We start from the raw sequence: 72,089 nt of genomic DNA on the forward strand, positions 1-72,089 counted from the left end.
GGCCAGATTCAAAGCAGATGAATGTTCAATTCTCAAAAGAAAAAGGATAAAGAAAATGCGACTCGACTTTTCCAACAGCATGAACCGGAACAATCTATTGGATAATTTGGCTGAGTTTTTTTTTCTTTTGAGTAAACTAAATTGGTGTTCATCGAACTCGGAGACAAATTATATTAAAGCCTTCAAAACGCAAATAAAGCGTACAAAATAAAGGTCAGAAACATGGTCTGTACTGACTCTCTACACAGCCCGACCATGGAGCTAGCTAGGTTGTAAAAATGTACATGTGGTGCATTAGGAAAAAAAATGCAAAATATAAGACTATACATTTAGTTTTTTATTAAGGCCGGACGTTATTACTCAGTGTACAGCGTGTCCCAAAAAAATGTCCCTCTCATTGACCACAGAATAATTACCAAAATCAAGTTTTATACTCAATTAAGTTTACATATTAAGAAAGCCCACTTAATTTTGTAGTTCTTCTGAAAATTTCAAAGGTCTCTCTTCATTGGTTTTGAATACACAGGCTCTTATGTAACAGCAGTGCTTTCCGGCCCATTCCAAGTTTGATAAAAAGAAATGCACACTACAGACATACCATACCTTATTTCATGCTTCACTTTTATTTCAACAACTGTGTTCTTGTTTTGTTATTAAGTAACTAAAGTCAAGTTCATTTACTTTTTTTTTAAATTAAAACTAATCAAAGTTCAGTTCCACTGGTCGTGTGTGCTTTCACAGGGTGTGTTCCACTAATGGTTTGTCCTTCAATGTCCAGCTTGTAAACCTTTATTGTCCCCCTGTACGTCCTTCCACCTGCAAACTTGGAATGGGCTGAAAAGCACTGCTGTTACATAATAGACTGTGTATTCAAAACCAATAAAGCGAGACCAATACAATTTTCACAGAAGTTACAAAATTAAATGGGCTTTCTTAATCTGAACACTAAATTGAGAATAATACTTGATTTTGGAATTAATTTAGCAGTCTATCAGAGGGACATTTTTTGGGGGACACGCTGTATGCACTGTGCGTGCGTTTTCTGCACTGACCAAGCATTAATACTGCTCAATAGAGAGAGAGAGGGGCAAGTGTGGGTGAAGTGGCTTACCTAAGGACACAACATGTGGCCAGCAGCAGGTTTAGAACTCCTTACCCTCTGATCATGAGACACGAACCCTTGCCACACGCCCACGATTTGTTTTGCTCCGACAAAAGAAAACATCTTAAAGCCTAACCACATATCAATTTACACAAAAAGGCTATCAATTTATACCGATGAGTGTGTTCCTGACTTTGGACTGGCCAGATTCAAAGCAGATGAACTTTCCATTCTAAAGTAAAAAGATAAAAGAACCGACAGGACCTTTTCATCGCCATGAGTCGGAACCATCCATTGCATAATTGAATAAAAGAGGGGTCAGAAACAGGACTTGTGTCGACAACTCAACACAGTTAGACCAACAGCCACCTGGGTGGTGAAGTATACATGTACACGTTCCAGGGTATTAGATAAATAAACATCAGAAATGATAATACCCGATTTTCATTAGGTCGAAAATTATCAATGAGCCTCAAAGGTAGCCTGAAAAGCTGGTATAGTTACCTTGATTGTGGAGTAGGTGTTTGTCGCCCCTTATGCGCCTATCAATCGTAAGACCTACTGGATTTATCATCACTATCCAGAAACTATTTAGCATTTCGAGGTAGCTTTCACGGCTCACAGGCCTCGATTCTATCCAATTACTTGTTACCCGACCTACATACCAAGGGTGCGTGCGTTAACCCACTCATTTCAAAAGAGAAGAAACCTTGAATACAGATTTTAAAAAGAAAATACTGCTATTGCTAAAGCGAGCTGAACGTAACAATTACACAATGGCCCGTTTTTCAGTCCCGCGGTTGGCCAGTGAGTGCACTCAACCATGAATGTTTTGCCTTGGGCTAGAACTCGCTCTTCTTTTGTACCGTTTCGTTCCCAGGGTCTACTAGTGGGGCAGATAGGGGAAAAATTTGGGGGAATTGTGCCTTTGATGATACAAGCATGGCATTTGACACACGGGCGATTTATATCCTATACAAGATTTTTGGCTATAGGTAGAATAACAAGCAATTTTCACAATTTTCAAAATGACTGTCATTGTTTGTTGTTACTTTCGCCAAGGAGGTCTTGTTTTCATCGGCGTTGGTTCAACATTTCTTTTAGGGGTGGTCCTTCGTACAAGTACAAACCGATTAGATTTTGGAAGTGATCCGGATCTGGGTCTTGATCCATGATTTTTATTAAGGATTGTTGTATCGATCATGCAAAGTAAGCCTATACAATTCTCAAAACACGAAGCTAGTGTACCTCGAATAATTGTAGGCAGACAGCAACACATTTGCAACACGGGACAAATGCCTGTCATATTCGGTTGATCTGTGTGGTGTACAGATTAGATTGATGACATGCCTTTGTTTTGCATAACTTGGTTTGAATTTATCTTCTTTTGTTGATTCTCAAACCAATTATAGCCTGAGCTCAACCGTCTCTGACATCAAAGGCTATACATTATAGCGACTCCTTACAGGGGTTCAGTCTCACGGCCCCTCACGAATGCAGTAAATTGAGGCTCATTGGTATGTGTACATTCTCATGGGAACAAAATTGCGGAGCCACTTTGATACACTCTCGTTTCTGGTTTTACGTTGAAATGAATCTTGAATCGCAGAGTAAAATATGAAATCAACTGTGCGTTGTAATAAGTCAGCAGCAAGTCTTATGATCATCGAACATGTTATCAGATACCTGCATTAATTACACGAATTAAAAGAGAGCCAGTCCACAGAGTTTACCTATTTCGACAATGTTGTTCCCACCCAGTCTGAGACTTAAGAAAGCAAAACAGGTTTGTGCAGTACGACTAGTTTACAGACTCACATTGGGATGAAGAAATCGTAAGACCTACTGGATTTATCATCACTATCCAGAAACTATTTAGCATATTTCGAGGTGGCTTTCACGGCTCACAGGCCTCGATTTTATCCAATTACTTGTTACCCGACCTACATACCAAGGGTGCGTGCCTTAGCCCACTCATTTCAAAAGTGAAGAAACCTTGAATACAGATTTCAAAAAGAAAATACTGCTATTGCTAAAGCGAGCTGAACTTAACAATTATACAATGGCCCGTTGTTCAGCCCCGCGGTTGGCCAGTGAGTGCACTCAGCCATGAATGTTTTGCCTTGGGCTAGAAATCGCTCTTCTTTTGTACCGTTTCGTTCCCAGGGTCTACTAGTGGGGCAGATAGGGGAAAAATTTGGGGGAATTGTGCCTTTGATGATACAAGCATGGCATTTGACACACGGGCGATTTATATCCTAAACAAGATTTTTGGCTGTAGGTAGAATAACAAGCAATTTTCAAAATTTTCAAAATGGGTGTCATTGCTTGTTGTTACTTCCGCCGAGGAGGTCATGTTTTCATCGGCGTTGGTTCGACATTTCTTTTAGGGGTGGTCCTTCGTACAAAGTACAAACCGATAAGATTTTGGAAGTGATCCGGATCTGGGTCTGGATCCATGATTTTTATTAAAGATTGTTTTACCCGTCATACAAAGTAAGCCTATACAATTCTCAAAACACGAAGCGTTCACGGAACTTGCAATGGGGTGGGGGGGGGGGGGGGACTTACTTCGTTTTGTTAAAGAAGCGAGGGGTCACCCCAGGCCTCGTTAAATTAAAGGCAACAAAACGAAAGGCATGAAAAGTAAACCTGATTTATTGGTTTTCAAAATGGCTGCAGATGTAACTGACGTTGAGATCACTAAGTATTTCAGAAGAAACAGCTGTAATGTTCTAGGTAAATACTAGAAAATTACATCTTTGGTTTACATGAACTAGAAAAGTACTGGAAAGGTAGGCATATTTTGGGTATTCTTTTCTAGAAAACTCAACTCTACGCTGTAATACGTTTGAAGCAAGTCTCATGATCATCGAACATGTTATCAGATACCTGCATTATTTAGACGAATTAAAAGGGAAACAGACCAGAACACAGAGTTTACCCACTCATTTCAAAAATAAAGAAACACAATCAAGTGGAAAATAGATTATAAAAAGAAAATACTAAGCGTCCTGAACATGGCCCTTATACCATTGCCGGTTGTTCAGCCCCGCGGTTGGCCCCGTGAGTGCACTCAGCCATGAATCGTTTTGCCTTGGGCTAGAACTCGCTCTTCTTTTGTACCGTTTCGTTCCCAGGGTGTACTAATGGGGCAGATAGGGGAAATATTTGGGGGAATTGTGCCTTTGATGACACACGCATGGCATTTGGCACACAGTCGATTTATGTCCTAAAGAGGATATTTGGCTATAGGTAGAAAAAAAAGCGAATTTCAAAATTTTCAAAATGGCTGTCATTGCTTGTTATTAACTCCGCCAAGGCGTTGGTTCGACATTTTTTTAGGGGTGGTCCTTGGTACAAGAGCAAATCGAATACGATTAGATTTTAGAAATGATCCGGATCTGGGCCTGGATCCAGGATTGTTTTTTTTAAGGAATTTTTCACCCATCAATTGGAAAACTTTCAACAGATCGCTCTGTGTTAGCAGATTTGTGTGCGTGACACTGCCCCGGTAACCATGTAGGCCTTATTACCCACCTAATCTAAACCCACATGGCAATGGACTAGACCATTTTGTACAATGGGGGAGTAGCAAGGTAGACCAATACCGGCAATGTGCACTAAAATATGCAAGTCCAGTGGAAATGCAAGTATTTCTTTTGGGCGTACTGACAATAAGAAAGGACATTGTTTAGCCTTGGTGGAGGTTTGTGCTATCTGAGTGCTTTCTTGTTCTACCTGTATTTTTTTTAAAGGACAAACCTGCGATGTCCATACAACCACGTATCATTCACGTTACATACTCTAACTGTGTGCCAAATGTTTGTCATCAAATGCACAATCCCCGCATTTTACCGGACTATACATTTGATCTCGAGATAATAGACCCTGGCAGGGAGATTCAAAGGACGGTCGCTGAGAGGTCGTTCTCTATCTGTGCCCATATAAACACACCTGTTTTGTTGATGTCTCATAATTTAGGTATCCCTCACTGTTTTATCTAATTATGTTATTGTTTGTGTTACGGTGGTTTTGTATAGATTGTTAAGCGCAATTATCATTGGTTTGGAAATGCGCTTTATAAGTACTGGTATTATTATTGTACAGAATTAGTATATACTCAAATTCCTTCTTTAAACGTATCTTCCTTCATTGAGGGTGTTGCAAAAGTTAAACCAATTTTTGCCTTTTATTCAGATTTTGTGAGTGGCCGAGAGGCTGCGTATTTCGTGGCAAGTAAGCCGACAATACACCTCGCAAAACACGAGCTTGTCCTTGTATACCTAACAAAGAACACGGGCCGAACGCCCGTCACATTTGGCAGATCTGTGTGGTGTACTGATTTGACTGATGACCCTCGATCATCCTTTGCCTTGCATGACTAGGTTTACGCCGAGCTGCGCGTAGGAACAATAGCTGTTTCGGCTCGCACAATTACCTTCTTTTGTTGACACTCCAAAGCCAATAACAGCTTTGATCCAACCGACCCTGACTTTTCAAGTCTACACCAACACATGGGCAAGACCCAAGTACCCCATATGGGGCCCAAATGGGTTGGCCCGTAGGGGAATTTTAGACGGGCTTGCCAAAAGGGTATCAAAAGGGTATCAGATGGGAAAACCCTGGGCAAGCCCTTGTGGGCAGAATAATACCTTGCCTATGAAGGTATCAGATAAAATAAACCTGGGCAAGCCCAGGTCGGCCTTCCTTTTTTGTTGTTATTATGTACGTTGTTAATTGTGTTATTGTTTTTGTTGTTCAGGGGAGTCGCAGTTGACAAGCTTGCTTTTTGTGGGTCCCCTGCATCTCTTTTTACTAGCCTAATACATTATTTCTGATCTTTTTCGTTTTAACATATCTAATTTATTTTGAAGAATTGCATTTATATTTTTGCATTACATGTACCATGAAGTAAGCAAACACGGGCTTTCCTATGTAGGTATCATAATAGGGAAAACCCTGGGCAAGCCCGTGTGGGCAGAATAATTATTTGCCCATGAAGATATGAGATAGAAAAAGCTTTGGCAAGCTCATGTCGGCAGAATATGAGCTTTCCCATGTAGGTACCAGATAAAAACATGGACAAGCCCATGTGGGCAGAATAGGGGTTTTAGCATGTGGGTATCAGATAGGATAAACATGGACAAGGACATGTGGGCAGAATATGGGCTTGCCCATGTAGGTATCAGATAGGATAAACATGAACAAGCCAATGTGGGCAGAATATGGGCTTGCCCATGTAGGTATCAGATAGGATAAACATGGACAAGCCAATGTGGGCAGAATATGGGCTTGCCCATGTAGGTATCAGATAGGATAAACATGGACAAGCAAATGTGGGCAGAATATGGGCTTGCCCATGTAGGTATCAGATAGGATAAACATGGACAAGCCAATGTGGGCAGAATATGGGCTTGTCCATGTATGTATCAGAAAGGATAAACATGGACAAGCAAATGTGGGCAGAATATGGGCTTGCCCATGTAGTTATCAGATAGGATAAACATGGACAAGCCAATGTGGGCAGAATATGGGCTTGCCCATGTAGGTATCAGATAGGATAAACATGGACAAGCCAATGTGGGCAGAATATGGGCTTGTTCATGTATGTATCAGATAGGATAAACATGGACAAGCAAATGTGGGCAGAATATGGGCTTGCCCATGTAGGTATCAGATAGGATAAACATGGACAAGCCAATGTGGGCAGAATATGGGCTTGTCCATGTATGTATCAGATAGGATAAACATGGACAAGCAAATGTGGGCAGAATATGGGCTTGCCCATGTAGGTATCAGATAGGATAAACATGGACAAGCCAATGTGGGCAGAATATGGGCTTGCCCATGTAGGTATCAGATAGGATAAACATGGACAAGCAAATGTGGGCAGAATATGGGCTTGTCCCTGTAGGTATCAGATAGGATAAACATGGACAAGCCAATGTGGGCAGAATATGGGCTTGCCCATGTAGGTATCAGATAGGATAAACATGGACAAGACAATGTGGGGAGAATATTGGCTTGCCCATGTAGGTATCAGATAGGATAAACATGGACAAGCAAATGTGGGCAGAATATGGGATTGCCCATGTAGATATCAGATAGGATAAACATGGACAAGCCAATGTGGGCAGAATATGGGCTTGCCCATGTAGATATCAGATAGGATCAAGGGCGGATCCAGAACACAATTCTTTTGGGGGGGGGGCCAAAAAAAAATTTGGTCCCCCAAAAAAGTGGGTCAAAAAAATTACGGCGTGGGGTTCGGGGCCCGCTTAAGGGCCCCGAAAAATGTTTGGATTCTAGATGCTCAGTGGTGCGATCTGAGGCAATTTCTGACCACTTTAACCAATGTTTTTTTGAGGAAAAGATGGTGGTGTACTCATTGCCTGCCTTTATTGCGATGTCACATAAAAAAAAAAATGGTTTCGTGTTGGGGGGGTGGGGCTTGGCCCCCTTTGGTCCCCCCCCTGGATCCGCCCTTGGATAGGATAAACATGGACAAGCCAATGTTAGCAGAATATGGGCTTGTCCATGTAGTTATCAGATAGGATAAACATGGACAAGCCAATGTGGGCAGAATATGGGCTTGCCCGTGTAGTTATCAGATAGGATAAACATGGACAAGCCAATGTGGGCAGAATATGGGCTTGCCTGTGTAGGTATCAGATAGGATAAACATGGACAAGCCAATGTGGGCAGAATATGGGCTCGCCCGTGTATGTATCAGAAAGGATAAACATGGACAAGCAAATGTGGGCAGAATATGGGCTTGCCCATGTAGTTATCAGATAGGATAAACATGGACAAGCCAATGTGGGCAGAATATGGGCTTGCCCATGTAGGTATCAGATAGGATAAACATGGACAAGCCAATGTGGGCAGAATATGGGCTTGCCCGTGTAGGTATCAGATAGGATAAACATGGACAAGCAAATGTGGGCAGAATATGGGCTTGCCCATGTAGGTATCAGATAGCTAGGATAAACATGGACAAGCCAATGTGGGCAGAATATGGGCTTGCCCATGTAGGTCAGATAGGATAAACATGGACAAGCCAATGTGGGCAGAATATGGGCTTGTCCATGTATGTATCAGATAGGATAAACATGGACAAGCAAATGTGGGCAGAATATGGGCTTGCCCATGTAGGTATCAGATAGGATAAACATGGACAAGCCAATGTGGGCAGAATATGGGCTTGCCCATGTAGGTATCAGATAGGATAAACATGGACAAGCAAATGTGGGCAGAATATGGGCTTGTCCCTGTAGGTATCAGATAGGATAAACATGGACAAGACAATGTGGGGAGAATATTGGCTTGCCCATGTAGGTATCAGATAGGATAAACATGGACAAGCAAATGTGGGCAGAATATGGGCTTGCCCATGTAGATATCAGATAGGATCAAGGGCGGATCCAGAACACAATTTTTTTTTGGGGGGGGGCCAAAAAAAAAATTTGGTCCCCCAAAAAAGTGGGTCAAAAAAATTACGGCGTGGGGTTCGGGGCCCGCTTAAGGGCCCCGAAAAATGTTTGGATTCTAGATGCTCTGTGGTGCGATCTGAGGCAATTTCTGACCACTTTAACCAATGTTTTTTTGAGGAAAAGATGGTGGTGTACTCATTGCCTGCCTTTATTGCGATGTCACATAAAAAAAAAAAATGGTTTCGTGTTCGGGGGGTGGGGCTTGGCCCCCTTTGGTCCCCCCCCCCTGGATCCGCCCTTGGATAGGATAAACATGGACAAGCCAATGTTAGCAGAATATGGGCTTGTCCATGTAGTTATCAGATAGGATAAACATGGACAAGCCAATGTGGGCAGAATATGGGCTTGCCCGTGTAGTTATCAGATAGGATAAACATGGACAAGCCAATGTGGGCAGAATATGGGCTTGCCTGTGTAGGTATCAGATAGGATAAACATGGACAAGCCAATGTGGGCAGAATATGGGCTTGCCCGTGTATGTATCAGAAAGGATAAACATGGACAAGCAAATGTGGGCAGAATATGGGCTTGCCCATGTAGTTATCAGATAGGATAAACATGGACAAGCCAATGTGGGCAGAATATGGGCTTGCCCATGTAGGTATCAGATAGGATAAACATGGACAAGCCAATGTGGGCAGAATATGGGCTTGCCCGTGTAGGTATCAGATAGGATAAACATGGACAAGCAAATGTGGGCAGAATATGGGCTTGCCCATGTAGGTATCAGATAGCTAGGATAAACATGGACAAGCCAATGTGGGCAGAATATGGGCTTGCCCATGTAGGTATCAGATAGGATAAACATGGACAAGCCAATGTGGGCAGAATATGGGCTTGTCCATGTATGTATCAGATAGGATAAACATGGACAAGCAAATGTGGGCAGAATATGGGCTTGCCCATGTAGGTATCAGATAGGATAAACATGGACAAGCCAATGTGGGCAGAATATGGGCTTGTCCATGTATGTATCAGATAGGATAAACATGGACAAGCAAATGTGGGCAGAATATGGGCTTGCCCATGTAGGTATCAGATAGGATAAACATGGACAAGCCAATGTGGGCAGAATATGGGCTTGCCCATGTAGGTATCAGATAGGATAAACATGGACAAGCAAATGTGGGCAGAATATGGGCTTGTCCCTGTAGGTATCAGATAGGATAAACATGGACAAGCCAATGTGGGCAGAATATGGGCTTGCCCATGTAGGTATCAGATAGGATAAACATGGACAAGACAATGTGGGGAGAATATTGGCTTGCCCATGTAGGTATCAGATAGGATAAACATGGACAAGCAAATGTGGGCAGAATATGGGATTGCCCATGTAGATATCAGATAGGATAAACATGGACAAGCCAATGTGGGCAGAATATGGGCTTGACCATGTAGATATCAGATAGGATCAAGGGCGGATCCAGAACACAATTTTTTTTTGGGGGGGGGCCAAAAAAAAATTTGGTCCCCCAAAAAAGTGGGTCAAAAAAATTACGGCGTGGGGTTCGGGGCCCGCTTAAGGGCCCCGAAAAATGTTTGGATTCTAGATGCTCTGTGGTGCGATCTGAGGCAATTTCTGACCACTTTAACCAATGTTTTTTTGAGGAAAAGATGGTGGTGTACTCATTGCCTGCCTTTATTGCGATGTCACATAAAAAAAAAAAATGGTTTCGTGTTGGGGGGGTGGGGCTTGGCCCCCTTTGGTCCCCCCCCCTGGATCCGCCCTTGGATAGGATAAACATGGACAAGCCAATGTTAGCAGAATATGGGCTTGTCCATGTAGTTATCAGATAGGATAAACATGGACAAGCCAATGTGGGCAGAATATGGGCTTGCCCGTGTAGTTATCAGATAGGATAAACATGGACAAGCCAATGTGGGCAGAATATGGGCTTGCCTGTGTAGGTATCAGATAGGATAAACATGGACAAGCCAATGTGGGCAGAATATGGGCTTGCCCGTGTATGTATCAGAAAGGATAAACATGGACAAGCAAATGTGGGCAGAATATGGGCTTGCCCATGTAGTTATCAGATAGGATAAACATGGACAAGCCAATGTGGGCAGAATATGGGCTTGCCCATGTAGGTATCAGATAGGATAAACATGGACAAGCCAATGTGGGCAGAATATGGGCTTGCCCGTGTAGGTATCAGATAGGATAAACATGGACAAGCAAATGTGGGCAGAATATGGGCTTGCCCATGTAGGTATCAGATAGCTAGGATAAACATGGACAAGCCAATGTGGGCAGAATATGGGCTTGCCCATGTAGGTATCAGATAGGATAAACATGGACAAGCCAATGTGGGCAGAATATGGGCTTGTCCATGTATGTATCAGATAGGATAAACATGGACAAGCAAATGTGGGCAGAATATGGGCTTGCCCATGTAGGTATCAGATAGGATAAACATGGACAAGCCAATGTGGGCAGAATATGGGCTTGTCCATGTATGTATCAGATAGGATAAACATGGACAAGCAAATGTGGGCAGAATATGGGCTTGCCCATGTAGGTATCAGATAGGATAAACATGGACAAGCCAATGTGGGCAGAATATGGGCTTGCCCATGTAGGTATCAGATAGGATAAACATGGACAAGCCAATGTGGGCAGAATATGGGCTTGCCCGTGTAGGTATCAGATAGGATAAACATGGACAAGACAATGTGGGGAGAATATTGGCTTGCCCATGTAGGTATCAGATAGGATAAACATGGACAAGCAAATGTGGGCAGAATATGGGCTTGCCCATGTAGATATCAGATAGGATCAAGGGCGGATCCAGAACACAATTTTTTTTTGGGGGGGGGCCAAAAAAAAAATTTGGTCCCCCAAAAAAGTGGGTCAAAAAAATTACGGCGTGGGGTTCGGGGCCCGCTTAAGGGCCCCGAAAAATGTTTGGATTCTAGATGCTCTGTGGTGCGATCTGAGGCAATTTCTGACCACTTTAACCAATGTTTTTTTGAGGAAAAGATGGTGGTGTACTCATTGCCTGCCTTTATTGCGATGTCACATAAAAAAAAAAAATGGTTTCGTGTTCGGGGGGTGGGGCTTGGCCCCCTTTGGTCCCCCCCCCCTGGATCCGCCCTTGGATAGGATAAACATGGACAAGCCAATGTTAGCAGAATATGGGCTTGTCCATGTAGTTATCAGATAGGATAAACATGGACAAGCCAATGTGGGCAGAATATGGGCTTGCCCGTGTAGTTATCAGATAGGATAAACATGGACAAGCCAATGTGGGCAGAATATGGGCTTGCCTGTGTAGGTATCAGATAGGATAAACATGGACAAGCCAATGTGGGCAGAATATGGGCTTGCCCGTGTATGTATCAGAAAGGATAAACATGGACAAGCAAATGTGGGCAGAATATGGGCTTGCCCATGTAGTTATCAGATAGGATAAACATGGACAAGCCAATGTGGGCAGAATATGGGCTTGCCCATGTAGGTATCAGATAGGATAAACATGGACAAGCCAATGTGGGCAGAATATGGGCTTGCCCGTGTAGGTATCAGATAGGATAAACATGGACAAGCAAATGTGGGCAGAATATGGGCTTGCCCATGTAGGTATCAGATAGCTAGGATAAACATGGACAAGCCAATGTGGGCAGAATATGGGCTTGCCCATGTAGGTATCAGATAGGATAAACATGGACAAGCCAATGTGGGCAGAATATGGGCTTGTCCATGTATGTATCAGATAGGATAAACATGGACAAGCAAATGTGGGCAGAATATGGGCTTGCCCATGTAGGTATCAGATAGGATAAACATGGACAAGCCAATGTGGGCAGAATATGGGCTTGTCCATGTATGTATCAGATAGGATAAACATGGACAAGCAAATGTGGGCAGAATATGGGCTTGCCCATGTAGGTATCAGATAGGATAAACATGGACAAGCCAATGTGGGCAGAATATGGGCTTGCCCATGTAGGTATCAGATAGGATAAACATGGACAAGCAAATGTGGGCAGAATATGGGCTTGTCCCTGTAGGTATCAGATAGGATAAACATGGACAAGCCAATGTGGGCAGAATATGGGCTTGCCCATGTAGGTATCAGATAGGATAAACATGGACAAGACAATGTGGGGAGAATATTGGCTTGCCCATGTAGGTATCAGATAGGATAAACATGGACAAGCAAATGTGGGCAGAATATGGGATTGCCCATGTAGATATCAGATAGGATAAACATGGACAAGCCAATGTGGGCAGAATATGGGCTTGACCATGTAGATATCAGATAGGATCAAGGGCGGATCCAGAACACAATTTTTTTTTGGGGGGGGGCCAAAAAAAAAATTTGGTCCCCCAAAAAAGTGGGTCAAAAAAATTACGGCGTGGGGTTCGGGGCCCGCTTAAGGGCCCCGAAAAATGTTTGGATTCTAGATGCTCTGTGGTGCGATCTGAGGCAATTTCTGACCACTTTAACCAATGTTTTTTTGAGGAAAAGATGGTGGTGTACTCATTGCCTGCCTTTATTGCGATGTCACATAAAAAAAAAAAATGGTTTCGTGTGGGGGGGGTGGGGCTTGGCCCCCTTTGGTCCCCCCCCCCTGTATCCGCCCTTGGATAGGATAAACATGGACAAGCCAATGTTAGCAGAATATGGGCTTGTCCATGTAGTTATCAGATAGGATAAACATGGACAAGCCAATGTGGGCAGAATATGGGCTTGCCCGTGTAGTTATCAGATAGGATAAACATGGACAAGCCAATGTGGGCAGAATATGGGCTTGCCTGTGTAGGTATCAGATAGGATAAACATGGACAAGCCAATGTGGGCAGAATATGGGCTTGCCCGTGTAGGTATCAGATAGGATAAACATGGACAAGCCAATGTGGGCAGAATATGGGCTTGCCCGTGTAGGTATCAGATAGGATAAACATGGACAAGCCAATGTGGGCAGAATATGGGCTTGCCCGTGTAGGTATCAGATAGGATAAACATGGACAAGCCAATGTGGGCAGAATATGGGCTTGCCCGTGTAGGTAAGGGAAAACCTGAGTGGGCAAGCCCATGCATGTGGGAAAAAAGATATTTTTTTTGTTCAATCCGTTATCCAGTCGCCTTTACCTTTCAAATAGCTCGGTAACAGTATAAATAAGGTACGATTTTTATCTCTGGTTGCATTCGGACACGGAATAATTATTGTGTAAGGCGTCTACAAAGAAAAAAGAAAGAACGTGTAAACATAAGCGGGATGAAATACACATTTAAATACACTATGTTTATGTTATATTTTCTCTCCTTGATGAATCAGTTGAAATAGACAGTGATCGGGCAGTTTTCAGAGGTGAAGACAGAAACATGCAATACTGTTTGTGACATTACGATTATCTTTGTAAACAGTCAAGTTTGCTACAAAATTGGGGTTCGTGTTTATATTCATAGCCGAAGGTACTCAATAAGTCATTTATTTATTACAGTTTTTTACCCAGGGTATGCCCAAAAAGTGGTTTCTATTTGGGCCCTGCATACAATACAAAATGACTACAAACATGTATACAAAAATAACACCATTCATTACAAATACACTACACTACACTACACTACACTACACTACACTACACTACACTACACTACACTACACTGCAATACAATGGGATTAATGCATAATTGCAAATATTATAAATACAATATATTGTAAAACTATTTTAACTGTATGTACAGTTTGGAACAACATCGCTAACAGGCTTTACTATAAGGTGAATTCAGTGTACACAAAGAATTTGGTTCTATCTTGTAACATCAAGAAAATAAATGACTATAATATTCGCTGATTACGGGAGGGGCGAAAAACCCGGGGGAAAAAAAATAGGTTTGAAATTTCGCCTATTATGCAATCACGGATGGCCGCTGAATGACCGATTGGAATTTATCAAAGGCAAAGTAATAAAAATGACCACAAATATTGTCCCTTTATAAAGCGAAATTACATTTCATCCGAAACTTTAAACCAGAAGACGTAAATATACCTAGCAAAAAAGTTATAAATTAGGAGCAGGTCGTCGCTGAGGGAACAAGTAGACAATGGTCGGCAAGGCAAAAAGTACAAAGGCATTTCCCCCCAAGGCTCAGGGAACTTGCCTCCAGCCTGTGGTGATATCTATCCTTCACGCATTCTGATCCTATTCACACTAAGAGAGCAGCATCGCAACTGAAGCCCACCGCACAAGAGAGCTACATGCTGCAAACGGCATTGAATGACTTGAAAAAGGTCCACGAAAAGGCCCGTGTTTGGCCAAAAGGTGAACATACCTTTATTCGGCAAAGGTTGTTAAAGGGGCACTAGGTCCTGAAATCCCCGAAAATTTCATGTTTTGGACTGTTTACTTATCCTATTTCAAACATCTGGTTGAAAGGAAACCAACCTAACGTCCTATCGTTCCCGAGAAAAGACGGGGGAAAAAACCGGTTGTTATCGGACACGACGGAGTACGAATACGTTTTTCCTGTCGTTCTCAGTGTACGATATACACGTTGTGTGTCTCGGGAACAGCGGTGACCAATCACCAATGCACAAAATAAATTTTCTTCGACGTCCGCAAAAGGCTTTTTTTTTTTAATTTTTTTACTTTTGTTACTTCAAATGTCGGCTGATAAATTTAGTGCAAAATGTATGGGAGCCCAGAGAGGCCACATCAAGCTAATACTCGATCGTAACCCCATCTAAAAACACGTTAAAATAGTGCAGCAGCAGGCTTTCAGTCAAACCAGTGAGTTTGGCGGTTTTGAGACATCATCTTACATTAAAACATTTTTTTTTTAAATTTTGCCGACGCACATGGCTGCAGCGACGCGCGCGCAGATCAGAAACCGGAACCTTTTTCTTGTTGGCCTAATAATAATAATATAATAAATGGAGCATTTATAAAGCGCTTTTAACAAAGATCAAAGCGCTGTACAAAACTACAAAACTACAAATTTACAAATAAACAAGGCAAAAACAAAAACAAAACAAAAAACTTAATTTAAGAATAAACAAGGGAACCAGGGGATAACGAGAGGTAAAAATGAAGGTGAATTGATTAAAGAAACAGATGTGTTTTGAGCGATTTCTTGAAGGTGATGATTGACGATGCAAGTCAGATGTGTTGAGGGATCTTGTTCCACTCCCTGGGGCCAGCAATCGAGAAAGCTTTGTCACCTGTGGTTTTAGTGTTAATAGGAACATGTAATCGGGAAGTGTCTGTTGAAGACCTAAGCCCCGCCCTACCTGATTGATACAAAGAGAGTAAATCGGTCCGGTAGGAAGGAGCCAGACAGTGTTGTGTTTTGTAAACGTATAGAATTAATTTGAACAATAATACGTGATTCAATCGGCAGCCAATGTAATTGATGCTAGAGCGGTGAGGCCTCAGTAGAGCGGCTTACACAGAAAATGAGTCTGGCTGCACGGTTCTGAAGTTTTTGTAACCTGCTTCTGTCTCCTTGACTTATGCCGTATAAAGGAGAATTGCAGTAGTCAAGGCGAGATGTGATCAGCGAACGTACTGCATGGTGACAAGTGTTCTGATCGATGAACTTCCGAATACGATTTATATTGCGTAGATGAAAGTTGACAGATCTGCATATTGTTGTGACATGTTGTGACATAGACATGGTAGAGTCAAAAACCACTCCGAGGTTTTTGAAGAAAGGTGATGGTTTGATAGTGGTAAATTTTACTTGAAGTGTCAGGTCAGAGAGAGAATTGATGCTATGGGGAGAAGCGGAAATAAAAAATATGTTTTATCATCATTAAGCTGAAGTTTGTTTGCACACATCCAGCATTTAATGTCAGTGATACATGCTGATAGTTTGTCAAGAGCTATTTTAGAATCTCCAGAGATTGGGGGATTGAAACTGGTATAAATCTGTGTATCATTAGCATAAATGTGGTAGTTCAGATGATGATCCTCAATGATGTCAGAAACTGGTTTGGTGTAGAAAGTATTAAAAGAGTGTAGGCCCAACAACTGAACCCTGGGGAACGCCAAAATCTACAGGCTGTTCATCCGAAAGCACCCCAGCAACACGTACGCGATTTCGGCGTCCTCCAAGGTAGCTGTGGAACCAATTCAGAGCTAACCCATGGAGACCAAAAGATGTTTCAAGTCTCGCTATTAACAGATTGTGGTCGATGGTGTCAAAAGCGGACGAAAGATCTAACATGACAAGTAGAACCGCCATCTTGTTGTCGATGGCTCGCATAATGTCATTTTTCACCCGCAATAAACCTGTCTCAGTACTGTGGTTGCTCTTATAGGCAGATTGAAAAGGTTGATGTAGGGAATTGTCGTTGACATGGTTATTGACACGATTTGATACAATTCTCTCCATGAGTTTGGATAAAAAAGGAATATTGGATACTGGACGGTAATTCTTTAGCTCGTCTACATCCAGATTAGGTTTTTTGAGTATGGGGGTGACAATAGCCTGAGACAAGTCATGCGGGAAGGTACCTGTGGAAAAGGAAGAGTTAATCATATGTTTTATGAATGGCGCGAGAACATGGACATTTGCTTTAAGCAGCCAAGTAGGCATTGAATCAAGAGAACAGGATTTGTTAGAGGAACCAGTGATGAATTTGATAATTTCCTGTTCATCAACACATTCAAACTTCAGAGAGTGGATGGGTGATAACATTAGAAACATGGCCAGGAATGGTATACATGGGGACAGATTGAATGATACTATCAAGGCCACGTCTGATCTGAACAACTTTATCACTGAAAAACAGGGCAAAGCGATCACAAATAATCTTCTTAGAATGACCAGTAGGGAACTTAGAGGAACTATTGTTAAGGAGTTTTTGGATGGTCCGGTAGATATCTTTGACATTGCAAGTGGTTAGTTTATCTTTAAAGTATGATGCCTTGGCTGACTGGATAATTTCGGAGAGCAATGACAGTTGCGCCAAGTAGGCCTAATCATAGGTGTCCCTTGTATCAAAACATCACTGCTACAAAATTGAGATTCGTGTTTCCTTTCATAGCCCAAGGTACTCAATAAATTAGGTTTGAAATGTCGCCTATTTTGAAACCACAGATGAATGACCGATGGAAAGTTACCAATCGCAAAGTTATCAAAAATACCACAAATAGTTCCCTTTTTTGGGAAGACATTTTGTGTTACATTCTAAAATTATAACATCACAACTTTTGAAGGCGCCTCTGAACAAATCGGGCGATCCACAATGCAGTGCGCCACCAAGAGTTGTCACGGAGAGTTCATTTCTCCCAGTGCAAAGTGGGAGATGGTCGACAAATTTGCAGCGCGGGACATTTGAAATCGTTAGTTTTTCCGGTCAGTACTTTCGGGGTGCACACCTGTAAATAGGCCTAAACCCATCCGCCGAGCTCATGAATAAAAGTTATACCCTCAAAATATTCTATATTAGATAGTTCTAAGAGCGATAACATTGGGGAATTGAAAAGATATGGCAATGAACCTCTGGCCCGGACTCGGGGCTTCCAATTTTGAGCATTTTGGATACAATTGGGCTCGAAAGTGGCGCTATTTTGCCATGTTGTGGAGGGATCGTTTTTCAAGATGGCTACCGTTCCGCTTTGGGAAAAATAGGGGTCGTCTTCTTCGGGCGAGAATTTCTCGTAAAGTCAATGGTCAACCCACCAAAAAATGAAACGAGATTGAAAGGTGACATGTTGATCATCATATTTCTGTGCAGCTTAAATACCTGTGAGAGTTCTGAGTATTTTTAAAAGAATTTTGAAGTATGGGCATTTAGCACTAGTGGCTATGGGAATTTGTTTGCACTGTTGCATCCTTCGTATTAAGCGTGTGATTCGAGTATACGTTTTCCCTTTCGTTTCCTTTGTTTATCATTACGGTGTTTTTGTAAGGCGGCAGAACGCTATGCCCCAATCTTTAACCAATTAGCTCAATTATCTATCTAATGACACTCGTTCTAATGGGCCGTGTTTTGTCGACTGTAAACTTGAAAAATTGACTCTTCATGGCAAACTCTTGGTGGCGCACTGCATTGTGAATCGACCGAATTTGCGTAAAATATTCACTGATATTTACCATTATAAACATTTTGTTTTGCCATACGAGTATAGGTCTGCCTGATGATACTTATGCGAGTATATGTTTGCCTGATGATGATAAATATTTGTTTTATTCTCCTCAGAGAGGGTCGGCCAAGATATACATGCGACAGGTTGGAAGCCACTGAAGCATGGATTGGACAAAGGTGCTTTTGCTACTTCTACTTCGGTTCCGTTCCTCTCGAGGTGGAGAAGATTCAGGTAAGATTCGATTTGATATTTAACTTCCAAACATTGTGCTGTTCAACTTCTTTTAAACGGTGACAATTCGGCAGTTGCGTAGACCACAATGATTATTATGCCGATGCGGTATCCATGGATTGTTTCAACCTCGAAAACATTAGTTTTCGTCTTTGTGTTATGGTTTTCTTTCCATCCGAGCAAATGGGATGATGTTACATTGAGGAAAAAGAATGTCGTTAAAGATTTGACCCAAAAACTATCTTGGTTTGTTTCTTGGATATTTGTTATTTACCAACAAGAGGAAGGAAATATACCAAATAATGTTTTTATACTCCCGACTTTGTCTGGCAGCCAGAGTTGAACCATGTCTTGTTGGTGTTACAGGATGGTCAAACAAAACCCGGAATGGCATACTTTTCACTAGTCTGAGACTCAAATCACTTATACGAATGCATGGTGAAACTTTTTAAAAGAACATGAAACCAAGATCACCCGATTCGGTCCAGTAGTTTTTGTTTTAGAGCCTATTTTGTGAAGCAAGGTGAGGGTAAACTCTGTCCCGAAGAGTTAATAAACCGCGCCCGGGAATTTGACTTACATTGTAATTCGGGCGATTCACAATGCAGTGCGCCACCAAGAGTTTGCCACGAAGAGTTCATTTTTCCCAGTGCATTGTGGGAGATGGTCGACAAATTCACAGCGCGGGACATTTGAAATTGTTCGTTTCCCCAGTCAGTAGTTTCGTAAAGGTATGCTTCGAGTATCTGTTTGCCCTTTTGTTTTCTTTTTATCAATGTGGTGTTTTTGTGAGGCGGTAGAACGCTATGCCCCAATCTATAACAAATTAGTTCAAGTTGTCTTCTGACATTCATTCAAATGGGCCATGTTTTGTCGACCGTAAACTAGAAAAAAATGGACCTCCATGGCAATTTCTTGGTGGCGCACTGCATTGTGAATCGCCCGAATTAGTATAAGGCCAAAAAATAAGTCGGTCTCTGGTCAGCGCGCGCGTCGATTTTAATCATGCGCGTCAATCTTTTTTTTTTCCAAAATGTTCCGCGGTAGCTCCAACATCGCCCTCTATTGCCGCACCTCCGCAATTTTTTTTTACCAAAGAGCACCAAGGTATGGGAAATCGCACCAATGTAAATGATCGAGGGCACCAAGGCAAATTATGCAGGACACAAATGTACATGAGGACACCAAAAAAGCAAAATAGTACCCACCTAATCTGTACAATCCAAGCTTGAAGAAAAAAAAAAAAAAAAAAAGCCGCGTCCCCGCGTCAATTCCGAAACTTTCGTCTGACCAGAGACCGAATATGTTTTTGTTTTTTTTGCCTAATACCCACATGAAAGAAGTGTCATTCACAAAATAGGCTCTGCAGCAAAAACTACTGGACCGAATAGAGAGATTTTGGTATCATAATTCTTCTAAAAGGAATATCCATCAATTGGTACAGGTGTTTTGAGTCTCAAGTTGTAAAAATATGCGGTTCCATTGTTTAGACCACCCTGTATAATGTTTTTGGTGCATCATTTTAATCAAGGATTAATTTTAAAGAATTTGCATGGTGACACCTTTCAGTGTTTTGGCAACTTGTGATAACGATAATTATGTTTTTATTTATATTTATGAATACATATAGGATGTATGCATAGTCGAAAACTTATAAACGTATGCTCTAAATGTATGTCTTTGTGCAAATTCTAAGTAAGGATGTCAGACTATTACAGAATTTGTATGATGAGACCTTCTTGGCGTTGGGCAATTATTTTGTGATATCGATTGTGTATGCTTTATTAAGGGAATAAATGTGTGTTCGGGAGGTATTATAACACTCTGTTTAAGACCGGTGGGAGTCTGGATGGGAGATAATTACCGGAGGCGAAACCGAGGGTAATTATGACCCATCCAGACTCCCACCGATCTGAAACAGAGTGTTTAATACCGACCGAACACATATTAATTTCCATTCATAAATACCTTTTCGGTAAAAAACAAAAACAAATCTTTTTGGTCCAAAAATCAAAACAAGTCAAAAACTAGACGTTGCCAACCATTTTGTTCAACAATTTTTCGTCATGTTTTACGAAACACCACACTGAGTATAATAATGGAATGCCCCTCCACTACTCGTAGCCTTATAAGGACATTGGCGTGCGCGTCGCGCGTACTGCGCGATGTCGCGCAAAACGCAGCTGGGCTGGTGTTGTGTGAATTTCGGACCATGAAATACTGATTCACTGGTAGTACATTGCACATTCGTGAGGAATGTGAACGTTCAACCAATGAAACGTTAAAAGGCATCGGATTCCCTGGGAATCAAAATTTAATGTGACACTGGAAAAGTGTTTAAGACCAGCTAGCCATGTCTTTATCATCCGTTTAAGACCGGCCACGTGACGGGCTCTTGACCGATAGGAATGCGTGAACTGTCTTAGGTATTGATGAGTGATATTCATCAATACGTATAAGGTTTATGATCTAGCTAAAACAAACTCACAAACAAATGTATGTTCTAAATTATATGTCAAGAAGTATTAGGCAGGGAAGCCCTTTAGAAATTGATGGATGGGATGAGGCTCATTAAGGGTCTGACTTAGGACGTGGTTTAGGGTGAAGCTAAGCCGTGGCTTGACACAAAGTTATTGCAGTGGTCAGCCCTGCCGTTTTAGTCAGAGGGGGGGGGGGGAATCCGTCCACCAGGTATGGAGAATGGGAAGCTCACTGAACACGGTAATCATTGGACGGGACGCTTCTCCTTGATTTGCTCTCAATAAGTTGACGATTTATTACGGTGACACCCCGTATGAGGGGAGGCTTACACTCACAAGTTAGCAAAAACCAACAAAACAAAAAACCTTTCCAAAAAAAAACCCAGAACAATACTATTTTGAGTTCTCTGCAGCGTGTATATTTCACGCGTTGAAAATATCAATAATATATAAGGCAGAAAGCAAGATTTTAAGTAAGAATATATAATAAACATATGAATTAACATTCTACTTAAGACTGACCCTGACGTTATGTTGGCCAAAATATATCAGAAACATCAGATATAGCAGCGTTGTACCACAGGGGTTCATCACAGCCAATTGGCCTTGCTTCCGAGCTGCAGAAGTCAAGCGTGGGGACTGCCTCCGAAAACGCGCAGACTTTGCAAGTGCAATGTATGTATACAATGTGAGCGACTTCCGGCCGACGTGAGTGTGGTCGAGAAAACGGTTTGTAATTCAGCACGTGTGGGTCAACATGTCATATGCGAATAAAGTTCAAAGGTTACCTGACTGGGAAATCCCCAGATCCCTACGTGACTTTGATCGAATTGCCAGTGCATCACCTTTATGCATTACGAAAACATTTACATGATTCTTTGAAAGATAAAATTCGTCGACGGCAAGTGCGCTAGACTTGATGCCAAGTCGGTAATAGTATTTACGTACGGTTACTGGCTCCACGCACGCAAAATATCGCTGCAATAGCGTAGTCTGGTTCCCAGACCAAATGATGCTGACTATTTGTGATCAAATATCGCCTTGGAGAAATCGTTTTCAATTTTGTGCACAACATATGGGAGTAGTTTGAATCGCTAGCGAATTCTTGCCAACACTCTGATTGGTTCAGATTACAGAGTGTATTCCACTCTGATTGGTTCAGGTTCCAGAGTGTATTCCATTGTGATTGGTTCAGATTCCAGAGTGTATTCTAGCTAGGCCACCATCGCCACGGAAGATCATTCTCATTAATTGGAGGGTTTGTCTACTTTGTTTTGTGTAACATTACAACATTCATTATAGGGCACACACGACTCTCATAAATCAACTATCACAATGATACATTTTGTTTCCATACACAATTGACCATGTCCCTAAAGCCACTGTCACACTTTTGTGTATCACAATTCCTTATGAGTTCCTTATCAAAATTTTTCAATACGCAGCCGTACGATCAAAAACTTTTTGATTACTTTGACTTATGTGCGACGCACATCTAGCGTACAAGTAACGAATTCAGCGCATCCACTGCGTATGAGATGCGTATGAGTTGCGTATGCAGTGCGCAACTTCGCTATCTGTGCGTTTCTCGTAAGTACAATGCGCTGCCCACTCGCAGGACGAGCGGTACTAATTCGTGCAATACGTCGGCATTCAATATGAGTTCGTTCAGCGTGCGTTGTATCTGCGCTGCAAGTACGCTATGTATACGTCCAATATAGGAGGTCAGCGTATTACCGCGTATGAACGGCTTATCCCCCATGAACACATAGCGTACTCGTACCGCGCTCGACCGATGCGGGACCGATGCGCTGCGTATTTATAACTTATGACCTGCGTAACAGCGTACGCAGCGTAGTTTTGTGCATGCCCAGAACTATTCAGCGTATAGGGCCGTACCATGCGTATGTCTGCGTACATAAAACTTACCCAAAACGATAGAGATGCATATGAGGTGCGCAACTCATAAGGAATTAGGATACGCAGAAGTGTGACAGGGCCCTTATGTATTGAGAAGAACTCCCCATATAACGGGATGAATGAGTCCTCATTTGCAACCCGGCCGATTACGTACTTCTTGTACCAACCGCGCCGGTCATCAAGTCTACAAGTGCGCCTATGGGCTCTGTCACACTTCTGCGTATCCTAATTCCTTATGAGTTGCGCATTGACATTTTTTTCATACGCAGTGGTACGCACAATACGCACCTCATATGCATCTCTATCGTTTTGTGTAAGTTTTATGTACGCAGATATACGCACGGTACGGCCCAGTACGCAAGATAGTTTTGGGCATGTACAAAACTACGCTGCGTACGCTGTTTCGCAGGTCATAAGTTATAAATACGCAGCGCATCGGTCCTGCATCGGTCGAGTGCGTTACGAGTACGCTATGTGTTCGTGACGCACCCCGTTAGCATATGAGCCGCCTGTATTGGACGTATACATAGAGTACTTGCAGCGCAGATGCAACGCACGCTGAACGGCGAGCGGCGGAAATGCGGCGGGAAAACGCTCAGAAGTGCGTCAAGCATGGGGTCGGCATAAGTCGGGTGCGTCCGGAATACGCTCGGCATGCGCAATGCATAATGACCTATTCGCAGCCCGAAAAATAATGTTGTGCACTGCATACGCAACTCATACGCATCTCATACGCAATAGATGCGCTGAATTCGTTACTTGTTCGCTAGATGTGCGTCGCATATAAGTCAAAGTAATCAAAAATTTCGACGTTAATTGAGCGTACGGCTGCGTATTGAATTTTTTTGATAAGGAACTCATAAAGAATTAGGATACGCGAAAGTGTGACAGGGGCTTTAAGGTCTATTAGACTTACTAACGATACTCTAAACAACTGTGTAATCTTAAAGTGAAACACAACCTGTATTCTGTTTGTTCAGCAAACTGCGATTTCGAAGGGCAGGACACTTGCGACTGGACTAATGCCGGCTTGGAAGTCTATCCGGTTTCTCCATCGACCGGACTAGACATGTTCTCTGCGCCAAAGATAGATCATACCACATTAGGTAACAGTCAAACTGAAATATTTTATTGAAATCATTCACCATTCGTTTACTAGTTTTGTAGTCAAATCCATTATATGTTCATTTCGAAGTTTGGTCCATTTTATTTCTCGTATTTATTTCCCGTTTTAAAATGCTGGTGCGCGTTGCTTAAAAAACCCATTTTGAACGTCTTATTTCCGTAGTTGTTGCGCTGTCCTTTAATTTAAATTCACGGCAGCTTTTAAGGGACAACACCCAGAACATTTTTTCTACATTGTCCCTCCTCAGGGTATGGCATACGCTGTATAACAGATGCAGTTTTGTACTGTTGGATACTGGGGGCCGGGGATGCACGCCCCTCCCCATCCCTTCACTGAAATAAAAAAAAAATAGAACAAATAAATTGGCGTCATTTTGCTCTGGACCTCTTGTGGCGTTTCCAGCACCTGAAAATCTTCAAAAAGGCGCAAGAATCTCACCATGTTGAACAAAATGGGTACTAAACGTAGAGAACAATGTAAATATACTTGAGGAGTTAATTAGGTTATTCAAACGTTCGGAACATTACGGGAGTGTAATTTAATTTCATTCTGAAAACGGTTTTCCGGGGCAATATTATTGTTATTAAAAGTCACACATGTACAATGCAATCCAAGTAAAATGTTCTCATCCCGAAAAGGATAGTAATTTTAACACAAATCTCTAAAATCATCCATTGAAACATTTCACAATTTTCTTAACTAATTCAACGGTAATTTAAAGCACTTTTTACATTCTACTTTTTCCATTTCATTATTTAAAAAAATGTTTATACACATTTTATCAGATAAGCTGATATTATATGGAGATTTTTAGCAACGCGCACCACCATTTTGAAACGAAAAATAAATACGAGGGGAAAATGGAGCAAACTTGCAAATGCATATTGAATTTTGTTGGATACACAATAACTACTGGAAAAAAAAGTTACTTTTACGGACATAAAGATATAAGTTTGTGCACAAACCTACGGAAATGTAGGTGCGCGTAACGCACGCTTTGCCCCACGCACTTATTCTATATCTATATGGGTGTACGCGCGTCACACACAAGGAATGGTGCGCGTCAACCAGCGAAATGTCCCGCCCATGGGACGTCGTTGTTAGGTAAAAGGGCGCCCTCTTTTGGTAGCGCACGGAGCTCATAGTCCATCATTTGCAGCCATCCTAAAAAGTAACGTATTATTGTTGAAAACAATACTTGGTTGAAAGATAGTAAGTGGACTAAACTCCCTGTGAAATTAATCTCTCTGGCAAGCTATCATTTTGAAGTAATCAACGAAAAACGGCCTTTCCAACGGTGCGTCTAAAGACGCACCGTAGAAAAATTTAAATCAGTAGTTCGTTTTGTTATTCGGCGCAGCACGCGCAAGCATTGGCACGACGCACAGACGCGCGCGGTTGCTATAATTCGTCGGATCAGTGCGCGACCTCGCGTAAAGCTGCAATTCAAAACATAATTCTGCAACTTTTGATTTGAAATTGAGATCCTAGAATGCTGTTTTTCTCGGAATATACAGCTGAAGCTGAGCTGAAACTTCATCAGGTTAGTTGTTCAGTATCCTTTATTAGATTTTGAACACTTTTTATTGCTTCAAACAAAATGCACAAATTACAAATGGTGGACTATATCTTTAAGTTGTTTGCGTATGTTCTACTTGCGCGTTGCATGAAGAGTACACTTTCAAATTTCAATCCATCTAATTTCATTATGTTCTACAAACACGCACATGAATTCCAAATGTCTGCACCCAGGACGGCTTCAAAGCGTCTCCGTGCGCAGAATGAGGAATTAGCGCTCTAGTAATTTAATTTAGCTCTATGCCCAAACCCCATAGTCTGCACGTCGTTTTTGCTCCCATTTTGGGCATTGAAGTTAGTCATATACCAATGAAACTTTACATAGACATAGACCCTATAGCAAAGTCGTGTCTCATATTCTGATGCAGTATGACCCTTGTCACTTTCGACTGTGACTGGTTTAGAGTGAGCACGAGACAGATTTACTGAAACGGTATACCTTGGAGCCAAATGGCTCCAACTAATTAAAATGTTTGCAGCGTCTCGACTTCAGTAACAGTTTCGTTCACCTCGCTTCTACTCGGTGTACCAGTGGAGATTTGATTGTTTCCTAGTCTAATGTGACGTGATTGTATTTAAGAGACTGTAATAATAACAGCAGACTGCGCATTCTGCTTGAATGCATTTGCTGGCTTTCTGTATAGTTGCGGAAAAGCCATTGATTGTGTTCTGGGTTTTTGTTGTTGTTTTTTTTTTCGGGGGGGAGGCTTTTCCGCATAGCTGCTGAAAAGCCTTTGTTTTTTCTTTAGTTATTGTTTCTTGTTGGCATTTCCGCAACTTTAAGGTGTCATTATATAACATCAATATTACTAATGTTTGAATATTAGTAGCTTTACAAATTTCAAAAATCAACCCATGTCATTTTGCAGATGTTTCTTCATTTCCCACCTCTGCCCAATTCGGGGATTCACAATGTAGGGCGCCACCCAAAGTTTGCCATTGAGAGTACATTTTTTTTTTAAAGTTTACGTTCGATAAAACATGGCCCATTTGAATTAGTGCCAGTAAAGAAACTTGAGCTAATACGTTATAGATTGGGACAAAGCGTTGTGCCGTCTTACAAAAAAATCAAATTGATGAAAAGAAAAGGGCAAACGCATACTCGATACGCTTACGAAACTACTGACAGGAAAAACACTAACAATTGCCAATATCCGCGCTGCGAATTTGCCGACCATCTGACAGAATGCAATGGGGAAAAATGAACTCTCCATTACAAACTCTTGGTGGCGCACTGCATTATGAATCGCCCGAATTCAGCCTGATTTTGACACACATTTGTCCAGTAGTAATATGTCCTGTCCATTGGTACCAAATCTTCCATTTGAATTTTACCTTATTTTCGTATCACCAAGGAATTTGGATATTTTTGGCGAATTAAATTTGTAGGAGACGAAGGTTGGTATATTTTTCTGCGACCTGATGGTGACAACAGCGTTATGTCTAAAGCAACACTTACGAGCCCACCGTTATCTGGAAGTACTTGCTTTAGCTTTTGGTACAACAGGTATTCTGAAGGTGGTAACATCGTAGGTAAGTTATTTAATGTGTTTCTTGTATTTGCTTATTAATCATTATCACTAGTTGGATGTGTTAGTGAACGAGTTAACACTCATGCACGCACTCCATCGTGCTAGTACATAGAACTACCCTACCCTTCCGACAAAAGAAATATTTTGAAGAATGTGGAAGTTACAACCCCCCCCCCCCCAAAAAAAAATTATATTATTATTACTTTTATTATTTACCCTGGATTGGACATTTGGGAGACATCCCCACAGACTTGTGCACAACATTTTTCAAACTTAAATGTGCCCTAACCCAATATTCCCTTGTCCTTTTCCCACGAATTTCGGTATGTTTACTAATTAGACTACGAGCAACAAATATAACATAATTGTGACAACAAAATTGCCTTCAAAAGGGGGCTGTGACATTAGGGAGACACGACAATGTCTCTCTAATGACCGATGTCTCCCATCGTGCGAAGAAATTACGATAACGTGTCTCCTTAGTGGTACCTTTCCACGTATAATAATGATAATAATTATAATAACTCTGGATTGCATGAGAGGGCGACACTTCCATAGAAACGTGCACAAAAATGTTCAAACTTTAATGTGACATAAACCCAACTTTAGCTTATCCGATCCCAACCAAGTTTGGTATATGTACGTTTTGGACCACGAGTAATCGATCTCGTAAGCGACAATTACTTCGCTAAAGGGTAGTAACCTCAATAGGGCGACACCAAAATTGTCACCCTTTTGCTGTGTGTCGCCCTAATGTTGGAGTCCCGCACAACTTGTCGCCCTATTGCGAGATATATGCTAATTACCGGAAATGTGTCATTTGGGAAAAATCCCCATGGACTTGTGCACAATTTTTTTTCAAACTTCAATGTGCCCTAATCCAATATTCCCTTGTCCTTTTTCTACGAATTTCGGTATGTCTACTAATAATTAGACACTTGAGAAATCTGTCACCCTATTACAGCAATTCTAAATTTAATTTTAATATAGGTTTTCCCGGCGAATTTCCGAAGTTTTCTAATCAGTTTCATTATCAGCCATTGAATTTCGCGTGAGTTTTGCATATGTGGTCAAATTGGGGTTTCTTTATCATTTTGGGTTCATTCAATTTCATTTTTAGGCAGCCAAGATTTTGCTCTGAAAGTTCGTATTCATTTTCGGGCAGCCTATTTCGTTTTAGTGCATTCAAGACTAAACTTGTAGCAGTCTTAAATTAAGTCTTTGCAACCTTTTGACGGTTGACACATTCAAATTAGCGAACATCTGTGTGTTTGTAACGTATAACCATGCTTTTCGTTTCTTATTCGTTAATGGGCAATCGCTTTCATCGTTTGGTCAATTCAATTAGTAAGATTTTTTAATCGATATATTTTCGTATTTTTCTCCGAGGTTCATTTTCCCAAAAAAATCTCGATGACTGTAAAATTTCCAATGTTACATATTAACTGATATGAGGGAAACAAGATGTAATTACGAATTAATTAATTAAAAGGGACTAAGATATATATTTTTTTCACTGTTGATCTTTTCTGACTTGTTTAAACGTTTGAGCAAGGGGCATCTTTTGACGATTTCTTGACGTGCAAGATATGGCGACACGTAATGTTTGGCAATGGTTGTACCATCAGGAACACTTCTCTTGCGTTATTTCTTTTTTTTTCTTGCGTATATCTGGCCGAACACTTACCGTAATCACAGGGCCCATGCAAAGTCAGTTTTCAATGCAAACCTTGAAAATACATCTTTGTGTCACATTTAACCTTGTTTGCAAGTTTTATTTTCCACTTTGAGGGGTGTTTTTGGTGTCTTCTCCGTTTTTATGCTAATGCAAAGTTTCACATTCATTAGAAAACCTGTGATGGCATTCCGGGCATGATTAATGTTACACGACTATTTCAGCAAAAAAAGTTGCTAGAATGTTGGATATTTTGCTGTCATAAATTTCTTTTATTTGGTGATTATATGATGTGTCAGTACATGGCAGTAAGCCAATGACCAACCCTTTCCCACAAATGTTTTCAATTAGCAAATTTTGGATGAATAATTTGAAAGAAAACTTCCTAAACTGAACAGTGTCTTCCTGAAATGACATCACAGTGACAGCGCTCATACGTGGTACGGAAAAGCATGGAAAAAAGTTTAAAGAAGTGCACTTTTCCAGCAAGATTAACCCAAAAAAATTGTCAAATGTGTATTTTCTTACATTTCACAGTAGTAAAGAGTTGCACAATAAGAATTCCTGAGACAAAGTCATTGCACATACCCTTCAATTGAGAAAGAAAGGCATCTACGGATTGAAGTCATCACATATGATTTACGCTAAGGACACGTATGAAGTCTTAAAAGATGTTTGACAAAATGTGAAATATGTTTGCCCATTAATGAAAACAAATGCCCGATCAACCCCTTACTAATGGTTTAAACGAATTTGAATGAACAACGCAAAACTTTTAATATGAATGCATCTTTGATAGGGATGAGTGAAGATAAAAGGCGATATAATGCTCGGATAGGGAAATTGAATGATTCTTTTTGATTGTCGAATGCCGATCTGCGTGATCTTTCAATTTCAATCTAAATGGAATGAGCCAGGCGTTAAATTAAATGAAAACTTGGTGAAATTGGCCGGGAAAACCTATAGTAATAATCATAAAAAAAAATAAGAATAATAATAAATAACACAAACAAACTTAACAACTATTTTGGAACAAGCAAACTTTTATCCTCGATCCTGATTGGTCGATCCATGCCAACAACAGTATGGTATTATACTGTATCGCACGGATGATTTTTTTAAGGGAAAAAAGTCCGAATTTCATTCGGTTTGAATCAGTTCTTCTTTGTTTCTGTTATATATATTTTTTTCATGTTTTTAGGGAAGCAAAGTCCAAAACCTCATAGCGTACACCCATTTGCTTATGTCGTTTGGGGAAAAAATCGCGACCGGGTGACCCTGTATGCTTATCACCCACCTAATCTAACCACACAGATCAATGGACTAGACCATTTTATATTAAAGTACAAAATGTTAAGGATTTGTTTTAGAAACGATATTTGTGCATTGATGTTGTGTGTAATGGCGTGATATTGTTTAGCCTTGGCGAAGGTGTGCGCTCTCTGAGTGCTTTTTCTCGTTTCTTTGTTTCCATTTAATTTGTCCAGGGGATCTAAACGTGTACATGTATCCAGTAACCGACGGTGACGACTTGAGTTTAAAGCAGCCTGTGTACCAACTGACTGGCCCTCAGACCGGTTTAAGAGTTTGGCTTCAGGTCAACATTGATTATATAGCCCAAGAGAATTTTGAAATCGCCCTGGAATTCGTCGAAGGCAATACTGGAAGATATGCCACTGCAGTCGATGACCTAACGGTTGTTCCTTCCCATTGTCCAGGTAGGCATTTAAAATAGCCACTTCACGTCAAATACCCAGTAAAGGTATAGCGTCCATAATTTATATTTGTGCAACCAACAAACACGCCCATCATCCGTTCCCCTCAACCCATACTCCCAAAAGGTTTGATCCCATCCCGCCAATGCAGAAGGAACATTATGGGAGTGTTACTTAATTTCATTCTCAAAACGCATCTTGAAGTTTTCAGGGGCAATGTTATTGTCATTTACAGTCATTCATTTGAAATGTAATCCAAGTACATTTTTCTGAAACATTTCACAATTTTAATTTGAAATAATTCAACGATAATGTAAAGCAGTTTTTACATTCAACGTTTTCTTCTTTATTGTTTAAAACTATGTTTTTATATTTAATTTATCAGATAGCAAGACATTTATTTGGTTATTTTAAACAACGCGCACCGCCATTTTAAAGCGAAAAATAAATACGAGGGAAAATGGAGCAAACTTCGAGGTGACTATCCAGCTTGAAAATGCATTTTGAATTTTGTCGGAGACATAATTACCACTGGTCACAAAAGTTGCTTTTTCTGACATAAAATACTCGTTTGTACACAAACCTACGGGAATGTAGGTGCCCATTACTCCCGTTTTGCCCAATGCACTACTGTACGTAGAGCGTCCATGACAGAACGGGGAAATTTCATAGAATAAAAAAACTAGATCAGCAGCGCGTGCATACGCGCCATAGAGTGTGCACAAATGTTCCGGTTCCCGCATGGACGCTCTACGCGCAGTAGTGCGTGGGGCAAAACATGCGTTACGCGCATCTACATTCCCGTAGGTTTGTGCACAAACTTGCATTTTTATGTCCGGAAAAGTTACATTTTTGACCAGTAGTAGTTATGTATCCAACAAAATTCAATATGCATTTTCAAGCTGGATAGTCACCTCGAAGTTTGCTCCATTTTCCCTTCGTATTTATTTTTCGTTTCAAAATGGTGGTGCGCGTTGCTAGAAATCTCCAAATAAAATGTCAGCTTATCTGATTAAATGTGTATAAGACATTATTTATAAAAAGGAAAACGTAGAATGTAAAAACTGTTTTAAATTACCGATGAAATATTTAAGAAAATTGTGACATGTTTAAATGGATGATTTTAGAGATTTGTGTTACAATTTTTATCTTTTTGGGATGAGAACAATTTACTTGGATTGCATTATATATGTCTAACTTTTAATGACAATAATATTGTCCCTGAAAACCGTTTTAAGAATGAAATTAAATTACACTACCGTAATGTTCCGGACTTCTGAATAACCTAATTAACCCCTCAAGTTTATTTACATTGTGCTCTACTTTTAGTACCCATTTTGTATAACATTGTGAGATTCTTGCGCCTTCTTGAAGATTTTCAGATGCTGGATACGCCACTAGAGGTCCAGAGCGAAACAACACAAATTTATTTGTTCAATTTTTTTTTATTAAGTTATAAAGGGTTGGGGAGGGCATCTGCATCTGATTACGGCGTATGCCATACCCTGAGGAGGGACAATGGAGAAAAAAAATGTCTGAGTGTTGTCCCGTGAAGCTGCCGTGAATTTAAATTAAAGGACAGCGCAACAACTACGGAAATAAGACGTTCAAAATGATCATTGTTCTGTTTGTTGATGAAGAAACTAATACTCAGACAGATGGATGCAATTTTGTTTAAGCAACGCGCACCAGCATTTTAAAACGGGAAATAAATACGAGAAATAAAATAGACCAAACTTCGAAATGAACATGCAGCTTGATAACCCATTTTGAATTTTGTTGAAAAAAATACTACTACTACGGGTCAAAAATATTACTTTTGCGGACATAAGAATATGTCTTTCCATACAAACCTACGGGAAAAAAGTTGCGCCGATCTAGTCTTTTTATTCCATATCTATGGGAAATGTGTGTGTACCATAGATATAGAATAACAAGACTAGATCGGCAGCGCGTCCAGGCGCGCGGACTTGCATGGAGGGTCACGTGCTGGAGGAAAAATACAGATAATGCGCGCTAAACGTGACGAACGCAACGCCGTTCACGCGCACAGTGCACCATTATTGCTAACGCGTGGGCGCATCGCGTAAATACTCGGTGCGCATTTCTGGCTTCGCGCGCGTTGAGCTTGGTCACGTGCTGGAGGAAAGATACATTTAGCTCCCTTACTTTACGTTAATTTGTTGCGCGTCCACGAGGGACAAGTGGATGGGCGCGTGTGGACGCGCTGCCGATTTAGTCTTTATATTCTATATCTACGGTGTGTACACTCTATGGCGCGTATGCACGCGTTGCCAATCTAGTCTTTTCATTCTATATCTATGGATTGAACGCTCATTGAGGTCAAATGAACGCGCAAGTAGACGGTCACACGACGCTCGCGCGTTAAAGGGGCACTGCGTTCTGAAATCCCCCAAAATGTCATGTTTTGGATTGTTTACTTAATCTATTTCTAACATCTGGTTGAAGGGAAACCAACGTAATGTCTTACGTTCCCGAGAAAAGACGAAAAAAAAAACCCACACGATTGTTTACATAATAATAATAATAATAATAATAATAGTGGGTATTTATAAAGCGCACGTATCCACCAGGTATTACCCCTGCTCATTAGGCCCATGAGACAATCCAAATACCATCTCAGCTCCCTGGGAGTAAACAGCTCGATGCAGCCTGTTAGGAAGCTAATTCAATCACAATAACCATCTCTACCCTCACAGGTACCCATTTACTCCTGGGTGGACAGAAGCAATGAGTGACAAAGTCCATGCATGACCCCGCCAGGACTCGAACCCACAACCTGCAGCTTTACCCACAGACCACAAATCAGTGTCCTTAACCACGAAGCCACAGCACTCCACTAGTCTTTTTATTCTATATCTATGGATTGAACGCTCGTCGAGGGCAAATGAACATCGGACACGACGGAGTATGATACGTGTTTCGTGGTCGCTGTCTTTCTATGTACCCAACACGTTGTGTGTGTCTAGTATTACACAAGAGCGGTGACCTATCACCAATGCACAAAATGAGATTTCCGCAAAGGGCGAACCCATACGGCTGGATTCACAACGAGCACGAACAGCCCCACTTTTTGGGTCGCAAAAGTGGACCCCGAAAGTCGTTCTCGCACGAATATCACAAGAATACTACAAAAACGCCAAGTTTCTAAAGGATAGTTGTGTTGATGAGTACTTGTGCATTATTGGCATTTTCTCAGCAACCCAAGTGCTATTTTCATGATTATTTCAGTTTGTAATAGAACAAGTTCTCAGCTTTAACCTGATTCCAAAACATAACAATCCACGGACCCCTTTTTTAAGGCACGTGTTTTTGAGTTGCATTTTATTAAATTTGGTAACCCTGTATTGTGATAACACATTTTGTTCAGGCATCAAGTATGAAATGTAAGGAAAGGGGTCAAGTGATAATCTTGCACTGCAAAAACTGTAGTGTTAATTTAACACCATTCGGTGTCTATATAGGACAACACCAGTAAAATTTAACACCAGATGGTCCTATATAGATACCAATGGTGTAAATTTAACACTGCAGTTTTTGCAGTGTGTTTGCCTAGTCAACCACAGGTCCTCAAAAGTCTGTCTCAAGTCAAGTCAAACACAAATGAGCTTCAGTTCCTTGCAACTCTTCACCCAAGTACTATATCAAAACAAATATTAGCTATTTTACTATCAGATATGCCTAAGCAAAAGTTACCGAATTAAAAATTCGTCCGACATTTCATTTTTAGTTCCGGACTTGAGTTTCAACTGCACATTTGAAGAAGGCTCCTGTGGGTGGATCCAGTCGGAGTTTGATGATTTCAATTGGCTTTTGGAGCAAGGACGGACCCCGTCCACTGACCTTGGACCAGTTATTGACCACACCAGAGGAGGTGAGAAGACAAATTACTCGATCGGCCCAATTGCCCTAGCCAAGATTTTGATAAAATGAGGCTATGTACTTCTAAGTTATGAGACTATATTCCAGACGGTTTTGAGAGAAGGGGGGGGGGGGCTGACTGCCCATCTCTTTCTCTCGAAGCGCTGGGGCCAGACTCGAGCCCATGAAATGCTGTTGTGGGGGATCGCCAAACCTCCTCCACAGCGAGTCTGTTACCGTCCCAGCATTGAATAATGCCGGTACCCATTTAACACCTGGGTTGAGAGGAGTAATTGAGGTAATGCGCCTCACTCAAGGGCACAAAATGCATGGCCACGGTGGGGCTCGAACCCAAAATCTCATGATCATGAATCCAATGCTCCACAGCAAGGCCACACGTGCCTCTTCGAAGAGAAGATTACTCTAATTTAAAATCAAAACCCCTAAACAAGAAGAGAAAAGTCCAGTGGAAACTCGAGTAACAATTCGATCCACTGTGTTGAGTGAATTGTACTTGGAATTACAATGTGCCTATTTTCTACATTCATTTAAGACATGTTCTTCTTATAGATGGAAATGGCCGTTACTACTTTTTCCAGGCGACAGGACTCTTCACTTCTCAATATGCTGTGCTTCTCAGTCCTCTTGTCAACTCATCTGACAGCCAAGACGGATCATTGTGCTTCAGCTTTTGGTACAACATGTTTGGGATAAATATAGGTAATGAATGAATATCAGAATGGATGAAACCCACGTTTAGTTTGACCAACGAGCAGGCCCGCGCGACAGCGCGAGAGTAATGGCTAACAATATTTCGACTGGTTTCATTCGAAGCTCGTTGGACTTGTCGTGTTAACCAGCCCAACCGGGGCCATATGTCATGGCTTTGCTAACCACATAACATCGCGCTTACGATCTGCATTCTGTGCTAACGGCGCTAGCAAAAAAAAAAATCAGTGCTAACCATGTGAGCGCTGAATTTTTAGTTACAGGTTGTACGCATGCGCACAAGCCAACAGTTCTTGCTAATCGGTAAAATACGCTTACCATTAGCACGGAATGTTCTGCTACAGTAAGCAGGGATTGTTCGACAACGGTACTGCAGAGCCACGAAGTAGGGACCAGGACTATTTCCACAAGAAATCTTGTTGAGCGTTTTGACATTAGTTCGAGTTGAGAATGAGATCAAATCGTTGAACAAATATATCCCATTTGCGACATCAGGGCTTGGAAAGAACTTGGTTTCGCATTTAGTTGTACGATTTGAAGATGTATCGCAGGTATCCATATGTTCATTGTATTCCTCGCTGCAAAACAGTACTATTAAACAGTTGGTTTTGCCTGTTTGTTTTTGTTATTATTCTGATATTTGGGGGTCAAAGCATTTATATTTTACAAGTTCGTCATGCAACCATGTGAATAGCATGTGCAGACCAGCCGTAGCAATGTAAAGATTTTGTTTACATTAACAACCCCCTTGTTTGTAGAAAGCACACAACAGATACAACTAATCACTCCGTCACCGCAACTGGGCCAAACAAATATGAAGTAGCAGTTGTTATTAATCAAGTGAGATATACTACACCCAAAAATACTCAAGTACATCGTCATCTTGTGTTGAACTTTAGCATTATTATCTCGAAATCCTGCTTTCCTTTTCAGAGGAATTGGAGGTGGTTGTGACAACAAACCTGACCGAGCCTCTGGGTACATTCATCTATCGCATATATAAAGAGCAAACTAGTCAGGACGTTTGGCTGCAAGCAATGGTTGATATCGTCAACCAAACCGAAGACTTCCATGTTGGACTTGTCGGTCGTGTTGGTGGAATTTCTTCTTCGGAAATAGGAATCGACGATGTAAGCATTATCCCGGGTCTATGTCCACAAGGTAAGTTTAATCAAATTAAAATATAAAATAAAACGAGGACATCTGTAGGCAGCGTTATTATCACCCCTTATATTAGTCAACTTTATATGTACAGGGTGATCCCAAAAAATACAACGATAAAACAGTTGCCTTTAACCCTGCGCAGCGTTTACAAAAAAACAAACTTTACAACAACTCGTCAACTGCTGCCCTCTGGGCAGCAGGTACTTTCCCGCACTAGTACGCAAGACCCTATTCATAGCAATACAACAAAAAGCCAAGTGCCAGACAGTGTCCAGACAGTTGCCAGACTGTGCGCTAGAAAGATAATTGACTGGCGGCTGTGGTATGCAGTTATGAAGGGAGATGACTGTGTCAAGTTACAGGTCTTTGTTGATTTTCATTGAGACTTGGCAGGAGGCCTGGTCGAAAGTTTGTTGACATGGCCTGGGTGTAGCCCTGGCTGCAAAGTTCATTAAACCAGCTGATTTGGCAAGGGTTGAATGAGGATTAGATAGGAGATGAACGTTATTGGCCCTCATTTTTTTTTTCCCAAAAAAATCGGTTACCTGGGGCCCAAAGGGTAGAAAGTCACTCTGCGCAGGGTTAAAAAAGAAATTAGTGGATTTTAAGGTTTTGGGTATCAGATTATAGCTAAGAGCTTTTTCTTTAAAATACAGTAAAAATCACGAAAATAGCACTTTGGGTTGCCGAGAAAATGCCAACTATGCAAAAGAAGTCATGTTTTGCCCCACATGGTATTTTGTACACAAAAAAACATGAACCTTATACCCTAGTCAGAACTCCACGCCATGGCCTCAGGATGTTTTAGACAGATGTCTCTACAATATTAAATAAACAAGTTAAAGTTATCCACCTTTAGAGGTTAGAGCCACAAAAAAAAAATTGGTTCAACAATTTACTAAGAGAGGTTAAAATACATACTTTTCTAGCGATTCATCGGATGTACCTCCGCTGCAGTATCAACGGCAAGATGTCTGTAGGTTATAATATAATAGTAGTTAGGGCGCCCTCACTTGTTCCCTTTTAACAAACGGAGCACTGTGAAAACGAACCCGTGTAACACAGTTACCCGATATTCAGGATACGCCACTGGCTTTACCCTAGTCTTGGCCCAAGACGTCAGTGATCAAGAGCGATAGTTGCAATGTTCTGTAGCGCCCTTTCATGATTGATTTTTTTGTACGTTCTCTTACTAACGCCTTGGTCATTTCGTAACAATGTGGGCGTGGTCATTTCCCGTTCGCTGATTGGTTCCGTAGGAAAGCGATATGATGCTGGGTCACCGTCACCGTGCGTACATGTATAAAGCCTGTATGTTTACTTCCGTTTGAACTATTTTCCAACTATAATATTTGAACTATAAACCATTCACTATCGATCACTAGCGTCTTGGGCCAAGACTAGCTTTACCCCCGCCAGAGTAAATGGTTACCTTTGCGGGCCGAGGTGGCTATTGCGATTGTTTTTTTGCAGCTACTTTACGCCGATATGGCCTCAAGCTGTATACTGTATTCCCTCGTGACCGAGATTGTCTTTTGTATGTTTTATCTGACCAATTAGCAGGTGTATATTAAATACAGCGCCTTGAGCACTAGTATGTAGTGAAGCACTGAGGCACAAATTAACAATTGTTGACTGCTGTGATGTTGGATATGACGTTTTGAACAACCGAGGGGCGCATAGCACCCCGAGGGTGCTTAAAACGTCATATTCCACATCACAGCGGTCAACAATTGTTTCGTTATACCTCTGTCTTTGATTCTTTGGATTTTGATGTATAAATCAGGAATTCAACAGCAGTAAACACAACAATCAAACGCCAACTCACATGCATGTCGCGTGCTCGAAACAGCCGATCGTCTGCTGGTTTGCTGCTCCCACTCATGTGTGAAAACATGGTGAAAATAGCGTGGGTACCAGCGAAATCAGCGTTTCACACCGTACTGTAGGGACGAAGTCATTAGCCCACTCCATGTGGGATAATGATATCAGGGAGTGTGCCATAACTGTTTATAAACTTACCACGTGATCGGTCTAGGCCAATGAAAATACAGAATTCAAGACAGAGGTATAACAATATACTTTATTACCTTTCCATTGTCTAAAAGGCAACCAAGCATTCAACTGTACCTTTGAGGACGGGTATTGCGGCTGGACCCAGCGTGAGGGTGACGGCGATAACTGGATAATGGACAGGGCCAGCACAAAGATAACCTCGACTGGGCCTGATTTCGATCACACTTTAGGAGGTATGTGTTAACTATTTCATTATAGGACCCCACAACTAGTCTTGGGTCCAGACGTTGTTGTATATTTGATACGCGAATGAGAGGCACAAGGCTGTGTAAAATCCTATTAAGTTAACTTTCCGACTGTCCGGAGGTTAAGAATGATTGCGCGCTCCTCGATCGAAAATCTCCCACCACAAAAGTCACAAACTGTTCACAAACAGTCCATTCATTCATGGTATCCTTCCGACCCAAAATAGCCATGAGGCCATATTCATAAACAAAAGCGTGATGTCATTCAAGGCAGCACAATAGTGTCCCATGCATAGCCTTACAATTATATAACAAACGTTTTCTCTTTTTCTTTGAGTAAGTTCCACTATTAATTTGTTTATCATGATAAACAGCTCGTTTGGACAAAAGAAGTGGCCAAAATTTCTTCAAACCTCTTTTTTTGTGGGTAATGGAAGGACTAATTGTTGTACTGTTCATATACAATTTTGACAAGGATAGACCTTGTGTGTGACAAAAACAAAATAGCGCCCTCTTGCATGCATTGATGAAAGGATTTGCTAATAAATGAAAAATGACCACTTTCTTGTCACTTCCAATGAAAACAAGTATTGATCTCGTTGCAACACATAGTAATATGCATGAAAACAAGATGAGCTGAATTTCCACTGCATGTTTCCTTTAAATAAGTGTTTTGCTTTCTTCTTGCTACAGATAACACCGGAAGGTACATGTACTTCTCTCCCAGTCAGTTCATGTACACGCCCATATTTGAAAGTCCTGTGGTGGAAGTAAACGGGGAGAATGGCCTGGACCTTTGCTTTAGTTTCTGGTACAACATGAATGGACGATATATAGGTACCCTGATACCATTCATTTATTACAATTTATTACAATTTAATGAATATCACCTGAACACACGTTGCACGGTTATTATAAACTGGGTTTCAATTTGACACTTATAGGGGACTTATTTATAAAAGGCGGCCTGATGTGTCATCTTTTCAGATAATAGATCTACAGCTTTTCTTTTTTCTTTTTGTTGTAGTGTGATTTTCGCCTTCGCAAATTTCTGAGCGGGTTGGGGGGGGAGGAGACACGCCTTCGGTGATTTTTTTTCTTCAAATTTACAATTCGATGCAAGTCTCCAGATGAGACGATCTTAATTCTTAAAATGTGGCACTTCACCATTGCAATGTTTGACCGAAACGTTTTTTGTGAACGGGAATAGATACGTGCTTGGTCGGTATTAAAAACCAGTTGGATTCTAGATGATGATAATTACACTGTGCTCAGGTAATTATTAGCATCCAGAACCCGACCGGTCTTAAAAAGGAGTGTTTAATACCTCCCAGAAAGTGCTTAACCTCTGTAATGAACAGGATGTTTCCAGTGTTTGTACCCGAGCAATGGGGTCGTTACATACAGCACCCTTAATCGGTCAAGAATAAGACCTAATATGAACTAGGTATAGGTGTTAAATACAAAATCGAAATTGGCAATGGAATCTGGATCGAAATTAAAGTGTCTTTCCATGGAGTGTGAATGAAGCACGTTTTTAAATAACTAGGAAAAACTTATTTCAATATAACAATGATGACTGAATGAGAATGAATCAGTTTGACCACCGTTTTTTTTTAAGGCACGCTGGAGGTGTATTCTTATAACGCCACTGGCAGCTCTAGCAATACTAGCGGCAGCGTCAAGGTTTTCAGCGCGAGTGGGCCGCAGACAGGAAGGAGGGGATGGCTTCATGGGCTGGTCGACATCAGAGATGTCAACTCGAATATCAGGTTTTACTTCCGAGGTGTACCATTGGGAACTCGCAATGGAGACATAGCATTCGATGATGTATCTTTACAGAGGGGTTTGTGTGAAAGTAAGTATAATTTGATGTTAAATTTTTCACGAGACACTTTAATGGGTGTGAAAGATGTTGTTTTGATACATTTCGTTTACTTTTATATAATTCAATAAGCAATACTGTCTGATGTCGGAGTATTTCCTTTTTTTTTATCTTGTTTCGGTGCATTACTGTACATTTTGTGTACTGCTGTTGTGTGTATTTGATATTCATCAGTTGTAAGTGATTCAAGCAGCTTTCCGAGTAAGGACCTGTAAAATCGGAAAGAATATTCTTGCGGTACACTCTTATCTTGTAAATCCCATTGTCAACAAACTGGCCCCTGTTATCAGATACTGCTGCTAATCCCCTGCATTTGTCAATATCAGCTGTGTGACAGCACATGTGGCTTTATTACACAAAGTGTTAGGGATTATAAAGCCACTGTTTGGACAAAGGATTGAGATAGATTACGTGTACGATACAATGAATAGATACGACTTGAAAAACGTATGTGTATGTCAATACCTGTCTACCGCGTCCGATGTAAACAACCGGTTTTTGTTTTAGATTTGTCTAGGGAACGGTAAGACATTATGTTAGTTTCCTTTCAACCAGATCTTTAAAATAGGATAAGTAAACATTCAAAAACATGACTTTTTTTTGGGGGGGGGATTTCAGGCCGTAATGGCCCTTTAATCTTCATTACTCGGTTATAAATATCTGATAAAGAATGGAATTATCGCGCACACACTGTAAATTAAAAGTCAAGAGTGAAAAAATCCCTTTCTTTGACCTCTCAAGAAGACCGATGGTGAGTGCGAGTGCGAGTCTCATGATAACATTTTGTTAATTTATTCACAGAGGATACAAACTTCAACTGCACTTTTGAAGAAGGATCGTTGTGTGGATGGGTGAGGTCTGACGAAGATGACAAACACTGGCAATTACAGCGTGGAGCTACTGACACAGCCAATACCGGACCCGATTTCGATCATACCACTGGGAGTAGGTTCTTTACTATCGGCATAATGTTAAACAATTTACCTAAGTACATGTGTTTGAATCATCGCCGTAGTCAGGCCGCAGATTCATCAATCAATTTTACTTTATTTACCGCATGACATGACAATACACAAAAATATTCAAAGAAAATCATAAGATCACAATAATGTGGATGGGGATCTCTAAAAAGCAAAGCTTGTCGAGTAGTTACGCCACTTAATTGGTTAATTAATTAATAAGTTCATTTAATTTAAGTTACAACAAATTGAATAGCTTCGTTGCATTCAAAGGTGTCGCATGGCTCGCTCCTATGTTGTACAGGAAACGCTTGGCACGGCCGACAACTGAGCGTATTCTGTTGAGATTAACCCATGAATTGCGGGGGAGGTCACAACCAGGTGGCTTGTTTGAAGGGCCGTCGATGTACTGTCGTAGCGACGATGTCGATGTAATCTACTGAAGAGTGATTCACTGTTCGGCCCATCTTTCCCTTAACCAGGAAAGCTGGTAAGGGTGGTGGGCTAATAGCGTCGACACGTCGGTTGCAAAGTGCCTACGGGAGATCATCTTGCCTTGCGGATTGGTAGAGGTGAGATAAGACTAGTGATCACCAACTTTGCAGGGTAACTTCAGGTTCGTGAAGTCTCAGCGCAGTCCTGCAGTTGCTATGCCTGACAGGATTAACAGGTTGTCAAGAGCGGTCGCTGTTAGTGAGCCACTGATAAGTCTCATGGTAGAGTTGAGTCCTCGAGGACAACATTAATGTTCTTGGTGTGTTTCCTGAGACTCCGGGCAGGTGCAGCATATTCTGCAGTTAAGCATGCCAGAGCTATAGCTCGAGGTACGCATTGTGTTGGAGGATGCAGCCCGACCACTGCCAGCTAGTCTGTTCACCGGGCTGACATGGGCTTCAGTCTTGGACACCACAGCTTTGACATGATGGGAGAAGGTTAGGCTACGGTCCAAAGTTACACCGAGGTACTTTGGGGTCGGGTCGAAGTTGAGCCTGTGGCCGTTGAAGGAGATGTTCATTGTCGTGTTTTCTTCCCCAGAGAACTAATTAAATACATAACATTCTGACTATTAGGAAAGTTAGAAGATTACCACAAGATCGGCATTGTTTTGTTTTCACTACTGTCATGTGAGAGGAGGATCCAAAGGGCCTTATTCACGAGTCAGCCATATTGAATTGAAAGTTAGGTAAAAAAAAAAAAAAAATGAACTTGCGAAGAGAAATGAAAGCAACTTAATTCATAATAGATTCCAGTCTGCTTTAATGCATAATTTAAAATGTGTTATTAAACATTTCCTTAATGTTTAAAGCCGCATTTAAAAAAAAAAGACAGTAAAACAAGGCTTTATTGTGCCAGCAAAAATAGTCTGGCGCCATCCCATTCAACAGTAAACAATAAATAAAATACTTCAGGGAACTCGACAAAATGGCAATCTTGTGAATAAGGCCCATAGCCCTTCGTTTCCCTGGTCAAAAAGTCGGGAGATACCCGTCCATCTCCCAATTCCCCGGGATTCACGCATATGTCGACAGTAACACCCATTGGCAATGGGATCACTACGTTCGTGCCATACTGATGCACAACATTGGCGTTTATGAAGTTGTTCAAACTTCTCTTGTGTGATGGTCTTAAATTGTAAACATGGTTTCGTTATTACTCAGAACGAAAAGCTTCATTGTTTTAATGCACTTGTTCCCACTTTCGTTCTATCTGTTGCAGCAATTGAGGGATCCTACTTGTATTTGGAGGCAACCGTAGCAACCACGGCCATCTTACTCAGCCCTGTGGTGACTCCACCGGTTACTGATGCCTTGAAGTTCGTCTTCTGGTACAACATGTATGGCGATGCAACAGGTATTGCGATGAAATAGCTTACATTTTTGGTTTTCCATTAAAATAATTGGGAAAATGCCGTACAATTAGACTGAGTATAGAGAAAGTGACCATTTTGAACAAGAAAATATAATTTTATAGTTCCCTTTGCCTCACTGGGAGACATTTGGTTGCTTTGTTTAAAGCCTCACTATAAACAAAATACTAGACATCTTGCCGTTTTTTATATTAAATTGTATGATGTTAATTCCCAGTTCCATTTGTTTGTATTTTTTAATTTCAGTTGATTGAAGGTCTATCTGCCACATTTGACTGTCGTTAAGTTAATTGAAGTTGGTGTTTTATTGATTTTTTGAATGAAACTAAACTTTTCAATTGAGACAAAAGTCAAGGTTACTTGTCAAAGGATAGGGTGATCCACTTTCGCCGATTGTAAAATTTGAGGGAATCGTTGAATACCGCATTTAATTTTGATCAGTTTAATACCAAAATTGTGTACTTTTATAGACATCTCGCCAATGTACGCGTTTATTTATGTAAAAGAGGTGGTGTCAGAACCTAGAAATGGCCATTTATTTTTAGCCGCACACCGGCCACATGCGTGGAGGGATTCCTTTATAACTCATTGATACCCACATGCACATTACTTTTTTATAAAAATCGGAAGACTTAAATGGATCCCGCGTCCTGGAACAGCCCAATTGGGCTACAAAACGCGCTTTGAACGAAAAGATGTTAACCGGAAAGAACGTTTCAACGTAGGATATAAACATCCACACAACTATCCTTTAAAAACTGGGTTATTTGCGTTATATCTGTATAATGCGTGCGAGAACGACTTTCGGGGTTCACTTTTGCGACCCCAAAAAGTCGAGCGGTTTGGGTGCTAGTTGTGATTTCATTAATAGTTCGCCTTTTGCGGACGGTTCGCATTTTGCGGACGTGTAAGAAACCATGATTATTTTGTGCATTGGTGATTGGTCACCCCTGTTCGCGAGCGAGCACGGGCGCTGTCTGTATGTAGTACCACAGACACACACAACGTGTATATCGCACATTGACTCAACGACAGGAAAAGGGTATTCGTACTCCGTCATGTCCGATGAAATAACCGGGGTTTTTTTTGGTCGTCTTTTCTCGGGAACGGAAAGACATTAGATTGGTTTCCTTTCACCAAGATGTTTGAAATTGGATAAATAAACAATCCAAAACAGGAAATGTTCGGGGATTTCAGGACCTAGTGCCCCTTTAAGGTCTGAAAGTGTGTTTCGCTTTGACATGGAATGACCAATCGCAACGTCAGGTCGCCTTGATTCTTTTAGATTTGTATATTTCAAGTCAGTCTAGTCAGTTTGCAGCAGTCCTATTCATTTTCATAATATAGAATAGGCCTATGACTTAAAGTCTCAATTTCTCCCTGAAAATGCAGGTACCCTTAACGTCTTGAAAGTACCTGAAATTGGGAATTTAAGCTCGAGTCAGATGGTCTACTCGATGGCTGGGCAGCAAACTGCCGACTCTACATGGCTGAAGGCAGAGGTATTTTTATTAGACCTGACATCAAGCTTCCAAATAGTTCTTCAGGCTAACCGCGGTGTGGGCATCAGCGGGAGGTCGGATATCGCAATTGATGACCTGGAAATAACTTCTAACATAGGTTGGTGTTTGTTTCATTATCACGCCATTTCTTTGTATGTTATCGGCCCGAATACAGATACAGTGAGATATTTGTTTGTGTTAGGTGCAGACTCTACGATTGACAATGTTATCTTCTCATTTCTGTAGCGTAGGCTCAACCACAGAAGTGAATCTTCTTGTGTTGGAAAAGCAGGCAGCAGTTTTCAATAAATATTTGCGAAGTAATTCCTGAAGTTGTCAGCAAGCATTGAATGATTACGAGCCCTGGTCACGTCTTTCTTATGAAATACATCTTTCGATTGAAAAGAACAATATTCAAAACAAATATGTGATATATCCTCAATGTACCCTTACAATAATCTTCGTGCTCCACTTTGAACTTCACTTTATGCAGTGTGTATAAAAAAAAATGCAACGAAATATAACGGATTTGCGTGGACTACAAACATGTGTTTAGCGGGTAATGCTTTTCTAAACACATTTAGAACGAGGTGATACATTTGTAGCATGAGGTGATAGCAACAAAGTGTTTAGAATTGTGTTTAGTTGCTTAACACATTTTTGTAGGCCAGGCAAATATCGACACAAGAGGCAGTTAGGCTACCTTTGCCCCAATGCCTAAAATTGAAAACCTGGTCCTATGGTAAATTTGACCTCTCTTGGAAAATTACGCATAACTCTGTCAAGAATTATCAAATTTAGAGGTTTGATGTCTCATTGTAAGTGGTAACGCGTATCTTTCGTACCATACCTATATTATCTATCTTGCTAACACGTTCTACGTCTGGCATTCCGTTACATTTTGTTTGCAAAGTTTGTTATAAACACTGTATACCCATAGAGAAAGGAATACTCTGGACGTACAGATACACATACAGGGTGGTTAAAAAAAAAAGGACACCCACATTTGACAGCAATTTTCACCTATTTTTAAAAATTATTTTTAACTGCCGATTAGAAGCTGTTAAAGTACTGGCCTTAAAGCAAATGTGACGAAAAAAAATCGTTGCATTTGCACATTTTGTCGTTGAGCTATGCTAATTTGAACATTTTATGTGCGAAAACTGTTTGTCCATGGAAGTAAACATTCCCTTTGCTTGACTGAGCTCAGCTATCGGAGCTTTTTGAAAAAGGCGTGACATTTAATTGTTATGTTATGTAATGTTATGCAACAATGAACTTAAGCCAACAGCTCATTGAGTAGATGATCTTAACACTGACATGAATAATTGGACAGCTTCAATAAAAGCTACCAGGGCAAAATATATTTTGGTGGGAAGGTTTTTTAATTTTTATGAACTACAAAAACATCCAATTTACATAGAATAACCCGTGGACAAGACTGATTTTGGTGACTTGTATTTAAATTAGCATAACATCACTATTTTTGCGACTTTTATTAAGCTTTTTTGTTTACCACTTTGTGAAAAAAATATTGAAAATGAGGTCACTAAGTAGGTTAAAATTGCTGTCAAAAGTGGGTGTCCTTTTTTTTTTAATCACCCTGCACACAGTAGGCTTGCTGCACTTGTGGATCAAGATTCCCGCAATTCAGGATTTCCGTTCATGCACCATTTTTAACGATTCAAAAAAAAATTGGATCGTTTCAGTACTTGGTCAAAACAAAAGTAACATTGGCTGTTATTCCTTTTTTTAGAAATCGGCATTTGTTTGTTTTTTGTAAGATGTATGCATGTCCCACAAGACGTTCAGTTAAGCAATACATATTGTTCCCTGCTGGGGTAGGGGATTCATTCGGTAATATACCCCAAGGGGATTAAGAGATAAGAGAGGGTCGAAATCATGCAACGAGCTCTGGTGAACACCCGAATATAGACTCTATACTCGGGTCTTCTGGTATAAGGGAATTCACGGCATGGTGACAAATCTTTCTTTATGAGTTTGTGAGGTTCTGATGAAAGGAACAGTGTCAGGGGGACCTCATTGATTCGCATGCATCTGGCCCTCGTCAGGATACTGTAGGGATCCAACAGTAAAGGAAGGTTATGTAGTTTGACTGGCAGTGAAGCGAGTGAAGGATGCAACAGTTGAGCTGATGGGATGCTGGCTGATCAGTGAGGCGTGTCAGTGTGGAGTTCATATAGAAGCTGGGGTTGCATGAAGATCAGTGAGGCGTATAAGTGTGGAGGAAGGGAGAAAATGCTGGTGATACTGGCTGATCAGTGAGGCGTGTCAGTGTGGAGTCCATGTAGAAGCTGGGGTTGCATGAAGATCAGTGAGGCGTATCAGTATGGAGGAAGGGAGTGAATGCTGGTGATACTGGCTGATCAGTGAGGCGTGTCAGTGTGGAGTCCATGTAGAAGCTGGGGTTGCATGAAGATCAGTGAGGCGTATCAGTATGGAGGAAGGGAGTGAATGCTGGTGATACTGGCTGATCAGTGAGGCGTATCAGTCTGGAGTCCCTGTAGGAGCTGGGGTTGCATGAAGATCAGTGAGGCGTATCAGTGTGGAGGAAGGGAGTGAATGCTGGTGATACTGGCTGATCAGTGAGGCGTATCAGTATGGAGGAAGGGAGTGAATGCTGGTGATACTGGCTGATCAGTGAGGCGTATCAGTATGGAGGAAGGGAGTGAATGCTGGTGATACTGGCTGATCAGTGAGGCGTATCAGTATGGAGGAAGGGAGTGAATGCTGGTGATACTGGCTGATCAGTGAGGCGTATCAGTATGGAGGAAGGGAGTGAATGGTGGTGATCCTGGCTGATCAGTGAGGCGTATCAGTCTGGAGTCCCTGTAGAAGCTGAGGTTGCATGAAGATCAGTGAGACGTATCAGTTTGGAGGAAGGGAGTGAATGCTGGTGATACTGGCTGATCAGTGAGGCGTGTCAGTATGGAGGAAGGGAGTGAATGCTGGTGATACTGGCTGATCAGTAAGGCGGGTCAGAGTGGAGTCCTTGTAGAAGCTGGGGTTGCATGAAGATCAGTGAGGCGTATCAGGGTGGAGAAAGGGAGTGAATACTGGTGATACTGGCTGATCAGTGAGTCGTGTCAGTGTGGAGTTCATATAGAAGCTGGGGTTGCATGAAGATTATTGAGGCGTATCAGTGTGGAATAGGGGAGTGAATGCTGGTGATACTGGCTATTCAGTGAGGCGTGTCAGTGTGGAGTCCATGCATAAGCTGGAGGATGCATGCAGATCAGTGAGGCGTATCAGTGTGGAGAAAGGGAGTGGGGGAGAAGGTTGCCAAGGGTATATCGGACCCATAGGCTGACTAGGGTTTGGGGAACTAAGTTGTCCTGGGGTATAGAAGACCCTTTGGACTGATCGGTAGGGATGGAGCGGCAGATGTCACTGATGGAGAAGCCGATGTCTTGGAGCACTGTACATATTATTTAAAGACGAAACTTATTGACATTTCAATACCGATGTTTCGTCAAACTTTATCAGTGAGCTACTTTCCAATCACAATATCAATACGATAACGCCGAACTTGGTTATACCATCGAGCCGAGTGTTATATTTTTTTTCAATGCGTGGGGAATTTAAATACATGTACACACATTTAAACACAAATATTAAATAATACTGAGGACATATGAAGAAATCATAAAATGACGCAATGTTACACGTTATTTCTATAATTAATTATAATAATGACTGCTAACGTTAACGTGTACGCATAAAGGTGAGGCCAATACTTGTTTTACTTCTCAATATTTGACAGAGAAAACGTAAAACAAAACCAAGCACAAAGGCAAAAGGGTCATTCTTCGTTAAGTGGCTGCTTTCATGTCCCGATACTTTGACGCCGTATAGACAAAAAATGCGTAAATTCATGAAATGTATTTTTGAGGATTTATGAGAAACGATAATGAAAAGCTAGAGAATAAAGTTGTTATTGTTCTTTATTTTCCGATATTTGATGTCGACGCCCGAAAAACCCATGTCCCGATCGTACTTTGTAAAATTTACGATCGTTATATTGATTTCGTTGAGGGACTTTTCTTCATTAAATTCTCTTTAACGATTTGTATTTATCACTTAAATATATTCAATCCTTCAAAATATGCTATTATACACCAATTAAGTGCTAAATGTTATATTTTTTGTTGGAAAATGTCTGTCCCGAGAATTTCATTCAGATGTCGTCACGAACCTATTCAGCGCCCTCAATATTGATAAACACCGAATGGAAACAAGATTTCGGTCTTTGTACACGCGTGAGATACGACGGTGCATTGGGTTCAATTTTCTCGACTTATCGTGAAGAAAAACCCATAAAAATCGTGCCTTTTAGCTACAATATCGGTGCGTACCTTTATTGGGCATCATCTCCGAACGCTTCAGATCATGCCTTATTTATATTTTTATTCTATAAAAGTTTTCATGAGTACGGTAAGAATTGTGTAAACCTCCAAGCACATGTGGTATTCATGCTTCAAACAAACTGTAGAAGGCGCTAAACGAGTTTAATTTTAAATATGTCAGCTCCGTCACAGTCAACTCCGTCACATTTTACCGTGACGGAGATGATGTCTTGACGTTTTCTTTAGTCGATAATGGTAACAAAATAAAGATGATAGTGAATAGGGTTTATCATATTAACAACCCCATATCAACTGATTATTATTCTATGTTCACACTTTAAAAGCCCTTAGTTGAATTTATGCGGCTTCACATTCATTCAGATATTGTCATTTCCGTCACAAAAGGTGTGACGGATATGACTGTTGCATTTTTTTCCTTATGCTACAAAAAAATAAAAATTGAATGTTTATCGAGTGATTAAAACTCCGTTAAAGATTGCGCCGTGTGCTATTATTGTTGTTGTGCAACATAATGAACACATCCCATGAAAGAAATTTAACATTTAAAGAATTTTTTTCACTATTTTCAAAAGGCCCAAAGTAGACAATTACTGAAGAATGACCCATACATGACAAGACCTTAAAAAACTAGTAGTACAAAATGGGAAAGTACTATTGAAATATTTTGAGGGCAAATTCAATAATACCCAAAATTACAGTTCATCGTCTTGTTCTTATAAGTTACCTGGGAAAAAAACATTCAAGTTTCTGAAAATGAAGAGAACGCCTCAATTCATTGTGTTGAGTCCGTGGAAATTAACCAACTCTTTTGAAAGCCACTAATCCATCAACGAATTTCGCAACAGGTGAAATACCAATTGTCACCACGGACGTCCAAACGACCACTGCAGTGGACGAGCTATCCACTAGTGAACAAACGACTGGGGTTGCAACATCCTCGAACGACGAAACGTCCACCAGTGAAGCACCGATCCAGCTATCCACTACTGACCATGGGACTGAGATTGCAACAACAGACGAAACCTATGTTACGGATGCAACTCCAGAGCTGACAACTGTTGAAGGAATCACTATCGTTTTGCCAACGGATGCGTCGATCGACCAAACATCCACTGCAGCAGACGGAGGGGACGGAGGGGTTGCTACAACAGGCTCAATGATCGACCAGACATCTGTTACAGATGCAACTCTGGAGCTGACAACTGTTGAACGAGTCACTGGCGTTTTGTCAACGGATGCGTCGATCGACCAAACATCCATTGCAGCAGACAGAGGGGACGGAGGGGTTGCTACAACAGGCGCAATGATCGACCAGACATCCGTTACAGATGCAACTCCGGAGCTGACAACTGTTGAACGAGTCACTGGCGTTTTGCCAACGGATGCGTCGATCGACCAAACATCCACTGCAGCAGACGGAGGGGACGGAGAGATTGCAACAACAGGCGCAATGATCGACCAAACATCAACTTCGGACGGAGGAAACGGAGGGATTGCAACAACATCCACTGCAGACGGAGGGGAGTCATCAACTGTTACTGAAGGTATATTATTTACTAAAGGTTAGATATTTTTTTAATCCACATGCATGTAGGGTTGTACAGGGTGGGTAAAAAACAACGAAACCCAAATATCGAGACTCTTGTTTTATTGAACTTCTGCATGTAGCACTTCCAAAATCTAGGACATGGAAGCCCAATTCAAAAGCTTTTGTTCATTACCAGAATTATTCAAATCACTCATGTTCTTTTTAAGTTACAGAGTTTGAAACACAACCACCGTTTTAAAGTTCAGTCCACGGATCACAAAAAAGGTGTGCGTTCTTTCAGCAAAACGAAAACAATTTGCACACATCGCTATGCGATTTGTTTTCCTAGATTTTGAAAGTGCTACATGTAGAACTTCACTAAAACAATTGTCCCAACATTTTGGTTTCGTTTTTATTACTCACCCTGTAGTCGAGTCCATCACAGTCATCATGTCTCGAGTCAAGACACAACCTATCTAAGTGACATGCGACAAAAGCATTACTTTTGCATTGTTCACCCTTGTACGTTGGGACCAGACCAGTAAAGGACTTGTGATTTACTTCTTAAAGGACTTGTGATGGATTGGACTACAACACTGCCTCCGTGAATGCATCATTTGAAATTGATAGAATCAAATTCAATCATTGACCATAATGTAGTAGCAAGAGAATTGATCATCCATTTCATATCACTCACTAATGGTCAAGCCTTCCTCGCGCCCGATTTACTATAGGACGAAGGTTTGGTTGAATCTGTCAGTAAATGATATTCCCGCTCCAGTGAACTGTTAAAACAAGTCAATTGACTGATTTTGACTGAAAGGGCAACTTTGCACAGAGTGTGTGTTTGCATAGGAGGGTTAGCCATAACACGTTGCTATACTGTTTTGCTTGCACAAATCCCATTAAAGATAACATTTTTATATCAGGAACGATGGAGTTCAGCTGTCAGTTACGGATTCTTGAACTGAACGGTGCACTTGCGGTCTTCAACGATCGACTCACAGACAGCAACTCCCAAGAGTTTCGTGATGTAGCAAATATTATTCGCCCGGCAGTAAGTATGACTAAATAGTGCCCTATTATTTCTTTTGGCTGTTTCAAATGTGAACATTTGGCAAGATGTTGCAAAAACAAATTATGCTGTAGATTGGTTACTTACCTAAGTTTAAGGGTCTAACTCACAGGAAATCAATACGAAAAAAACGTCGAAAATCCGTAACATCTGACACGACAATAGATTTCGGCCTTTAAATCTATAACTTGAGATTATTTTGCTGATTTTGTTGGCATTTGTTTTTTTTGCCCATTTTTTTCTTAAAAAAACATACTCCCCTGATTATGTTTGCCTATTCTGTGGTTGCTTTTAAATAAGTTGTTTTGTTATGATACGATAAAGGTATGTTGTGATTGTCTCAAACTGTGTCGCTCGAGTTTGCACTGTTTGCATTTCATATTTCTCTAGATTCTGTAGTATTTTTTTTAATGCTAATGCTTGTTATTTTTCTATGCTCCCTGATACATCCATAATAGGTGATTGCAGCCCTTCGCAGGTCACCTAGGACATCCAATGTAGTGGATTATGAAGTGATCTCGGTTCGTGATGGGAGTTTGTTGGTGAATGGTGTGGCCAGATTCCCGCTCAACTCCGTCATTGAAAGTGCAGCTATAAGAGAGGTGCTCCATAGTGAAGCGATGAGCAATAACGGATTAATCGACAACTCACTCACCATTGACCTATCGGGTACAGTCGTGACTGGTATGTATTATTGTTTGTTTTGCACTTGAGTAGCTGTCGTCTTCCTTTGAAAACTATAGTCTTAGTTATTCCCAAGCGAACATGGAAGTGGAAATGTGGCATATGTATGGAAGCGATACAACAGCCGAACGTCATTTGTGGATACAAAATAGAGTAGTATCACATTTTTATTGACGCAGTATAGCAACTTTACTTAAACCTCAAAGTAAAATTTGTAAAAATAATTGTAGTAGCATGCAAAAAGGTGCCTGAAGCAGCTACCTGTGATTCATGTTTGTTTAAACGCCAGGTGTGCCGTCATGAAGCAGCGTTAAAGCGTATGACATACTGTCCCTGTCTAACTCGGACGTTTCACAATGCAGTGAGCCACCAAGAGTTTTCCAGTGCACAGTGGGAGACGGTCGACAAATACGCAGCGCGGACAATTTGAAATTGTTTATTTGTCCGGTCAGTAATTTCATAAGCGTATGATTCGAGTATCTGTTTTGTAAGACAGCAGAACGCTATGTCTCAATCATAAACAAATTACCTCAATTCGTTGTCTTCTGATACTCGTTCAAATGGGCCGTGTATTGTCGACCGTAAACTTGAAAATGGACTCTCGTGGCAAACTCTTGGTGGCGCATTGCATTGTGAAACGCCCGAATTTCAGGGACTTTCACAAGATATATATTCTAAATATTTCTTTCATCATCTCCCCCGCTGTGTTACAAGATAAAAATATTCATAATGCAAACACTCGATGTGATGAATGAAGTGTGTACCGCAAATACGAAGGATTATGTTGTCTACGACTTGTTCTGTATATAATGAAGGCTAGCTCCTAATGGACCGATCCAGTAAGCACCGCCCCATGGTATTCTGACCAATCACAGCCGTGATTTATGTCCGACATGCGTGCACAAAAGTCCGACATGCGTGCACGCGCGTATGATGCGTGCGGCAGGAAAATGCAGTGTGGCATTGGAGAGGAGCACGTGTTAATTTGCCCACGTGCGCAGTGGGTGGGGCTTACTGGATTGGTCCATTCCGTTTGCTCTAACGTAATAAACCAAATATAAATTACAAATGAAAATATAAATACGTGTGTTCTTGGACACGTGACAACTTCTTAGTTTCGACTTTATGTTTTTATTTATAACACAGCCCCAACTGAGGTTTGCCCGGCATATGTTTGTCAAAATGGAGGCGTGTGTACACAAAGCGGAAGTTTCCCAGATTATGTTTACACCTGCGGGTAAGTCCTGTAAACCTTTTAAAACACGTGGTGCACTTGAAATTTGGATTATTTATCCCAAGGCTTCGTAACATATTTCCGATGATGTCACATGTCTATATGTTCTCACATATATATATGTCTTCTGGTATGATGTGAGTATGGCTGTGATTGGAATAGCTCTTCAATTTCAAAGATCAATTAAACGTTTTATGCCCTATCTACATTCGGTAGGGAAGTCACCGAGTTGAGGAAAATTGATAAGGTTAAGGCAAAATTAAAAGAGTCAGAAAATATGAATTATAAGTCTTTGTAATTATTCACTTACTGAAATTGTTATTATTTCACAGGTGCTCGGATGGTTACACGGGAACCTACTGCGAGGAAACAGGTGCGAAATTTAGGCTCTATTCGTCAACGCCAAATGACATAACATTAGACACTCGCTTCATATTGCTCCAAACATTGTTTGCCAATAATGAATATAAATCAAACTGCCATTTGTTCAACAGATAATTAGAGGAATTGTCTTAAGGTTGAGCTGCACGTCCCCGACTCGGGACGCGGGCTCGGAGCGAAAAGGTTTTACCAACAACATTGTCCTTGACGACACAATTATAGCAGTTCGCTTGTGTGAAAAGCATCGAAATAAGCCTAACAATACTTATTGCAACCACGGTTCCTACACACAAGGCTGAACGACTCGGCCAAACTTATGGTTAGACGAATGATAACAGCCCGTAAAGGTGGAAATACCATAAATACTTGTCAACAAAGACCCCTGCGCGCGGCAGCTTACAGATTTGCAGAGGTCTGCTCCCGATCGCGTGTCGAAGTCTGTCAAGCCAGCTTATTATATTTTTGAATATTCATGATCCTACCTTTATTGTTAACTACATGACCATGTTAACGCCCAGCACAATATCTTTAGCTTTAAAATGAACTTTGCAATGTCGCATTTGTTTAATTGGTTTTGGACCACATCTCTCTAAAACTGTTTAATGAAAGCCTAATTAAACACGAGATTTGGGTAAACTGAGTTTTCCTCAAAAAAGGTGTCACATTTGACGTTTAGTTCCCGAGTAAATACTTTATCTAGGACGACAACAACTGCACAATAGCTGTTGAAGTATTTATTTTTTAACAATTTTGGAACTAGTATTTATATATTAAAGGGAGTGGTTTTGTTTACGGTTTTAAGAATATTTCCGTTTTAGATGTCATGCAAAACCACCGACAAAATGGCACACCTACAACATTCGCGATTAACATGGCAACGGGTATTAATGCCCGTTATCACGCGTCCAACCAATTAAGGCAAGTGCATTTTGTACTAGAGCTCAGAACAGCCGTTCATCCTTGTGTGTAGAAACCGTGTTGCAACTCAAGGTATCAAATTAAGCCTTCTTTTCTTGTTGCTCCGTGTAACTTTATTGTATTTAATCAGTAACATTGAGGATGTAAAACAAATAGCTAAGGACATTCTATTCCACTGATTTCATAAAACAGTACCTGGGAACGGTGGAATCATTGCCATTGCCACTACAGTCGGTGCACTCCTGTTATGCAGCATTGTTGTTATGATATGTGTGTGCGCCATCATGGCAAATCGCTCTGAAGGTCCCCTGCAACGACGCAGACGCTTTGCACAACAGGTAAAAGAGATACAGAGATTTCCGTGTCAGCTGTAGTTATTTTATACAAGCGAGTGTGACTGAAAAAAATTAAACAGTTAAAAAGTAAAAATGTGTAAGTCCTCAAAGATATCCACCGTGGATTAAGGTTTCGTCATATTTTATCTGATATGGAACAACTCGGTTGTTTTTGTAATGTTCAACTCACAAAAGTATCTAATAAGCTGAATTTATGTAGTATTTTGTTCTCATGTACGACAAATGCTGAATTCTTAGGAAAAGGAGCAAATCATTGCAACTACAACATTTTCAGTTATTCACTGAAAGACCTTTCAAAACTGTATAACATGTTTAAGTTGTCAATTCCTTCCGTGTGTTGCAAATAGGAAGAGGACCATGCCAGAGAGCGTTATCGCTACGGAGTGAGGAATTGGACTCGTCCTGCTATCATGCCCCGCACCGTCTTGGTAAGCATGTTAAATATTCACGCAACAAGCCGAATCACAGAGACCCTTTTTCGTTTAATACGGGCAGGGATTACTTATTCACGTCTGTTGCTACTTTCAACTCATCTCGGCTGTGAACAGAATTATACAACTATATGTTTCCAATCATACAAATTCGGACCTTGGTGTAAGAAAACTGGATTTGTTTGTATAAGTTCAACTACTTTTGTCTTGTTCGACATGACAATGCAGGAAGTGGACGATGGATCAATGGACGATGCACGCGCATTCTATCGAACCTATGACTACAGTACTAACTATCGTAGAGAAGACGGATTCTCGAGATCTTACTCTCCATACATGATACCCGGCCCAGCACTGGTAGGTTCACGTTTTTTTTTTTTTTGGCTTTTCTGCACAGTTTTAGAAAAGCCTCCCCTTTTGTTCAGATTGTTCTAACTTCTTCTTAAGTCTTATTTCTGTTCTTTTGCAAATCAGACAGACTTTGTACACGAGTATGTCGCTATAACCACTTTGGACACTTTGAAGGCTCAGGTCTTGATGAAACTTAACATAAACACAGACCATATAGCAAACATGTGTCGCGAAGATGAGTGTCATAATGACGTCATCACATGTCGTCTGACGTTACCTTAAAGGTGCACATTTCAACCTACATCTAGAGAACTACAAGTCCGATTGGGATGAAACTTGGTATAGACAGGGACGTGTTCAAGATGAAATTTGAGGTGACGTCATTATGTGATTAGCTTTGGCTTTTGAGTTTGAAATATCTCATCAACAGAGCATTGTAATTCAACATTATTTTGTTAATATAGGTTTGTTGGGTTAGATACTTGCACAAATTGTGTCATGTAACTTCAAACAGCGATCATTACAAAACAATTATAAGGGTAAGTCCGATTGTCATGATATTTGGTGGGTATGTAGATAAAATCCAAAGTGACGTCACAATGACATCATCTGGTGACATTTTTATTAATTTTTGAAACTGTTAACATTTTACTAGCAAAATTTTGACGTGAAATTCACTCAAATTCAAATTAAATTACACAAAGACAAAGCTCAAAGGTCACGATGACGTCACTATGGGTCATGTGACGTAATCTTATGTGCATATTTTACAGTCCTTTATCTCGAAATCTACAAGAAGTCTTTCCGAAACACCAGATTCGTCCGGCAACTTTGTTCATATTTGAAATCGATAAGCTACCAGACTAGACATGGACGGACAAATCACAATGGAGAAAACCCAATGCTCTGTTCATGTAGTATACTGTAGTTGTTGTTGCTGTAGACAATTGCATTCTGCCTTTTTGTACTGTTTTACACTTAATCTATGCTACCATGCTTTACGGTAAGATTTTGTATTGGTGCTGTCGAAATTGTGTAAATCGAACTTACATTTTCTTTTCTTTTGGCAGATGCGTAAAATGGATCAAGAAAGGATGACCGACGATTACTTGTACTAAAGAACTTTTTATGGAACCACATACATGTACTTTGGAGGGTTAAAGGGAATATACAACATTTGCAAACATCGAAAAATAAAACTAGCACGTTTTTAAGAAATACCTTACTAGGATGTTGGTAAATGACAGTCTAAAGCATCCTGTAAATTATGGCACCTGGTGTGAAGTAATTTTCAAGAAAAATTGTATTTTTGTATACATTTCCAACGGTGGTCGGCCGACCACCGTTGGAAAAACCTAACTATTTTTCAACTACTGCTCCAACTTAACACTTTTTTCAGTCCAAATTTTGTTTGCTATTGGTTACATGTTCATGAACGGGTGCAGGCCAGCTAAACTGGTTCCCTTACCTTACGACTTTCCGACACCTATTAATTGATCCATTTTATCTTTAGTAGAGTCAAGGAACCAGACTACTTGAACACTTTTGTTTTTCTTGGTTTTTTCAGCATTTTCGAACAAAAAACTTCAAACATGTCTGTGTAACAATATTTGATATATTTACTAGCCCCTCAAATAGTTCATTTCTGAAAATAACAGCAAAAGCCAATGATGTACATTCCCTCTAAATGGGGGCTATCAATGCCAATGTGAGGCCCTTGTTTTTACTCATTCCTTAACTTAGTCAAAGCTTACTATTTTGAATAACTGGCGTTGGCTTTGGACTTCTATTGGCTCTTGTACACTCGGTTAGTATTATCGATGTAGCGAACTCGGTTTAAGTTCAGGGATTGCTATTTAGAGTAGAAAATATGTAGAAACAAATTTTACAGTCCCAGTTTTGTAGGCCCTTTCAAACTTTGTCTTAACAAGGAACTTTGGTCTAATTTACTTTGAAACGGCCTAGAAAAGCCCAAATTCCAATTTAATATTTTTAGGGAGTGGGGGACTTCATTGCAAACCACAAAGGTGGAACAAAATGTTCCACATGTAATGAGCACAAATGAGTTGGCAAAATGATGTTCCCGCAAAATTACCGGGAAAACGGCAGCGTCCTGGGAACTTGCCACCCCTGCAAGTTGTCTGTAATTGTAAAGTCTTGGAAGTCACGGCAATACAGCCCCGGGCAGTATCCGGTTTTAGAGTTTTAATAAATAAAACAAATAATTAAAAAAAAACCAGTTTTGTGGTACCTTTGGTACAATGGTCCCTATCCACGAATAGCTCATTATATTTTATTACATCTTGTATTAATTATAATAGCGTGTAGATAAATATTGTTTTATCGTAGTAAAGTAGTAAAATTATTAGAGACGTAATTGGATTGCGGATTTAAAAAAAAAAAAAAAAAAAAAGTATAAATGTATGGTGTATTTTACGGAAACAAAAGGTGTATTTTACTTTTTAGTGTATATGTTATTGTAATAGGCTTAATGTTGATATAGTTCTTTTTAATGTAACCTTAAGGAGACATTTCTCCATTACAAGTTATATCTTAGGTAGGGAGACATGGGACAATAGGAAGACTTTTCAATGTCTCCCTAATGCCACAACTTATTAGAGGAAAATATTATCGTCGACAATTGGCTAGATCGATTGCTCGTGGTCCAACACGTAAATATGCCAAAATTCGTGGGGGTGAAATAAAGGAAAATAGGGGTAAGGGGTGATTTAAGTTGAACATCTTTTATGTGCACCCTTAAGGTCCCATTTCCCGTAATTATACTAGTCATGTACACAAAGGTGTTATTTTTTTGATTGTTTTTTGCTTGGCAGGGTGAAGGTTTATAATATTCGCAGCCATGTAGCCTAATAACACTGAACGTTTGTTTCGTGAAATGTATAAGAGTAGTTTGCGGTAGCATCATGCGAGAGGAAAGCTCTCTTGTGAGTTTGTGTGGTTCTTAGAAGAACCGGAGGAAATCAACGTTTTGGACCGTATGCTCTGCTCGTCGTCAGGAGACTGAGGCGTTCCAACGGTGGTGGGTAGTTATGTATAGGCGAACTTGGGCGGTGAACATGCTTCAGTTCTAATGCTTGTCCGCCTCTAGTTCCCCTTTTCCCAACAAAGTTTGAATTTCTCAGTCTCACAAACGGAAGGAATGTTCCACATTGTGCTACCGCGGACTTACTCTTATTGCTGACTTCATCAGCAGTAAGAGTACATCTGCGTATCTTACGTGTAACGGTTTTATAAATTGTATCATGTATTATCAAAATGAATGGTAAACGGCGGATTAGAATTAGCCTATAAGTGAGTAATCATGGTTATATATCTATAATATGTATTTTCTTTGTAATTTTCTGCATGTACAATTCAGTCTGTTTAACCGTTTGCCTCATTTCTTCACCGCATCAATCCGTTTAAAATGTACACTATAAACCACAATGTACAACTTTTTAAAATATTGTAAACGCTTCTGCACATGTGAATATACATTTAAACCATTGTCAACATTTAATGGGTTTATTTGGGTTTCATTTTTTTTATTCACCCTGTATATTATTACATCTTGTATTAATTATAGTAGCGTGTAGGTAAATTGTACTTGATTGGAAGTAGGAAATGTATTAATTACGTTATTGGATTGGGGATTCTTAAAAAAAAGAAAGATTATGTGTATTTTCAGGAAACACAAGGTGTATTAAACTTTATAGTGTATATGTTATTGTAATAGGCTTAATGTTGATATAGTTCTAGTTAATGTAACTTTAAGGAGACATTTTCCCATTACAAGTTATATCTTAGGGAGACATGGGACATTAGGAAGACTTTTCAATGTCTCCCTAATGCCACAACTTATTAAAGGAAAAATGTTATCGTCGACAATAGGCTAGATCGATTGCTCGTGGTCCAACACGTAAATATGCCAAAATTCGTGGGGGTGAAATAAAGGAAAATAGGGGTAAGGGGTGATTTCAGTTGAACATCTTTTATGCGCACCCTTAAGGTACCATTTCCCGTAATTACACTAGTCATGTACACTGAAGGTGTTATTTTGTTTGTTTATTTTTTGCTTGGCAGGATGAAGGTTTATAATATTTGCAGTCATGTTATAACACTGAACGTTTGTTTCGTGAAATGTATGAGTAGTTTGCGGTAGCATCATGCGAGAGGAACACTCTCTTGTGAGGGTTGTGTAGTTCTGAGAAGAACCGGGGGAAATCAACGTTCCGGACCGTATGCTCTGCTCGTCGTCAGAAGACTGAGGCGTTTCAACGGTGGTGGGCAGTTATGTATAGGCGAACTCGGGCGGTGAACGTGCTTCAGTTGTAATGCTTGTCCGCCTCTAGTTCCCCTTTTCCCAACAAAGTTGGAATTTCTCAGTCTCACAAACGGAAGGAATGTTCCACATGGTGCTACCGCGGACTTACTCTTATTGCGGACTTCATCAGCAGTAAGAGTACATCTGCGTATCTTACGTGTAACGGGTTTATACATTGTATCATGTATTATCAAAATGAATGGTAAACGGCGGATTAGAATTAGCCTATAGGTGAGTAATCAATTGTAATCATGGTTATATATCTTTAATATGTATTTTCTTTGTAATTTTCTGCATGTACAATTCAGTTTGTTTATCCGGTTGCTTCATTTCTTCACCGCATCAATCCGTTTAAAATGTACACTATAAACCACAATGTACAATTTTTTTAAATATTGTAAACGCTTCTGCACATGTGAATATACATTTAAACCATTGTCAACATTTAAAGGGTTTATTTGGGTTTCTTTTTTCTTATTCACCCTGTATTTTATTACATCTTGTATTAATTATAGTAGCGTGTAGGTAAATTGTACTTTGATCGGAAGTAGGAAATGTATTAATTACGTTATTGGATTGGGGATTCTTAAAAAAAAAAAAAAAGTAATGTATGGTGTATTTTCAGGAAACAAAAGGTGTATTTTACTTTATAGTGTTTATGTTATTGTAATAGGCTTAATGTTGATATAGTTCTTGTTAATGTAACCTTAAGGAGACTTTTTTCCATTACAAGGTATATCTTAGGGAGACATGGGACATTAGGAAGACATTTCAATGTCTCGCTCATGTCACAACTTATTCGAGGCAAAATGTTATCGTCGACAATAAGCTACATCGATTTGCCAAAATTCGTGGGGGTGAAATAAAGGAAAATAGGGGTAAGGGGTGATTTCAGTTGAACATCTTTTATGCGCACCCTTAAGGTACCATTTCCCGTAATTATACTAGTCATGTACACTAAAGGTGTTATTTTGTTTGTTTATTTTTTGCTTGGCAGGGTGAAGGTTTATTATATTCGCAGTCATGTAATAACACTGAACGTTTGTTTCGTGAAATGTATAAGAGTAGTTTGCGGTAGCATCATGCGAGAGGAACACTCTCTTGTGAGTTTGTGTGGTTCTTAGAAGAACCGGGGAAATTAACGTTTCGGTCCGTATGCTCTGCTTGTCGTCAGGAGACTACGGCGTTTCAATGGTGGTGGGTAGTTATGTATAGGCGAACTCGGGCGTTGAACGTGCTTCAGTTCTAATGTTTGTCCGCCTCTAGTTCCCCTTTTCCCAACAAAGTTGGAATTTCTCAGTCTCACAAACGGAAGGAATGTGCCACATTGTGCTACCGCGGACTTACTCTTAATGCTGACTTCATGAGCAGTAAGAGTACATCTGCGTATCTTACGTGTAACGGTTTTATACATTGTATCATGTATTATCAAAATGAATGGTAAACGGCGGATTAGAATTAGCCTATAAGTGAGTACTCAATTGTAATCATGGTATATCGGTACAATTTATTTTCTTTGTAATTTTCTGCATGTACAATTTTGTTTAACCGTTTGCCTCATTTCTTCACCGCATCAATCCGTTTAAAATGTACACTATAAACCACAATGTTAGACTAAATATTTAGTCAAAATATTTAGACTGGATTTTCTCACAGAAGATCGTTTGAAATTCAATTAATCAACTCCAAATATGAGGCAAATAAAATATAAACTTCTGTTGGCTTGGCAGTAATTTTTTTTATAAAATTTTGAAAACATTATAAACGCTTCTATAGTGAAGAATGCATGTACAATGCTTTTAATTTTAAAAGTGTTAAACAGGAGAGGACTCATTTACTAACATTACAGTAAAAATACTTAGGTTAAAAATTGATTTGTAATTCAGATATCCATATCCATCAGAGACGAAAACAAGTAGTCGATTTAAGTTCACCCCATTGACACCCCCTGCAGACGCCCATTTTGTTAAATGTGTATTTATTATTATTTTTTTGGCTTTTCTGGGGGGGGGGGGGAGCAAGCGCCCCCTGCGTCCTGACGACGCCCATGTGTGTAACATGTAGATGCTTGTGTTGAGGTTTCAAACGCGTCAAGCGTTCAGCCTTTTACACATTCAACTGTTCAACACTGCAAAAACACAAGCATTTGTAATATCAAACGTTTTAAGTGTTTCTAAACTGAGTCGTTATCAAGGCGTTTACATTGATAGAAGATAAGTGTGGATCCGATAATAGTCATGCTAACCTATATTATGTTAAGTTGTTAAACAGTTAACCTGAAAGTACTTATTTGCCACATTGGTTGATCACGTGAATTCATAGATAACATATTGACAATTTTAAACGTTCATTTATGCTACTCTATTGCATACAGTATCATCAATGAACATTGCTGTGTATAATGTCGTTAAACAGTTAAATAGTTAGCTGCCGCCTAGCGTGACCGCGTGATATATTACATGGTGAAACAGTAGTATACTAAACATTGTAAAACTATTTGGTTATGGATTATTACGAATAAAATCAGTGGTATGTGGGGAAATGTGTGGTTAATCTAGAAACGAATATGAAAAGCGCCCTCTAGTGTACGTATATCCCATGCTAGATTGGATGCACTTTCAATATGAACAGTTATAGCGCGTACGTAACTTATGTCCCTGCACTTTGACCTTATTCTGTTTATAGATATGAAATTTGGTTTCTATGAATTCATAGGCAGTGCAGACCCTTTAATTAACCAAGTCTAGTATAGGCTTACCCGTCCAATTTCACTAGTTTATATTCAATTTTACGCCCGTCTCTTTGAAATTAGATTGAAATGAAAAGATCGCGCTGATCGTCATTTGACAATATCCGAGCATTCTATCGTCTCGTAGCTTCACTCATCCAATCCAAGATGCATTCAAATTAAACATATCGCGTTGTTCATAGGTGTGATTTAGGCCTACGCATGCAGCCAATGGGGAAAAGTCAGCAACATTAAAACAATAACAGATTTGCTTTGCGTTTTGTCTTATGGGCTCCATGCGCCGACAAGAGGGCGCCCTTTTACCTAGCAAAGACGTCCCAGGGCGGGACATTTCGCTGGTTGACGTGCACCGTTCCTTGCGCGTGACGCACGTACACCAGGGGATTTGTACTATGTACACGCATTGGCCGCGCTTCGGGTAGCAGACCAGTAAATAAACTTCCATAGACCCCAATGGTAAATGCTCCCACTTCAGAAATTCGGGGAAAATACTCAAAACTCTCCAAGGTGTTCGAGACACACATCAAATTACAGCTTATTTCATCATCTTTCATTTTCTGTTCAATTTTTTTGGGGGTCAACTGATGACTTTTAGGAGAAATTTCCATCCGAAGATGATCACCCCTGAAAATAGTCCTGAAGCCCATCGCCATTTTGAAAAACGATGCCTACACTCCATCATTGCAAAATAGAGCGCTTTAAGGGCCCCAATTTCATCCTAATTGAACGGAACTACAAGCTCACAGTCCTGTGCACGGCTTCCACCCATATTTTTTACAAACCCTCGAGTTCATGGCCCACAGCATGCTCAAATACTGAAGATTTTGAGGGCATGCAAATCGTGATTTGGCCGGCGCAGGCAATTTCGGACTGATTTACTTGTCTGCAACCTTCGCGGTAAATGAATTGGAGTCAAGATGGCGTCGGTCGGTCACCCCCAACTGTACTCACTTTGCCGGTGAGGGGGTACTTATGAACGGAGCGGATAGACAATATAGCTGATGCTAGTATGTTGTTAAAGCCATAACTTGGAAAGAAACAAAAGAACGCTGTGACAAATTATTTCCTTTTACTTTAATAAATTAGCTTTGATAATAAGTAGGCACATTGACTTTAGATACTATCAATATTTTATATACTAAAACACAGAGTAAAATAGAACTTTAGAGTTGTAACTAAACCGTCAAACATTTCGAACTGAAAACCAGTTTCACAAATTAAGGTTTCTCTATAAATTCATCCGCATGTGTTTTGTCTGTTTACCCAAGTAACATGCATCCGACCCTGAAAAGTGAAGAATCACACACAACAATGGCACAGTGGACATGCCTCCCTTAAAGATGGCTATATTTCAAGGTAGACTACCAATAAAGTGAAACAAATGTAGAAAAATATAAATTACAAATATATCCAGTACAACCATGCATATTGATCCCATTCCATTCTATATGCTGTTGCCTACGATGGTAATAGTCCCTCAACATGTGAAACTGGTTTTTTTTAAACATCACTTTCTTTTTACATACAACAAGTTTAACATATATGTAAAGCTTTAAAATCAAAATTTATAATTCAAACCGTTCCAACCAGGATAATTGTCCTGACCAACAACTAAGATCCCAATATCATTCCCTGAATTTCATTGTTTATTTACAAATTTCGAAATCCCCCTTTTCAGTATCAAATTTCATGCGAACCTTCGACCAAGTTGTCCTCAAGTAATAAATTGGATGTATATTCTTCACAGCTCTCTATTTTGAATCATGACTTTTCGAGTGGTAAACCGGTAAACATTGAAAGTAAAATTCTAGTTAAAATAACAAAAATCCCACACAAAACGTTTAAACAGATTCTCACTAAAACTAGTGCTAGTTTGGTTTAACCTAGTTATCTTACAAGCCAGAAACATTTTGGTAGCGATTCATTAACAAATAAAGTAAAATTATTTATACTTTTAATATAATATATTAAATATTTCTGGACAGGTTCTGAAAAGTTTACGGGTTGTTTCTTCGTATTGTACAATTATGTAGAAATATGTTTAGTCTATGCAAGCTGCTTCAACGATTGCAAACATGGAGGCTTGTACCATTTAATAGTGTCAAATGGTTTGTTTGTCGAGATACAGTATTGTTGCCTTCGTATTTTTGAAGATGGCCGCCGGCATTGAAAACTACATGTATTGCATCTGTCAGCCACTTAACAATGAAATCTTAGTGTCTAACATATATTTTCAGGGTAAGAACGCAACTGAACCATTTTGGTTAGTGCTAAATGGTTAATTTGTCCAGATACATTGCGGTGGCCATCTTGGATTTTAAACATGGCCGCCATTGCCAAACCTATATCTACCAACAGCTGTTCTTCTAAGCCACTTAGGATTAAAATGTTGGCGTCCAAACATACATTTTCAGGGTCAAGGAATGCAACGATACAATTTATGACAGTGTCAAATGGTCAGTTTGTACACTATTGTGGCAATCTTCGGTTTTAAAGATGGCCGCCAGATAATAATATTATTGTATTTACTGATATCTCAGCTTCTACCCAATATCAAATCACAGTTTAGGTGTCAAAACATACATTTCGGGTTCAGGAAATACAAGTCTTTTATCCAGAAGAGACCAAGATAATTTTAGTTATGCACACAAAAAGTCAGACTGAAGGTAAAATCTCTAACAGAATACCCTTGATGTATACTGCAGTTACCAAAGATACTGTATGAAGTATAAGTAAAACAACATTATGTGAAAATAAATGTCATCAGTCACAGTTTAAAAGTGCTCGCCCTAATTCTCACAGTTGCAACCGCAGAGCTAATTGCACTTAGCAAGGTGCGAGTGCCTGATCCTAAACAGGCTTGTCCCGTTGCTGAAATATATCTTATCCCTCAGCAATCTGGATTGCGACATTGCAAGTCGACAGCAAGCCAACTCTTAATCTGGCACAGTAAGCTGAGGATGGGTTTCAAAACCACAACTAAGTGGAGCTATTTTTGTGGATCTTTCGGTCACATATGATACTGTAAACCACTGCCGCCTCCTGAAAAAGATCTTGGGGTTGACCAACCTCGCATTTACGGATCATATCGGAGCCCTTCTCAAAGACAGATGCTTCTTTGTTCTTCAGAACAAACCAAGAACGCTGTTGACGGCAAGAAAGCGTTCTACCTCAAGGCACTGTGCTAGCTCCGTTGCTGTATACACAAAACAGATTACAATTTAATAGACCAGGACACTGAGCGTTTCATTGTGTTACATCTCAAAAAATTCCATTCGAAGCCATATATAAAGCAAACTTACCTCAGCACTTTGTCGTCTCAATACTATGAGCGCAATCACCTCCGTGTCAATCTCGCTATGACCCAAGTCTGCTCGTTCCATCTCAGGAACGTTCACCGCGAAGCCAACTGGCCCCTTAACATCAAATGGTCCGGAACACCATTGGCGCCTTGTAGCCATCCTGTCTACCTCGGGGTGACCCTCCATCGTATCCTGTCATTCAAGTCATACATCAATTTAGTTCCCCGTAACAACATCATGAAAAAATTAAACAACCTCTGAAAGGGGAGCCAAACCGCACCCTAAGATGAACCGTTTTGGCTCCGTGCCATTCTTCAGCAGAGTATGCGTGCCCCGTCTGGGAGAGATCAGCCCATACCGTGAGACCTGACCCAGCCTTAAACAACATACAGTTTGATCACTGGATGCTTGAAACCCACCAACACAAGTAACTTGCACCTCCTTGCTGGCATTTCTCTTCGGATTTCCGAAGAGAAGTTGCCAGCCGAGCTAAAATGTCCAAATATTGATAAATGACGAGTGTCGCCTCCTCCAGGGACGGCAAGCTTCGGCATAAAAAGGCTGAAGTCAAGAAAAGCTTCCTTGGCCATTTTCACTCTTTCACAACATCCAGGGAAGTGGCAAGACTCCAACACTGGAAGCAACGAATGGGAGCAAACGCCCACCGATTGTCATGGTTAGGCTATACTATAACAACGGCGGAAAACCTCCCAACAGGTGCTACATCGACATGGGTTCAATGGAAAATTATCAGCCGCTTGAGAACTAGGACTAGCCAATCATAGACCCGCCTTAATCAAATGGAGCTACAAAAGTGGTTCAGCTGCATTTAGTTGTGGAGAGGCAGAGTTGTATAACATCCTGTAGTGCCAGAGATTTCTACCTGCCTAGGTTCAAAGATGGCATGGACCAGGACGGTATTGGGCCGATACCAGCTAAGTATGGGTTTGTTGTGGAATATACCATACAGTTTAAACGGCTAATGCTGGCTCGATTGCGCCAAAACGGTTCCGTGTTGACGGTACAGACACCACAGAGTCGGAATTGGTCCAGTGCTTGCCCTATGAAGTGGCAAACGGTAAAGGTAACACCGTTCAGAGCCTGCATCGGACCAGTGCTGGTCTTTATGAGGTAAACAATAACAGCAAGACGGCGCACAACCTGAACCAGGCCATTGCAGGCCCTCTAATACGATAAGCCATGATGAAAAGATGGTAAAAGGCCTGAATCGGGCCAGTGTTGGTCTCTTTATATGAAACCATAATGGCAAGAAGGTACACAACCTGAATGGGACCGGTTCCGGCCCTTTCAAGTCAAACCATAATGGGAAAAAGGTACATAGCCTGAATCGGGCCAGTGTTGGTCCTTTTACGGCAAACCATGGCCGCCGTATTAAGTATCTGGACAAACTGACCATTTTGACACGATCCCAAATACATGTAGTACTAACCCAAATGGTTTAGTCCCGTTCCATGACCCTGAAAATATATGTTTCGACACCAAGATTGTAATCCTTATTGGCTTAAAGATATGCAATACACGTTTTCGGAGATTTATGTTTTAAATGGCGGCCATGTTTCAAATACAAGATGGCCACAATGCTGTGTTTGGACAAACTAACCATTTGACACTGAAGGGGTGTCCAGTCTCTTAGTGTTGACAATCGATCGATGACCACTGACACACTTCTTGAGTGTGTTCTTGTCTCCCCGACAAACTAGACCCCACAAATTCTGCTGGAATGAGGTATATGACATTAGATTGAATGCGAGTGATTTTACCATTAGTTGTGTAAATAGGCAAGAAGAAGTGCTAGAAAAAGAGCCATGTTGATCTGGTAAACGACACATCTGAAACTGAACTCAAATGTTTCATGTTGGTAGGAGGGGATGCATCCAAGGTTAAGACTCTGGTTCTAATAATCAGGTCTCGTAGATTATGGGGGCGCCTATAAGCTAGTACTGGGCTGTCAGGGATAGCGCGGGCACGGTGATATGAAGTGTGGAGAATGTGTTGGTTGTCATTGATGACTTTCTGAAGGAAAGGGAGACTGGGAGGAAAGTTGGTGACCAAGGCCTTGGGTTTGAATTTTGCGCTGGGGGCCTTTTTCTGGAGAGCCAACATTCTGGTGCCAGATTTGGCTCTGCCATTGGCACGTTGAACTTGGTTAAAACATTAATTAGAAGAAGAAAAAATTAACGTTTCTGGGCTGATAAAGTCATAATGCCATAATAACTTATTTACTTTTGTTGGTACGTATTTTTTTTCAATTCTCCTCTTTTGTAACTCTGAGTCAACGAAACTGACTTTCAGCGTACAATTCAGCATACAATTCAGCAGAACTGACCAGAACTGACCGTCAAAGAGTTCAGCTGACCTGAAAGGGTAATTTATGGCGTTCAAGGCTGTCACAGGTCGGCTTAAAAGCACGTTTAATAACTACTGACGATTGTGTTTTTCCCCATTCTCGACTTGTACACTGAGAGGGGTGTAAGGTTTATGGGAAGGGGATCCGAAAGACGTGTTTCGACTTTGGATTAGCATTGCAAGTTTTGGATTAGCATTGCTTGATTGAACAGCATCGCTCTCGATCGTGTGGCCTGTTGATTGGTTCTTTCACATGCACCTGTCCTGTGAGCTTCAGGTAAGATTTTTAAAATACTTTTTTCAAACTTTATCGTGTGGGTGTTAGGATTCTTTTGCCAGACACCTTTAACTTTCAAACAGCTCGCTTCGGGCTTTAAGTCGGATTTTATATCTGTTTCATTGGCGTGAGGTACTGAGGATATTTATATTTCCCTGGGATAATTGTCCAGCATATTACCTGTACCTACTACTGGGTGGACTTTATCGTGTGGGTGTTAGGATTCTTTTGCCAGACACCTTTAACTTTCAAACAGCTCGCTTCGGGCTTTAAGTCGGATTTTATATCTGTTTCATTGGCGTGAGGTACTGAGGATATTTATATTTCCCTGGGATAATTGTCCAGCATATTACCTGTACCTACTACTGGGTGGAGAGAGGCAAGGCGGGGTGAAGTGGCTTGCCTATGGACACAACATGAGTACATCTGCTGGTTTCGAACTCCTCATTCTCTGATCATGAGACACGAACCCCAAATACTTGGTCACACTCCCATAATGCATTATGCTCAGACAAAAGCACAGATCTAAAAGCCTATCCCAACCATCAATTTACACAAACATTCTATCAAATTATTCTGATAAGTTTGCGTCCCCAACTTTGGCCAGATTCAAAGCAGATGAATGTTCAATTCTCAAAAGAAAAAGGATAAAGAAAACCCGACTCGACCTTTCCAACAGCATGAACCGGAACAATCTATTGCATAATTTTGCTAAGATTTTTTTTTTCTTTTGAGTAAACTAAATTGGTGTTCATCGAACTCGGAGACAAATTATATTATAGCCTTCAAAACGCAAATAAAGCGTACAAAATAAAGGTCAGAAACATGGTCTGTACTGACTCTCTACACAGCCCGACCATGGAGCTAGTTTGGGTTGTAAAAATGTCCATGTGGTGTATTGTAAAAAGTATACAAAATATAAGACTATACATTTAGTTTTTTTTTATTCAGGCCGGAGGTTATCACTGTATGCACTGTACGTGCGTTTACTGCACTGACCGAGCATTAATACTGCTTTTAGAGAGAGGCAAGTGTGGGTGAAGTGGCTCACCTAAGGACACAACATATGGCCAGCAGTAGATTTCGAACTCCTTACCCTCTGATCATGAGACACGAACCCCAACCACACGCCCACAATTTATTTTGCGCCGACAAAAGAAAACATCTAAAAGCCTATCCCATTCCCACATATCAATTTACACAAAAAGGCTATCCATTTATACTATATAATCGACAGTCAGATCCTTGTCATTTGATTAGTGGAACTCACATCACGTGACATTCGTTATTACTCCCATTCACACCGGGGCTCAAAAAGTCCCATTCGCCCATGGGAATGGGAAATACTATTTAACATTTAAGATCGATGCTTGTCCCATGACGTGGGTATTTGTGTGCAAATTCATGCTGGTGTGCGCGTTCAGCGTTGTGCGTAGTGCGTTTTGTTCCAAAGAGCCAGCGCTACAGCGTTGGGTTCAAACATTTTCGCAAAGGGGTGGTTTGGAAGAGAGAAACACATTTTCCACCAATTTTGTGTAATGGGAGGTATGTTTTCGCTGGGTAAAATCTGGACTTTTCCCGAGCTCAATCGGCTTCACCTCGTGAACTGGAAGAAAAGTCCAGATTTTACCTTGCGATAATACTCCTATTTTACACTGAGCCACTCAATATGTGAATATTGATAAGTGTGTCCCTAACTTTTGACTGGCCAGAGTCAAAGCAGATGAACTTTCCATTCTCCAGAAAAAAAAGATAAAAGAGCCGACAGGACCTTTTCATCGGCATGAACCGGAACCATCCATTGAATAATTGAATAAAAGAGGGGTCAGAAACAACTCAACACAGCTTGACCAACAGCCACTTGGGTGGTGAAGTATACATGTACATGTTGCGGGTTTTTAGATGAAAAAACATCAGAAATGACAGTACGCAATTTTCATTAGGTCGAAAGTTATCAATGTACCTCATCAGGTAAAATTTGAAAATTCGAATGTTACCTTTATTGTGGGGTAGGAATTTGTCGCCCATTACATGATATAAAGCCACTCAAGGTACAGTGCTACAAAATGGGGACAAACCCAATGAAGTACCGAAGTGAATACGTCACGCGCACAAAATGTGTTGAAATACATTTCGCGCGTGATTCAGCCAGTGAACCAGCACATCACACACGCGCGCGTACATCATTCGTTTGCGCTACATTTTTTGGTTCTAAATGACGTCACACTTCTGTACTCCATTGACCTTGTGCCCAACAGTAGAGGTATGCTATGACCTAATCTGAAAGAATCTACAGGGGACTCAGCACAGATCGTGTTCAATGAACAACCACTGGGTCAAGTGTCATGTAATTATACCACTTACTAATATAAGTATTCCACTTTTGCATGAAGCTAGTGTTGTACTTTTCATATTGTTGGGAGACAGCAACACCTTAAGAACAAGGGACAGACGCCTGTCATATTTGCCTGATCTGTGTGGTGTACAGATTAGATTGATGACATGACTTTGTTTTGCATAACTTGGTTTGAATTTATCTTCTTTTGTTGATTCTCAAAAACAAATAGCATGA

The 72,089-nt window shown here is 40.6% G+C and overlaps 1 protein-coding gene across 1 annotated transcript; it reads left to right on the top strand.

The window, feature by feature from the left end:
- Positions 1 to 17,259: 17,259 nt before the first annotated feature.
- On the top strand, positions 17,260 to 57,703 carry LOC119725427 (MAM and LDL-receptor class A domain-containing protein 1-like). Its single transcript, XM_038196833.1, has 21 exons — positions 17,260 to 17,455; positions 24,258 to 24,383; positions 30,676 to 30,906; positions 34,655 to 34,798; positions 35,356 to 35,505; positions 36,448 to 36,675; positions 38,787 to 38,927; positions 39,633 to 39,776; positions 40,561 to 40,797; positions 41,626 to 41,769; positions 43,500 to 43,634; positions 45,043 to 45,270; positions 50,386 to 51,084; positions 51,998 to 52,125; positions 52,602 to 52,827; positions 53,974 to 54,064; positions 54,394 to 54,434; positions 55,553 to 55,698; positions 56,064 to 56,144; positions 56,376 to 56,504; positions 57,569 to 57,703. Exons 1-21 carry the CDS (start codon positions 17,260 to 17,262, stop codon positions 57,614 to 57,616), a joined length of 3,693 nt encoding a protein of 1,230 aa, XP_038052761.1. The 3' UTR covers positions 57,617 to 57,703.
- The last annotated feature ends 14,386 nt before the right edge of the window (positions 57,704 to 72,089 follow it).

The sequence above is a fragment of the Patiria miniata genome, unplaced genomic scaffold, assembly GCF_015706575.1.
Source record: "Patiria miniata isolate m_02_andy unplaced genomic scaffold, ASM1570657v1 HiC_scaffold_19, whole genome shotgun sequence".
Taxonomy (NCBI): Eukaryota; Metazoa; Echinodermata; class Asteroidea; order Valvatida; family Asterinidae; genus Patiria; species Patiria miniata.

What these genes read in the sequence shown, in the direction of transcription:
- LOC119725427 (XM_038196833.1), top strand. Translation starts at nt 17,260, where the DNA reads ATGGCCAGGAATGGTATACATGGGGACAGATTGAATGATACTATCAAG. An exon ending in TATCTTTGACATTGCAAGTG is followed by an intron (nt 17,456 to 24,257) that starts GTTAGTTTATCT and finishes CTGTTTGTTCAG; the next exon opens with CAAACTGCGATTTCGAAGGG. An exon ending in GTCATCAACTGTTACTGAAG is followed by an intron (nt 51,085 to 51,997) that starts GTATATTATTTA and finishes TTTTTATATCAG; the next exon opens with GAACGATGGAGTTCAGCTGT.